General features: G+C 38.1%; 1 protein-coding gene and 1 long non-coding RNA gene across 2 annotated transcripts; both read left to right on the top strand.

Moving 5' to 3' along the window:
- Nucleotides 1-13,845: 13,845 nt before the first annotated feature.
- LOC128579498 (uncharacterized) lies at nt 13,846-18,292 on the top strand. Its single transcript, XR_008378171.1, has 3 exons — nt 13,846-13,901; nt 16,702-16,777; nt 18,255-18,292. It is a non-coding gene; the product is annotated as an uncharacterized LOC128579498 (long non-coding RNA).
- A 2,652-nt stretch (nt 18,293-20,944) lies between these two features.
- Nucleotides 20,945-48,595, top strand: LOC128579497 (protein 4.1-like). The gene is made up of 6 exons (XM_053581563.1): nt 20,945-21,011; nt 25,868-26,005; nt 26,551-26,648; nt 31,188-31,348; nt 37,371-37,517; nt 48,544-48,595. The coding sequence occupies exons 1-6, from the start codon at nt 20,982-20,984 to the stop codon at nt 48,573-48,575; spliced, it is 606 nt and encodes a 201-aa protein (XP_053437538.1). The 5' UTR covers nt 20,945-20,981; the 3' UTR covers nt 48,576-48,595.
- Nucleotides 48,596-72,089: the final 23,494 nt, after the last annotated feature.

The raw sequence follows: 72,089 nt of genomic DNA, 5'->3' as shown, positions 1-72,089 counted from the left end.
GTCTGGAGTGACCATCTCTGAGGTGCCCTGCCCCGTCTACTTGGGCCTCATGTCTAAATGCCAAAAGACACCCACCATAAATGCCCATATGACCACCTCACATCGTAATCTTCATTGTGTTTCACATATAATACATATTTTCAGAAATACTTCTGTGGGACTACAGGTGTGTGCCATCACACCTAGTTCTATGTTTGTAGCACTTTTGAAGACACTCGGGGCATTACTCCTTGGCCAGGATGCTAGGACTTTTACGACTAGTTAGAGAAAAAACAAAAAAAATATGATCTGCTATCTCTGCCAGGCTCTGCCTATTCTCTATGGCAGTTGTTCCCACACTTTGAAAGTCCCTTTGCCTGTGTAGAGGTACCCAACAGTCATTTTCAGATTTAATTTAAATTTTGTTTCCATGAGTTGTGATAAAATCAAGATCAAATCAATCATTAGATATGTTTTTTCTCCTCTAGAATTTCTTCATTTGGTTTGGATTAGGGTCCATAGACATTTGTCTTATCATCATGTACACAAATAAAAGAGTAAGCGAAATGGACAGGATGGAGGTTTTACAAGTGTGATTATAGTTTGAGTACCTTTCTCAGAAAATTAACTTTTGCATTGAAACAGTGATAGCAAAAATGGTGTGACTGGAACACAAAATGAGATATCTTTGCTCTAGATTTAATGTTATTGCTATTAGGCACACTACATTTAAAATCTGTTGCCATAACTGCTAGCATTGTGGTATATTTTGGTTTTAATGTGTGAATTTGCAATAAAATTGGACTTCAATACTTTGGTGATAACATTTTCCTATTACCACATGTAGAAGGAAGAAAACTAAGTACACATAAAAGTAAGTATTCTATACAAAACTGGACTTTGGGGGTTAGTTGTCATTTATAACTTGTTGAAACCAATGAACAGTAATGCCTATGATCTTGGTCACTTTAAGGTGTAACTGTCCTGATTTAGAATTCTATTGTGATGCTGGTTTGGGTTCTGTGACTCAGACAGAATTCTGAGAGTCAGACTACCAGTCTTCATTTTCCCCTATACTTTTGAACCTTCCTCTTGTGTGATTTCTCCCTGTTATCTCTCTGCTATTCCCCTTCTCACCCTTTCTTATTCCACTCCTTGCCAAAACTATAATTGAGAGAGTTTATAAAGTACCATTTTATGATTTTGTTTCATCTACAGCATAAGCTGTAATGATGATCACGGAAGTAGGCTGTGCCTCTCCGGAAAAGACTGAGATAAAAGCAGAGGCCTCTGCTAAGGGCAGGAAGAAGACCCAGATGATGAAGTGTACTGTGGTCCTCTTAACTGGTTTCAAATACCTCTGTGAGGTAGAGGTGAGACAGAGCTGAGTGGAGAGCTGTAGTGATGTGTGGTCATGGCATGGCACAGTGAATGTGTTTCACCAGGTTTCTGTAATCTACTTTTCATACATTTGTATTAAAAGATTAGAAAAAAGTCATTTCCGTTACAAAAAAATTTACCTGTCCCTTAAAACAAGCAGGGTCAATGTCCTCCAGTCCTGTGTACTCGGTGTTTGTTCTGAATGGTAATGAAATTTTCTGATTATTACCTCTGGCTGTAAGATGTTTCTCCTGAGGAGACCTTATGGTAGTAGGTTGGTATTTCTGAATAATGAAGTGTAACTCCAAATGTTTTACCTTGAGATAGATAATAGCTAAAATCTAGCTTATTTATGTAGTTTCATTTAATGAGAAAACACCCATGATTTACAAAGGATAATTCCTTTGACAGAAGCCTGACAAAAACCAATGACAGAAGCCAGTGTCATTTTTGAAACCTTCAGTACCTTATCATTTTATGTCAATCAGAAGAATTCACTGATTTTTACAACTAATTACTTAATTCACATGACATATACTAATAGCTAATGTTTACAGAAGAACTGTTTGAAATGCTTTGATTATGTCACTTAATATATATGAGACTCTGTGTAAGGTGGGCATTATTAGTATTGCCAGTGTTACCGTGAGGAATAGGGGGTAGAGTTATGAAACAACGTGGCCCATGTTTCACAGCTAGTTTGTTGTTGAATCAATATTGTAGCCATGGTAATTTGATTCTAGAGCTCATGGACCTGACCACAGAATGATACTGTTTCTTCTGCCCCACATGGGACTGATCTTGCTGGTTAAAATGTGCTCCAGTTGTTCTTCTGTTAACATTTTTCCGAACTTCCGACATTCTTGTTAAAAATAGAAGTTATACTTTAACAATGATGAAAGAGTTCAGCTTGGTAATAACATCTTAAGTGTATCAAGTAGAACAGTAGTTTATTATGTATTCAGATGATTTATGGTTCTTGTGCTCACCTTGATATTTCAGTTGTGTTTAAAGAGAGGGAGAAGCGAAAGGGGATTGAAAATCTATGTCTTAATTCTTGTTGCCATAACAAAATGCCTTAGCCTGGGTCATTCATAAACACCAGGAATTAATTGCTTTCAGTTCTGGAGATTGGAAAGTCCAAGACTAAGGTGCCAGGAAATTTGGTATTTGATGAGGAGCTGCTTCCAAGATGGCTGCTGCTTCTTGCATTTTCACCAAGTTCTAGGAGCAAGTGCTGTGTCTTCCCTTTATGGAAGGGACAAGGCTGCTCCTATACAGTGAAAAGAATAGAAAAGAATGATTTTCTGAACTTGGGTCAAGGGACCCCATGTCCCTTGTTTTTCCTACCTACCGTAAAAGTGAGGGAATCTAGATTTTTGAGCATTTAACTTGATCCTAAGTGACCTTGAATCATTGATTCAATCTCTCTGGGCCTATTTCTTTATCTATAGATTAAAGGACTATTTAGATGATCCAAAATGCCTATTAATTTATAAATTTCTTTTGAACAGTGAACCACAGGAGTGACCATTGTCCTTTATTTTTTAAATCTAGTTTTGTTCTATCTTTTCTTAAAAGTCATGAATTATTTAAAAAACTATAAAAACACAGAAACAGTAGAAGGGACAATTGGTATCCACCATAAACATTTAATCAACCATTACTACCTTCTTGTGTGTTTTCGATCTTTAACCAAATAAAACATTAGGGACATTGCTTCATCTCATTGTCATCTTTTCCTTCTTGCTTTGTATATCATTTTATGACATGTAAATCTTAATTTGTTTTAAAAGCTGTGGAGTATTCCTTTATATGACTGAACCGTTGATTCCCCTTCTTTATGTACAATAATGGCCCTTCAGTGAACATTGTAGGATGAGTTTCCTCATCTACTGTGCAAGAGTTTCTTTAGGGTAGACAGACAGTGGTGAAATTATTGATGAAGTTTCACTTCACTTTTCACAGATACTGCCAAAGTGAATGTGCCAATAACTTACATTGTAACCAGCAGTCATTTAAGTTTGATTTTACCACATTATCATTAACATATCTTATTATCAAACTGATTACTTTTGATCAATCATATGCATGGGAAATCACATTAGTATTTTAATTTGTCTTTACTTGATCACTGCCAACTTTCACTAGGTTATGCTGCAGTAGCAACCAGCGTTATCTAGGGAATTGCTATTAAGGATTTCTAAATGGGGCACACAATGTGGTACTGAGTGTTCATGTTTTCTGATTAAAATGTTGTATATCACGAAAATTACAAAAATGTCAGTTACATGCTAACTGATCTAGTTGGCCACTGTTATAACTTAAAAACTGACTTTTCACACACACACACACACAAAAAAATTAACTATTTATATGGTGCTGTGGTTATTTCTTATTCTCAAAGATAATGGGCGAGTATGATGTAGTGAGACAGATTCTACCAGCCACTCGGTTTTGCTACTTTTTGGTGAAACCTGAATCAGTTCATTAGTAGGAATAATAAAGCATTTTGTAGATGTTCTAAATCACAGATAAAGGATGAAGAGTGGATTAGCTCTTCATATAATCATCATTAGTAGCACATTCCCTACTAATTAACATTGTTTATGTTTGCTTTAAAATAACTAAAAGAACGTAAAAGCAAATGTCAGAAACAGTTTGCTGTTAATATCTACATATTTTGTAAAAAGGTGTACTTTGTTCTGTTAAAACCTTTGTTGACTTTTCTACTGTGAATCTTTCCTTGATTTAATAAAAGTGTTAGTTTTGGAAGTAGAAAAAAATAAAGAAAATTTTGTCTACAAATGTGGTAAAAAGTGAAACATCAAACTGAAATGTTGGTGGAATACATGATGTTAGGATATATTGAATAATGGGGCTGATTGATTTTCCTGGGGACTATCCAGTCATATGTCATGAGCCACCTGAAGGAATAGAGGGAAGCAATCTCAACAGATTTTGTACCATTTTTAACATTAATAAAGGAACTGCTCGCATAGTGCCTTTTTAGTCCTTTTTGTTATGGGGACTAGTATCAATAAAGCAGAGGGCATTTTATTATGATTTCACTTTAGATTTTCTGCTTTTTTATGAGTGGGAGGTATAAGGGCTAAAGTGAAAAGCATTATGAATCATTTTCATATTGTCATAAAATTGGGAAATAAATGTTAGATTACTTTACATTGTATCATAGATCTGCCATTATGTTCTGTAGTTACACTACTCATGAAATCTTTAGTGCTTCAAAAGTAAAAAATGCTGCTTTTTTCTTCAGAAAAATTCAGTGGGACAAGCATTATTGGACAACGTATGTGAACATCTGGATGTGCTAGAAAGGGACTATTTTGGGCTCATGTTTTACGAAAATATTGAGGAGAAGGTAAGTGACTTTGACTCTATCTTTACTTTTAAGAACTTTTTTTTATTTTTTTTTATTCTTGGGGATTCATTGAGGGTACAATAAGCCAGTTACACAGTTTTTATCAGTATAAAATTTATCTTTAAAATAACTTATGTGTTATCAAGACTTCACCTTAGAAATCTGGTAAATATTGAAAAACTATCTTGTGTAGAGAAAATGATCTATACGTGGGAGTTTTTTTGTATGTGTGTGTTTTACACTTGTAAGCAGACAGAATGTAATTGTCATCGATTGAAAATTGGTGTTCTGACATAAAAACAACACAGAGTTTTAAAAATGGCATTAAACGTTTGGTTTTCAATGTCTCAGTCTGCCTTTTTGTTGCTAAGGATGGATAAATCAGCTCACACTGTGTAGTTACCTGCATGGTGGGTATTAAGGGTGCCTGACACATGGGATGGAGACAAAGTGGAGGGATTCTATGTGAGGATACCCAAGGCTCATGGTGAGAGTAAAAGGGATTACTGTTTGAGACCTAACACTCAAATCACAGAAAGAAGAATAGAAGGGTGAGTACAGAACCCTGAGTGTGCATTTTATTTGCCTACATGACATCATTGTTTGTATTTCCATGTCCCACTAATAAAATACAGGTTAGGAAGGATGGCATTATGGAACAGGACATTTTCTGAACTTGCTTACTTTTCTAATCTTGATGTTTAGTTTGTGTTAATTTCATGTTTAGACTAGAGGCAATTAAATTGCCTGCCGGCCTGCTGAAGAGTGTGTGAGTACCCTTACTAGGTCTGTGTGTACAACGCTCTTCTCAGAAGTAACAACATATATGACTAAACTGGACATTTTTGAGGCTATAAATTATAAGCTTATCTTAATAGTGTTTCCAAGCATGTGCTTCTTTGTTGGCCTTCAAAGGCATAAAAGAGAATGTGGTGAGAATGGTTGTTGTTATCTACATTTTTGAACTTACCAGTTAGTAGTTTCCTATGAGCATTTAATCTTTGCAAAATAGGGACAAAATTCAGTATGTTGTCGAATGTATAGACTGATGTGTTCTGTTAGTATAAATAGACTATGCTATATTAAGAAATCCAGAATTTCTGGAACACTAGTTTTGCATGAGTGATATTTACATAATGAGATTTATTATATTTTATTTTGATAACTCCTAATATATGTGTCTAATTTATATTCTACTCCTAATCTCAGCCTACTGTAGAGGGGATCTGGTAATTTTTCTGCCTGTGGTCTACAAATGTAGTACAAATGTTATGTGTGTCTTAGTCTTTCCTGGTATGACTCTGTGAACTCTTTGAGGATACAAACTTTGCTTTATTTATTTTTGTTGCCTCACCATATCTAGACATTAACTAATGCTTGTTACCTATAAACCATCTCAGACCCTGTCCGTTGTCATCACAAGAAAATAAGAGGTATCAAGGAAGATGTGGAGAAATTTAAACCCTTGTGCGCTGTGTGCGGGAACGTAAAATGGTACAGCTGTTAATAGAAAACAGTATGGACATATCATAAAAATGAAAAGTAGAGGTATCATATGGCACAGCAATCCCACTTCTGGGTATAGAACAAAAATAGCTGAAAGTGAGACCTTGAAGAGGTATTTGGACACTCATGATTATTGTAGCGTTATTCATAATAGCTGAGAGGTGGACGTAGCTACATGTCCATTAATGGATAAAAAAAGTGTGGTAAATACGTATAAGGGAATGTTATTCAGTCTTAAAAAAGGAAATTTTGTCATATGTTATAGCATGAATAAATGTAGAAAATGTTAAGTGACATAAACACTGTATGATTCTACTAGATGAGGCATCAGAAGAATCAAACTCATGGAAACAGAGAATAGAATTGTGGTTGCCTAGGGCCCTGAGAAAGGAAAACGGGGAATTGTTCAAGTGGTTTCAGTTTTGCAAAATGAAAAAGTTTTAGAGATCTGTTGTACAATAATGAGAATATAGTTAACATAACTGTGCCTTAACAATGTTTAAAATGGAAGGTTTTATACTATGTGGTTTTTTACACAATAAAAAAAAAAAACCCTATGGGCAAAATGGCAAAGGATCCAATAGAGAACCATGAACACAAAGACCCTGGTCTCCTAGATGTCTCTGCTTATATTTTAGTTGAGGAGACAGAGGAACGAACTAATTACCCAGTTACTACATTTTAATTCCTGCTCTACAGGAAAAATTATGGACACTAAACAGAAATACTGTTCTGGTTTTTTTTTTTTTTAAACAGTGTCCCATTTTGTCACCCTCGGCAGAGTGCCCAGCTGACAACAACCTCAAACTCTCAGGCTTAGGCAATTTTCTTGCCTCTGCCTCCCAAGTAGCTGGGACTACAGGTCCCTGCCACAATGCCTGGCTATTTTTTTGTTGTTGCAGTTGTCATTGTTTATCTGGCCTGGGCTCGTTTGAACTCACCCACCGGTCTTGGTGTTTGTGGCCTGCGCTATAACCACCATGTTATGGGTGCCGGGGTGCCCATAGGAAGACCGTTCTTAAGAGGGAATGTTGTTTGAGCAGAGACCTATGGTGTGAGTGGACCTTGGCTGGGTAACAGAACATAGGAAGTACAGACATGGGACCCTGAGTTTAGGGCAGCTATCTGCTTGAAAATTCTAAAGAAGCCTGTAGGGTAGGGCTGGGCATTAGCAGGGGTCAGATCATGTTGGGGTATCTAGGCTATTCACTGAGACTTGGGTAATTTCTTTTATCCTACCAAATGGTAAGTCATTGATAGGATGAAGCAAGTATGTGAGATGAGCACTTTTGCCTTTCAAGAGGTCACTTTGCAGCTGGGCCTTGTGGCAGATCCCTGTAGTTTTAGACACTTGGGAGGCTGAGGCAGGAGGTTAACTTGAACCTAGAAGTGTGAGGTTGCTGTGAGATGGTTAATAACACAGTACTCTAGCCTGGGGCAACAGAGTGAGACACTGTGTCTAAATAAATAAATAAATAAATAAATAAATAAATAAATAAATAAAACACATGTGCTAACATTAAGAATGGGATGAAAGGGGACTTGAATAAGGGTGATTACTGAAAGCACAAACATGGCTTTAAGGTTGTGGCAATGGAAATAGAAAAGTGAATAGGAGAGTCTTTGCAAGGAGACAGAATCAATCTAATGATTGACCGGTATGAGCAAAGGATGGCAGATACCAAGAATAAGTAAGGCCTGGGTTTTGGGAAGTTGGAGGAGTTTATTTAGGAGAAGGAAGACTTGATGGGCCGTGGAAGGGGATAGAATGAATATAGTTTCCAACAGTTTGAACTTTGGCTCAGATAACCTCTGGAAAGAATAAGTAAACAAATGAATTTTATTTTGGATGTGTCTTAAAAGGTAGCATCTAGCATGAAAAATGCTCCATCTGTAATCCATCTCAAATGTACCTAGTGCATGAGATGCTTTTTTTTCTGGATGAAAATACTGTACTTGTTGGGTTGAGGCTTATTACCAGGCATAATTATTTAGAATTTATTTTTTTTAAGAATCAGATGTGGCATTTACCATAAAGACATTAGTACTAGAATAGAAATGCCTGTTACCAGCTGATCATTCTGGGATTGGCTCTGTGTGGGTGGCACAGTTCTCAACACCGTATACATGTTGTCTCAGGGAGTTTTCAGAAGAGGCTTCCAAGGTAATGATTATCAGCCACAATGTGAAAATGTGCGGCATAGAGAAGTTAAATATTTAACCCAAGGTGCCTAGGGCAAAAAAATGTTATAGATAAGTTTGAAACTCATGCAAAACTAGGTACAAAAAAGTAGATTTTAGGCAAAATGCAAAATTGTGAACTTCCTGTTGATTAAGAATAGGCACACTGTTTCGTAGCTATCACAACTGGGAATATAGGAGTGTACCATCTTTTCTCGGAGGAATTTTCCATGTCATCAAATTCTGAAAGTGCTCTTGCAAGTCTTTCTGTATAGGGTGTTGAAGGACGGTGCTAGCAGAGTTTCTATTATGAGTTTGACTGTTGATCACTCCATTATGACATTAATACATGTGTGACTTGAGCTAACTTACAGATGGTGATAGTGAGCCGGTCTGTGCCAGTGCTATTCAAAAGGGACTTCCTTTTTCATATCAGAATCACGGGAGAGACAGAATTAGGAATTAGTTAATTAGGAATCTTATTTATCTCTCATCCTACCTCCATTCTTCCTAAATACGCTCCAAATACACTAATACATATGAATGATTATATTTACTGGGCATGCCATTATTGTCCCCTTCCCAGTTAAAAAAAATACTAGCTCATTGTTTAATTTGCATAATTTGTGTAATTTATTGAAAGATGTTATAGCAGGAGATGTTATAGGAGTGGAGATTTATTGAAAGATGTTATAAGATGTTACCAGGTGGACTATGAGATGTCATATTGCTCAGGTCTGTTGGAACAGAAAATGGATTAACCATTTGGTGAGGCTAAAATTATCAAGTGTATAACCTCCTTATAATCTAACTCTATTCATTATCAGAGCCTAATATACTCTGTCCTAAATACCTGCCTGACATTTATTAGGGACTAGAGAGGAGACACTTTTTGAAGTTTTACTGCCCGGTACGAATATTTTGTGTTACATAAAGGCAGATCTATCAATTTTGGGAATGAGATGAACATTTTAGTGTTGACATAGCTACTGAAAATTAGGGGCAATATTCTGGATGTGAGCAGGGAAGGGACATTCTGCACAAGAGAAGCAGCGGCTCCAGCATGGAAGGCCCTGATACACATGAGGCATTTTAAGCTGTCTATTGGGGATGGCGGAGGTGGCAGTTCCATCATCTCCACATAGAAAAGACCCAGGAGGCACAAGCATATGGGAGAGAGGAGCTGGGGACCAGTTTTAAAGCCGTGTTTTCTCAGCAAGTGCTGTGTTTTCTCAGCAAGTGCTCTCTTTCAGCTGGAATCCCAGGTTGGTTTGGGGGCTCTGTGGGGAGTGCTGATGGAGATGCTGGGAAAGCAGCTGGAAAGATAGGCAGAGATCATTTTTGGAATATATTGTATCTCATGTTAAGGAATCCAGATTTTAAGAAGAAAGATTTTTGGTCAGATTTACATTTCAGAAAGAACTTGTTCCTGGAGTTGAAAGCAATTATACAGGGAGCTGAGACCAGAGACAGGGAGGTTGTGACCATCTAGCCCAGAGCTGATGAATACCAGGGAGGTGGTATTAGGGGTGAAGAGGAAGACACAGAGACACTGTGTGGAGAATGTGCCTGGCAGGCTGTATGACCCATCACCTCTGAGGTGTGATGTTGAGTATGGAAGGTAAGTTCAAACGTCAAAGTTGGGCACTCGGGAGTTTGTGGAGACTTTACATAGGTCTTTGGAGGAAAAGTAGCAGTTTGGGTAGAGTTAATCACTGGAGAGTAAATTTAATTGTCATTTTGCCGAATTGGACGTGTTTGTAGGTTGTTGGCTAGATAATGCTTGGGGATCAAGTAGTAGGTGAAGCCATAGAAAATTAATGGTGTAGAATTTCAGCACATGTGTGAACTATTATTTTAAGAGCCTGGCCATGAAAAGAACAGAAGGGAAGGCGACATTAGAGGATGTACCCCAGTACTTCCAATAGATGTTTTCATTTTGGTGGGAATTTGGAATACCTGCCCTGTCCACTAGCTGTTGGTGCAACTGGACAGCAAATGAATAACATCTACTCAGTCCATTTGTGTTGAAGTGAGGGACCTGGGGAGGCCAACACCAGCCAGCTCTCCGGGGGGAGAGACAAAGGTGCACCCCCTCTCTATGTCCCTCACAGGCTTTTATTGAAGTCTCAGGCATGAGAAAATAGAGCACAGAGCAAAGCTTAGACAGAGGGTAAGGGTGAAAACACAAGGCATTTATCTTTAACTGCATGATGTAACTTTTAGCACATTTTGTTTCCTGCACTTCTGTCTTGCCTTTTTCTTATCACTGGTAAATATGACTTAGGGCTGAAACACTAGTTTGGTCTAGTGAGTATCCTTTTTAGTATGCAGGGCCAGCAGTGATGCTTGGGTTTCCCCCTGATCACTCTGTCGTAGTGCCTTCCACTTTTATCTCCATTTCCCACCCCCTGTTTTGCTTTTTAGAGCACATTGAAGTTTCTTACAGGGAAATATAAGAGGAGGATTTTAATCATGTTGTTTTAAAAATAACCCAAGTTAGTATAACATGTGACCCCATCTGTCTGTTCATGTCAGAAAGTTCTTGGGACATGGATTAGTTTCTGTTTCTAGAGTATTGTTTGTAAGGTGTATCCACAAGGAGCCACAGGGGGCTGTTGACCACTTGAAATATGGCTGGCATGACTGGTGAGTGGTGGCTATCATACTGGACAATGCAGAGAGTTGACTAACGGTTGGGGGGGTTGGAGGATTTGCTTTATTGTAAATAGCTTTGGCCTTCCTGTGAGAAAGCCCAAGAAACATAGATGGCTGATCACAGAGGAGAGTGATGATGAGAAAATGTTCTAAATTCATGAAAATGATTAGCCTCGAGTGAAGAGAGTGACCTCATCCAGAGTCTGCAAGAAACAAGATAAGAGGTGATGTAGTGGTTAAAAAATTTGAGTTGTACAAAGTGCAGTATAAAATCTCTATGAAACAGGGGGCAACACCATCTGTTTACGAGTGAGTAGGGTTGCAGTGGGACCAGGAGAGACAGCCACCCAAGAGCTAGCACAGGGGTTGCTATTGACTGAAATTGGAGATCATAAAATTGTGATGACAATAGAATATATTCGTGCGTTTTTCTCTAACAGCCTTCATCAAACTGGGTATATTAGTGGAGAAATGGAGTATTGGATAGGTTCTCTCTTGGCTGTTTTTATGGTAGTTAACAGTTAGAGGAAAAAGCAATGAGAAAATTGGAGATGTTGATGAGATGTAATCAAGATGATTAGTCAGAGGGTCTTAGGAAGGAAAGTAATTGAATCTGAAATAGCAGATTGGCTTCGAAAAAATATCTTAGGGAAGGAGTAGAATTGCAAAGATGTTGAAGATTAGGCACAGTGGTAATAAAGTGTGTAGAAAACTTAGATGAGAGGAAATGACTGTTTCTGAGAAGTGTGATGACATGACCTGGCCTGTGGCCATGAAGGCTATGGCTGAAGTCAAGGAGAGGTTAAGGTCATTAAGTCAGATGATATTAACATAAGGACAAATTTGGGTGGGGTTTACCATAGCATTCTTGGTCAAAAATATGCTAATGCTAAATAATAATTTATAATTCCTAATACATCATAGTAACTCTTAGAAAAATGTCAGATGAAAATACACAAACATTAGGCACACACTTTGTGTCTAGGCTTTAACTGAAAACTTCTGGGGAATAAAAAGTGAAATGTCCTTTCTGAGAAAAGCAGGTTTCAGGAAATCATTGTTCAAATATATTTGGAAGTGAATTAAATTATTCACATATAATCTAATTTGATTTTTTAACTTTTGTTCCATAAAATTTTAAAAAGGTCTTCCTGTTTGTTGTGGACAAAATGTAATCCTAAAGTAACCTAGGCAAAGAATGTTTTTTCTTCCTGGATAGATTTGTATAACATTCTGTTTTATTTCCCACAGAGATGTATTACTATTCTACTAGCTTGATTTAATCAGAGTTACTTTGTTTCAAACCCTTGCAGTTTCGACAATAGTGATTGAGCTTGGATTTCCCATCCTCCAAGACTGTGAGAAAATAAATTTCTGTCATCTAAGTCAAAAAAAAAAAAAATAGGACGCAGGGATAGGTATAGGGATCACTGCCCTGGAAATTTGAAATGGACAAGAGAGATTAGGTTTGATACTGAAGACAATACGGTAGGGTGGGGATTTGTAGTTGTGAATCAGTGTGGGGGGCAGCTGGGTCTTGCTGTTCATTTTTAGAGCTGCTTATTATTATTGGGAGCAGTATTTGGATGGGGAGCAGTATGTGAAAACAGTGCCCTGCTAGGGCTTTCTGTAGGGAGCTGACTTGACAACTCAGTGTAGGCTGATAAAGCCAGTAAGACTTTAAAACTGTCTGTGTACATTTTGCTTTGGGAAAAAGCAATCATTTCTATGTAAAAAGAAATTTTGGGCTCTCCTACTCAAAAGGTAGTCCCAGGAGCAGCAGTGTTAGCACAATGTAAAAACTTGTTAGATAAACTCCAGGCTGCATTTTTTACTAGATGTTCAGGTGATTCATTCATATGCACTTGAAAGTTAGGGAAATATTGATGAAGGGGATAAAATAGGTATGAAAGAGTTTGAAATGTTACAAAAGTCAAGAGAGTTATGGGGTCCTAATAAGTCCATGTGGTTTGTGTTCCCACAAGTGTTCAAATACACAGGTTATGAAGGAGGTAGGTTGTATAGTTTTGTTTGTAAGTTGAATCTGTATGTAAGATAGAACAGATACATTTACCCATTACCTGTGATAGCCTCCATTTCTAAGTATGAGTTGTAGGTTAGTGAGATGTTTGTAACTTCGGGGCCTACTGTAATAGCCTCCATTCATAAGTGCAAGCTTTATGCAAATCAGATATCTGTAATTAGGGGACTGCCCGGATTCATAGTGACTTAGGCATGAGTTTGACCAATCCCACTCTCTGTGGACATTTTAACCATATATTCTGAGGTTCTTTCTAACACTGCTCGTATCCTATGAGTAGACATATGCTATTAGGATACATTGTCTAGCGCTCTTTTCCCAGATTTTTCTGTCATGAGAGGATCAAGCCTCATTTGGAACACTTTTTCTCTGAGAACCTGTATTAAAATGTTGTAGGGAAATGTCAGAAGACTTGGTTAACCAAGACTGTTGCATCCTCAGATTGGAAGTGTAGTTCCATTTCAGATCCAAGAGAATGAGGCCGTAAGAGTCACCTTAGAAGCATTTAGTGTTTAATTAAAGCACACACAGAAACTCAACACACGTAAACACATGCACTGAAAACCAAGTCACTACTTAGTCTAGTGAAATGCTAACAGAGAAAAGCTGCTTGGAATAGGACTTTATGAAATTGTGCTTACACTTTAACAAGTCGGTGAATCGTAAATGGTTCTATTTGTGACTCTGGAGTTTTTCTTCTGGGTTCATTAAACTTTTCTCTCCTCCTGCAGATCTGGCTTGATCCCACAAAAAAGATAAAAACACAAATGCGAAGTGAGTATTTAAATCATATTTTGAGGTTGTTAAGTTAATCATTACATCTATTCATCCCTTTATTATCTGTAACATTTATAGGAATATAAGCTGGGATAATAATATACTGCTAGACTAATCAGTTCTGTTTTGCATGTAATACCATCTTAGGAGTTAATAATGCTAATGATATTTTTGTAGAATTGTGACTATTTTGAACTTGGCTTAGGGTCTTCTATTTTTTAGAAAGTTCTAGACTCACATTCCTAAATGTTCCCTCACAGTGTCTGACTTTGTTTTTCTGGGAAAGAATGAGAAGATGGTCTTCTCATGCAAGAAGACATGCGATCATGTGATGATTTTTGTAGATTTGCTGCTTAGTAGACATATACCATGGGCGTGGCTTTGATTTGGAAGTGTCTAATTAGTTTAGTCAGCATATCTGTGGATCCAGAGTAGTAAAGGTACACTGGTTGCAGATGTTCTGGAAGAGTGAGGACTCGAGCATCTTTCCAGGGCTCTGATACCTTCACTGTCTTTACTTCTCCTTGTTTCCACAACCAAGGGCCACTGTTTTTACTCTTTGAATCTGGGTTTATAGTTAGGCCTGCTTACCCCTTTCTTCCCATGTACACATAGAATCTCCGTGTGCCTTCAAATGTCCACTCTCACCAGATGAGTTCTCTAAGCCTCATCTCTGACAAGATTTCATTGTAGCTTTCAATCAAAATATAATTAGCAAAGGTAAACGTTAATTTTTGAGTTATTTGTGACAAATATCAACCTCATTGTTCTTGTTGAAAATTTGTCTTTAAAACCTTTATTTTCTCAAAGTTACCTTAAAAGACTTCATCTGTTGAATGCTTGCATATGATTAATATATAAACTGTTTATAGCTAGAAGGTCTGTTGCTATATAGCCGGGTAAAAATGATGATGTGGCAATATAAAAAGAAATGAAAATTTAACTTGAAAATGATTAGGAGTAGTTTTTGAGTGTTGTCAACACAAAAACATATCTGAGGTATAACAACTATGTTAATTTGCTTGAGTTAGCCATCTCAGAATGTATTCATACTTTACAACATAGTATTATGAACCAGAAATATATACAATTTGTATTTGTCACTTTAGAAAAAGACTAGTGTTATGGATACATTTCATTACCTTTTAGAAAACATAGCCATTCTATTAGAAATTTATTCTTGTAGTCATAGCCAGGCACTCAAGTGCTGTGTTAATACCTAGAAAAAAATCAACAATTAACCATTATGAAACGATAATCCTGTGATGATATTGCTTTACTCTGGCGTGACAGTCACCTCCAAAACGTATGTTTTCATACACAGTGCTTGGATGCTTGATGCTGTCACCGAAGTGCTGCAAGGCAAGAAACATAATATTTAACAATACTTAGAAAAATCCTGTATCCCAGTATCCTATTTTTATATGAGTAAAGTAAACGTGAAATCTGGCATAGGATTAATATTATTAGTAGAACAGTGACGTAGTGCCCCAAATACAGCAAAAGTGCATTTATGTCCACAGTAGCCAGTCAATAACTATTTGTGGACTATTGAGTTAGAGGAAAGGGAGTGTGCTGGCGGGGAGAAAAAGATAAAATGACACATTGAAGAAGAAGATGGGACTAAAGAAACTTCAAGTCAAGAAATTAGAGATCTTGCAAGATCTTTTAAGGTGTATATGCACAGCCTTGTTTTTATTTAAAAATCCTGTGAACTTGGAGCAGAACTCTAAATTCAGTCTAATGGAGTGATTTGAATCCCCTTAGAAAAGTAATACCTGCCCCTTTCCCTATAGTTTTATTATTTTGAGCATTCAAAATGAGACACATCACAACATTAAGGTTTAATGCATAAATGGTAAGATTTATTTTTAAGAAGTCATTTATGATATGAATGATTATCCTTTAGATCACAACACAGAAAACTTGATTTTATTTGAGGGTACTTATGCTTCTTGTATAAAGCCTGGGGAACAATTTTGTTGTCTTTAAGTATTGTGAAGTTTTACCAAACCTTCCCTTTTCTGGTATCCCTTTCACACTTTATTCAAATACTGCATCCTACTAGTAATGCAATGAGTAGTATTACTCCCTTCCACCAACAAAGTAGAAATCTTGAAATGCTTTTTTTTTTAATTTTTATTTTTTAAGAAAATGGCAGAGAATATTTGGCAACTGAAAAGCCTGTGATTAAAAGAAATCGTATCTCTAAGCTAGTACTTGGAGGTCATATTAAAATGTTTGCATAATGGATCACCACGTAAACATTTATGAAAGTAGAAATAAATGTTTCTAAGGAAGTGAACCTATTCATGTTAATGATGGGTTATTTGTGTAATTGATTTCTAATTTATTTTTTATTTTCTTTTAGTTTGGTAAATTGTGTTAATTTTTAAAATAATAAAATAAAATTCTGCACACGGATCTGCAGTGAGATTGATCTGTACCATTTAAACATTGACCTTAAAGTTTTATCAAAAATGTCCTTCTGAGTGGTACCTGTGCCTCAGTGGGCAGGGCACCGGCCCCATATACAGAGGGTGGTGTGTTCAAACCCAGCCCCGGCCAAACTGCAACAGAAAAATTTCCGGGCATTGTGGTTGGTGCCTGTATTCCCAGTTACTTGGGAGGCTGAGGGAAAAGAATCGCGTAAGCCCAAGAGTTAGAGGTTGCTGTGAGCCGTGTGATGTCATGACACTCTACTGAGGGCAATAAAGTGAATCTCTGTCTCTAGAAAAAAAAAAAAAAAAGTCATTCTATTGATTGTTTAAATAATCATGATATTTAATTATTGCAGATCGCTCCTGGCTTTTTACATTTAATGTAAAATTTTATCCATCTTGTGCTTCTCAGATGACTGAGAGTATTTCCAGGTACTTTATATTTGCATTTGAAAATTAATCTTTCCGTATAGCATTTATTTATTCCTGGGAGAATAGTAGTAATTTCAGGGTTGAAACCTAACAGTTTTTTATTAAGGTAAGTTTTAAAAGTTTCCTTAGAATCAAGTAATCCCAATTAGTTTGAAATGTTGTCAATTTCAAAATAAGTTTACTCACTTTAGCTTTTTGATTTCCATTTGAGAAATGGAAACATAAAAAAATGATATAATGAAGCAACTTTGTTTTCTTTGTGGTCTTTTAAAAAGTCACTGATGTTTAATCTTTGAAACTTTAATACTGGTGATTTTTACTTTAGAGATAGTGTATCTGTGCACTAGTCTCATGTAACAAACGCAATATAAAGATAGAAAACTGAAACTATTTTTAAAAGGCATTTAAACTGGTAATTTTTTTGTCCCCTCATCTCACCCAAACCACCAAACTATGTAGGCTTTCCCTTGTAGAGTCAGTAGCTCTTTCAATTCCATCTCCTCTGAGATTGTGTGGGCCATTAAAACACACTCCACTTCAATTGCAAAAATAAAGGACTCAGTTTATTAAGAAGAGAATATTTACTGTTTCTGAGAATTTGAATGGTAACTTTTGGTGTAAATGCAGGGGCTATGGAGAGACAGTCTTGTAGCCTTAAGGGATAAACTCCTTCCTATAATGTTAAGGAAAGGAGGCAAGAAACTTGTTAAAGTTCTTTTAGGAAAAAGAGAAAGTAACATGAACGAAGTAGAGATGATAAAGAAGGGTAACCTTAGGTTCTTCTAGCCAATGATTAAGACTCTCATTATTTTTAAAATTTCATTAATCTTCAGAACTTTAGAGTGGCATTCTAATTTTTGTTAACATTTTAAATCCAAGAAGACAGTTGATGTGATTGGCATTTTTACTTTATTCTAACAGTAATCATCGACTATGACCAGAACAGCAGTTAAGAATTTCCATTCTAGGCTCCGCGCCTGTAGTACAGTGGTTAGTTACAGTGCCGGCCATGTACACCCAGTGTGCCAGGATTGAACCCACCCCAGGAAACCTAAACAATAACAACTGCAACAACAGAAAAAGGCCAGGAATTGTGGCGAGTGCCTGTAATCCCAGCTACTTGTGAGGCTGAGGCAAGAGAATCACTTACGCCCAAGAGCTGTGAGCTGTGAGCTATGATGTCACGGCACTCTACCAATGGCAACACAGGGTGGACTTTTATCAAAAGAAAAAAAAACAAATAAATAATATTACCATTCTATTCATTAGCCTTTGAAACTAGTTTCTGTAAATAAACCAAAGTTTAGAAGCCCAAGGAGTGAGAGGAGGCTTCTTCATAGAGAATACCCTTTTTTCTATGGATATGAAGGGGGTCTGTGTTGTATATTTCTTTCCAAAGGGACATCAGCATTGAAGGAATAGAAGTGCTGCAGTCTTAACTAATTATTCTCCCCTTTTTTCCCTCTGCTCCTCACAGATACCTCCTATGCCTCCAGATCCGGGCAGACATTGTTTCTGGGTGCCTGCCCTGCCTGCCTGTGACTCGTGCCCTCCTGGAATCGTACACCATCCAAGCGGAACGTGGAAACTATGTGGATGATGAGGTCCTCAACAAAATCAAGCCACATACTGATTATTATTTTGGGTCCACTGACACCAAGAAGATGGAGGACTTGGTGTTGAATTTCTACGAAGCACATATGTATGTTGTCATGCTTCCTGGAGGGAGACTGGTCATGGTAGATTTAAATAGTGTCTCTTGTAACACTTTGTAGACATTTGAGCACATTTTGGGGGATTATCCAGTTTTCTTTTTGGATAACCTAGCTCTGATCAAGCCAACCTGCACCCCCTGCAATCTCCTGTCATTGGTTGGGTGACTGTAATATGAGGCCCTATGCTCATGTTCAAATGCTTCATTTACTGGATGAAAGCACCTTTCCCTAGGACACCTCCTCTTCCTTTAACCTATACACACTGGAAACAAGCATATACACATACATGTTTGGCATTTCTATTTCTTCTGCCTTTTAATGGTTTTTAGTATTGTGGTAAAAAGCCAGGGAGATAACAAAGCATTGAGATTTGTAAATAAAGAAGAAAGGACAAGGTATTGAGATTTGAATTAGAAGTGTAGGTGGTGATAGATGCAGGAAAATAGCAACAGAAATGTGGAGGTGGGGCTGGGTGTGGCGGCTTACACTGTAATCCCAGCACACTGGGAGGCCAATGGAAGGACTGTTTGAGCTGAGGCATTCCAAACCAGCCTAAGCAAGAGCAAGACACTGTCTCTACTAGAAACAGAAAAACTATCCATACTCATGACTCACACTGTAGTTCCATGTACTTAGAATACTGAGGCAGGAGGTTCACTTAGCCCAGGATTTGTAGGTTGCAATGTGCTGTGATAACACCATGGCAACCTAGCTAGGGCAATAGAGTGAGACTCCGTCTCAATAAAAAAAAAAAAAATCTGAAGGAACCTACCAATAAGCAGATAGTTACTTTATGCACATAAGATGACCCCTTTGGCTTAGCTAAAGATTACTAAAATTACATTAGTAATTCAATACCATACACTTTGGGAATGTTTCTATCTGTGTGAAAAGAGAATGGGTTTTTACACAAGTTTTTAAAAGCCTAGCTACACAATTATAATTTTTTCTGTTATTTAAAATTGTAGATTTATAGGACAGCGCCTCAGGCTCAAAGGAGTAGGGTGCTGGCCCCATAAGCCAAGAGCGATGGGTTCAAGCCCAGCCCCAGCCAAAAACTGCAATAAAAAAAAAGAGAAAGAAAGAAAGAAAATTGTAGATTTATAAAATACTTTGTAAACGTTCTGCAAGAAACTTTCACATATTAGGAAACAGGCAGAAAGAAAGAAAGAAAGAAAGAAAGAGAGAGAGAGAGAGAGAGAGAGAGAGAGAGAGAGAGAGAGAAAGAAAGAAAGAAAGAAAGAAAGAAAGAAAGAAAGAAAGAAAGAAAGAAAGAAAGAAAGAAAAAAGAAAGAAAGAAAGAAAGAAAGAAAGAAAGGAAAGGAAGGAAAGGAAGGAAAGAAAGAAAGAAAGAAAAGAAAAGAAAGAAAAGAAAGAAAGAAAGAAAGAGAAATAGAGAGAGAGAAAGAGAAAGAAAGAAAGAAAATGTAGTTTTATCAAATACTTTGTAAATGTTCTGAAGAAACTTTCACATATTAGAAAACAGGCCACATTTTTTGACTTTTCTTTAAAAAATAAATACAACATTTCACTCTGAAAATGTTACTGTGGTTTAAGTTGCGATCAACAGGCCATTATTGTGTAGTTCTCATATGAATTATCAGGTACTGAAATGCCTTGGGGAATATAAGATTAATGGGACATGGACTTCTTCTGTAGGAGCTTAAAATTTGTTGAGTTAGGATTAAGAATAGAAATATTTGTAGTGTGGACAAAGTGTGATTATCTATCATAAGTAAAAAATTAAATGCAAGTAATTTCAGTGTTCATTATGGTCAATCCTAGCAACATAAAAGTAGGGAGTAAGAATTTCTCTATATTATAGAAATGAAGTCACTTAAAAAAATTCTCTGTTAACTTATACCCATTAATTCTGTGGCTTTCTTCACCAGTAGAAATAATAAAAATCAACTCTCTTAACATACAAATCATAAGGGTGGAGTTATGTGACTCATTGCTATTAGCACGTTAAGATGAGAGGATCTTTTTATTTACTTTTTTTTTTTCAGAGATAGTGTCTTACTCTGTCACCTTTGGTAGAGTGCCATGGTGTCACAGCTCACAGCAACCTAAAGCTTTAGGGCTTAGGCTATTCTCTTGCCTCAGCCTCCCGAGTAGCAGGGACTACAGGCACCCACCAAAATGTCTATTTTTTGTTGCAGTTTGGCCGGGGCCGGGTTCAAACCCACCACCCTCAGTATATGGGTACAGCGCCCTACTCACTAAGCCACAGGTGCTGCCCTAGATGCGATGATCTTAAGAGAAAAACTCTAGAGTTGAGAGTTGAGTCTGTTTTCCCATTTTCTGGTCTTCTGCCAACTTTCTTGGGTTACATCCTCTACTCCAAACTATCTAATCTTGGCTCTGTTTTAAACACTTCTTTTTTGCATGTATTCAAAGCAACCGTAATACTGTTTCTTTTTATTCTCAGTAGCATAGCTTCAGCAGAAGCTGATTATCAGTTCATAGAGCACGCCAGGGGACTGCCCATGTACGGGGTTCATCTGCATGAGGCCAAGGTACTGTCATTGTCATGGAAAGTAACTTCACTCCAGTGTGTGCACTGAAGTTTTCCCAGGGCTCTAGCTTTAGAATGGCCTAGTTTCATAAAAAAGAAGAGAGAGAGAAAGGAAGGAAGGGAGGAAGGGAGGGAAGGAGGGAGAGAGGGAGGCGAAGGAAGGGGGAGGGAGGGAGGAAAGAAGGAAATAACAAAAGGATGGCCTAGTTCACTATTGGAAAGAGACTGTTGGCCTTCTCTTGAGGATTTCTAATATTTCTTCGCTTAATCATGGGGTTTTGGTAGTGGGAGGAATCATTTATTCTCCCCCTACTTCTTCTTTTCAGTAGTCTTTTTAATGAATACCTTTTCATGGGTAGTTATTCTAAGCACAACTTGTCAGCATTTTTTACCTCTTATCCTGGTTTATACTGAGTCCCAGCTTCTGCTAGAACTGCTGTGTCTGCCCCCGCTCCCTCTTCCACATTTGTATTAGGAGAGGGAGCAGATCTTAGTAAACCTAACAGGGCTGAGGTGGCACAGTTCTGACTGCTTCCAAAAGCTTCTGGGCTGTGAAGGAGCCCTAGCCTTGGGCTCGTTCCTATAGGTCTGTTTTGGATTTTGTGAAAGATCAAGTACACTGGCCCAGGCTCACATGATGAAGGAACCTCAGTCTCATGTGAGAGGTAGTAAGATCAGGGAATCAAAAATAATGGTGGAGCACTGGTCATAATCTTGAAGATATGATTTTGAATGCCATACTCCTGAAAAATAAAATCCTAAAGATCAAATTTCTGAAAAAATAATTACAAAACTTGAAAACATATTTATTTGTATATTTAAAAGGAGTTTGAATTGAGAAACATGAAAACATGACAGAATACTTCATAGGCCATTTCATACAATAAAGTAGGCAATAATATACCGATTTTTGTGAGCATAGATACACAGATATTCTAGTGATAGTCACTTTGATATAATAAGAGTTATGAACAGGTGAACCCTATTCATCAAGAAATGAAAATGAAATCTGTAAATGCATACTATGGTTATTACTAGTGACAAATGTCACCTATTTCATGATTCTAGCTTAGGTAATTACATAGTGGGGAGAGTCAAGGAAGAGAATGGGAGCCCAGGTGAAAGATGGATTTGGTTTTGAGAAACGTGTCCACAGTCAGTGGAATGTACTGAGGGAGCCCACAGTTGTGAGCTTTGAAAGGACTCTGTCAAAACCTACGTGCAATTTAGCAGCCCAGGTTGCATGATTTAGGAAATCTCTAGGATAGCTTCCACTGAAACATAGATTTCCTTTCTATGACTCATGGGTCCCAAAAGACCTCCCAAGCACATTTCTCCTTCTCTAAACCCTACTACGCTTGCCACATGCAAATCTTGCATCTCATGATCATTGAGAAGCCAGTTCTTAGATTACAATGTCACAAAGCGTCAAGATTTTGTTTTTAAATGTGATATCTTAGAAAGAAAGCTAAAAAGTTATAGGCCCTGTTATAATATCAGTGTTTGCTTTATAGTTAAGAGCAGAAGACTAAAAAACTCAAAGTAATCACCATTGTGTTTATTAGCTATTTGATTTGTTAGATAATATTTGATGAGTAAGATGTTTGTGGCTTATTGAACAGACTCTCTATAACAATTGAAAAGAAGTTTTTATGTACTTTATAGTTTTGTTCCTTTTTCTATTTGATCCTTTTTATTGTCTTGAATTCAGATTTATTTATTTATTGCTGTTAAAGGAGTTCTCTCTCTTTTTTTTTTTTTAATCTGCCCTTCTCAGCCAGGGCAATTTGTACAGTATATTTTTTTCCTCTTAACAATTGTTTTATTAAATCATAACAGTGTACATTAATACATTTTGGGATACAATGTGCTAATTTTGTATACAATTTGGAATGCTTACATCAAGCATATGTGAGGTTAACATAGCCTTCACGTCACTTACTTATTGTGTTAAGACATTTTTACTCTACTTTTAATAGATTTGACATGTACCCTTGTAACATGCACCATAGATGAGGTCCCAGTGATTACCCTCCCTCCACTAGCCTCACTGTTCCCCACTCCCCTTCTTCATCCTGGGCTATAGTTGTGTTTTATCTTTTGTGTGAAAGTGTGGGTAGTTATATATTGGCTTTGGCTTTGTAATAGTACTGAGTACATTGGATACTTTTTCTTTCTAGCAAAGTATTTCAAGAATGGAAGAAAAAATATCCAATGTTAGAGGAGTTCTTACTGGTGCATTCATGTTAGGATAATTAGAAGGGTCTGGAATAAAAGGACTCTTGACACAGGTGCAAGCAAACCACAAAGCAGCACAAACCACCGTCTGTGGTCCCCCGGGCTGTGTCAGCATCCCTTTTGACCTCCCCAGGTCTGAAGGTGGCAGAGCAGACTGCATACCTGAACCCAGAAGGCAGATGTGTGGAGATGGTTGTCTTAAGAGGAGCCAGTGTCAGAGGAACACAGGCAGCGAGATGCCACCATGCAGGGAGGGAATCTGAGTGTAAAATACTCCGACCTCCCCTCCGTTCTTCTCCATGATCTCTTGTGAGAAATTTCCAAACCCATTTGGCAGCCAGCCATCAAGGGACCCGCTGTTATCCACATGGGGCAGCGTCCTGAGGTGGTGAGCAAGGCAGAGCAGGTGTTTCTTTTTAGACTTTCCTTTTCTGCCTTTGCTGCCTGGTGGCAGAACTCACATGTGAGGGGTTAAGACATGCTTTTCCCCTTTTACTCCCTGGCACTTATTTTGAATTTCTATTCACACAAATGTTGATAATCCTAAAAACCATGCTGTAGAGCAATACCAAAATCAACGAATGTACTTGAATCTGCATTGCCCTTATTTTTAAGTCAGATAAAATGGCTTTCTTGTCCTGTCCAAAGATTCCTTTGGACTGGAGATGTCTTGTGCAGTGTTTCCACTTGGGTTGCTTCCTCTCTTGTGGTGAGAACATGACACCGTGAGCAATCTTCCACCTTGCTCCCTGTGGACGTGGGCAGAGATATTTTTGGCAAAGTTACTTGGGCACATGCACCTGATTCACTCCACCTTTTTATTCTATACCTAGAGAGAGTTGTGGCTGCAAGGACAGGGCAAGTAAAGGAATAGACTAGATTTTTAAAAACATGCTTGGGTTGATCTAATATAGTTTTGTTTGTATGAATTATTCAAGTATCTTAGCAGAGAAAGCAATTGGCATTAACTTCCTCGACCTGTGCTTGTATTTTCTAGACATGTAAATTCTATTGAATTTTTCTTAGTAAAGGTAGTCAAGATATTATGCTTTATGAAGTGACATGTAGACTGAAGATGGTGTTTGTTTCAGCATGTTTTTCTGACAGCTTGTTTCCTATTATTGACTTTTAAGAATGTGGATACTTTTAGATAGTATTCTTTAATTTTATATTAATTTTTTTAGTTTGGGAATATTAAATGGGTAGATATGATATTTCTTTTTTCAGTTTGGGAATAGTATAGAGGTAGACATGATTTACCCCTAATATGGTTTTGATCACTTCAGTCAAAGTTAAAAGTGTTCTGCACCCCAAAAAGGGGCATTATACCAGTTAAATGTGAATTCACCTAACCCATCTTCCCACCTCCTACCTACTGGGTTTCTATTGAGTTTTACTTCCAGATGTGCACCTAAGATTGGAATTTTATATGTCATGGATGAGATCCAGTTCTCCCCCAAAGACCATGGGGATTACTTTACAGATTGTACATCTTAGACCCTTAGCACTACTTGAAATGTGAGGAGGCAATTAGTCACTTTGGCTGTCCATTGATTTAGTTTTCTAAAAGCCCTTCAGGCTCTTAGTTATTCTCAATTATCATCTATTTTAAATGAAAGCTCTGGGGGAAAGAAGACTATGAAGAGCTTCATTAATAGTCTTTTAATGTATGCCAGTCAAAGGAATGCTTGTTGAGAAGTGAATGTCAGCACTCTGACTTATTGAAAAAGTTCTTGAAAGACTTCAGAGATTTCAGTGCAATTTTCTGTGGTGGATTTGTGCTTTGTGAACTACTGACATCATTTCAACAGCTTTATCTGAATTAAATAAAATTCACATAATTTATTTATCTGAATAAATAAATACTTCAGGGTGATTTATCTGAATTAAATTGGCCTCAAATAAGATGGTTGAGTGCATCTTAGGGTGGACCACAGATCATTTCTAAGGGCTTGAATAGCCTTCAGGAAAGCGTATTTTATTTTCTTTACCTTCAGGATAGTTGATACAGTTGTTTCCTTTCTTCCTTGTTATTGTTCAGAGCTGGAAAACATATGTCTTATGGCTTTTGAAGAATATTGTGTCCTAGGGCCAGGCGTGGTGTCTCATGCCTCTAACCTTAGCACTCTGGGAGGCTGAGGTGGGTGGATTGCCTGAGCTCATGGGTTCAAGGCCAGCCAGAGAAAGAGTAAGACCCTGTCTCTAAAAATGGCCAGGTCTCCTGCCGGACGCCTGTAGTCCCAGCTACTTTGAAGCTGAGGCAAGATCATTGCTTGAGCCAAAGAGTTTGAGTTTGCTATAAACTATGACACCAGGGGACTCTACTGAGTGTGACAAAGGGGGACTCTGTCTCAAAACAAAAAATGAACAAACAGAAAGAATATTGACCTTTCCTATATTCATGTTGCAATAACTGTTTGGCAAATCAAATCTGAGTCCTTAAGATAAATAGATTTCAGTTGTGACTATGTGTTACAGTTTCTATTAATTTGTGTACTATTACTATAATTTAAATACAAAAGCATTAAGTTGCCATTCTTTCTTTGAGAGAGCTCTTTAGCCTCTTGATTATATAACTTTGACAGCTCTAATTATGGTTAATTCGGTTATTCTTTGCAGAACATCAAGCTGGGTGTGTTTGGCAATGGCGTGTTCATCTATAAGGAAGAGCTGACCTTCTGTCGCTTTGACTGGGGTAACATCGCAAAGGTCTCCTGTAAGGGCAGTGAGTTTTTACTCAGACTGAGGCTCAAAGAGGTAAGCAATCGTTCATCACCGTTGGCATATCTAATCGCTTGTGTCAGTTTGCTGCTTTACAGCCTTGAGCTAAATAAATTCTTTCCCACTAAAATTTTAAGAAAATGAACTATTTTCTATTCCATTATGAAAAAGTCAGTCTTTTTGACGATCAGCCTGCGTATACATATTTTTGCTACTAAAAACACACACACACAGACATGCAAAGAAAAAGTCATAAATTCTTAGCTCACAGTAGGAAGGAACAATAGGTTTTTGTTGTTAAATTAATTCAGTGGTGGTGATGAATAGGAATGCAATAAAAGGAGTTTAGTGGACCCTGAAGTTGGTCGGTTGGTTGATGTTGAATAACTTCTACTTGATTTTCATAGAAAATGGTGTATCAATCTATGAAAAGTCCTTTTTGTATGAGTACATTTGATATACAATATTTACCTTTTTTAAGAAGAAAGACTTTTTATAGAGCCATCTAAATCCATGTTTCTCAGTAGCTTCTTATTGCCTTTTAAGGGAATATGCTGATAGATTTTGTGTATTTATTCCAGAAGAACAAAATTGATGGCACCATTACATTTCAAATGCCAAGTCCCCAGGCAGCCAAAAGGTTCTGGAAGGAGTGTGTGGAGCAACATACCTTTTTCAGGTAATTTTAGAAATGTAGTGTGGTATTGTCCTTGGTAGCCTCTACTGATTTAGAGACAGTAACATGGATAGTATATTAGGTTCATCCACCCTGGTGTTATTGATTTCTCTCTTCTACTCTGTGCCTTATCTCCTTTGTCTGCAGTCCCTTCCATGTCCATTTTTAGGCCTAAAGCCCTGTCTTATACTCACCCATTCAGACCTGAGTCACTCTGCAGCTGTCCAGAAGTCCACTTCCTGACTCAAACCACTTTCCTCCCACCACTACCACACTGCCCTGCACCTTCTACCTTTTTTCTCTCTACTGTCACTCATCTTAGCTTCCGTTTAGATGATCTTGTCAGCTCCTTCTTGGCTTAACTTCTTTCCAAAACCAGCCTGAGGCCTGTCATCTGGCCTCCTGGCTATATCGTCAGAACTGTCCTTACTTTCTCATGCCCAGACATGTCTTCACATTGACCTTCCTAGTCTTTTGGTCCTGGATGAGTCTTTGTGCTGACTGTACCCCTTCTGTACCTGTGCTACCAGTTCCACCTTAAGCAGCACAGTGATGGCAACACAGGCAAAGTATTCTTTGTAACAGAACCTAACACAATTCTGAGGATTAGTGCTATTCCAGATAAGTAATTCACAGCATAAGCCAGATCCTCAGTGGAACTGGACAATCAAGCAGTCTTTTTACTTCCTTTGCCATTCCAGATGTCCACAGTCAGCTTGAGTTCCTGGTCCCCCCTGCCTCTCTCCTCTGATGCCGTCCATCGTGTGGGTCACTGATGGTAGGCGTGTGGGTCGTGACTGTTCTTAATGTCGTGCACCTTCTCTTTCTCCCCTTTTGTCCTGACCTGAGCATCATTCCTCCTCTCCAACTAGCTTTCATTATTTTCCTCATCTCCTGTCACAAAGAGGAGATAGCTATTTCTATGCCTTGGTCCCTCATTTCGTGTCTCATAAAGAATCCTGCTTTATACAATAAAATTTTTACGCTCCATTGCATGCTTTTGGCTTCCTTGCCCAATAAAAATATTCATGTCTTGATTTTTTAGAAACAAATTCCTTTGACTGAGTATCCATCTTTAGCTTATGTCCTATCTCCTTTCGTACTTCTGTTCAAGGACATCTGTTTACATGTAGTTTGCTTATCCTTCTTTTATCCATTTCTGCGGTTTTCTATCACTGCACTCTACACAGCTTTGTGTCTAAACCATTCGTCTTTAAGGTCTTTGCTCTGGGCTTTGGGGCTAATGCTTTTCTACCACACACTAGCTGTGTGACTGTGGTAAGTGGCTCAGCTTCTCTGAGCTCCAATTTCATCATCCATCTTTGGTGATAACCATAATATCTTCCTGATAAGATTGTTCTGAAAATCAAATGAGGATAAAACACACAAAGCAGAATTATTTTTAGTGGTTCATAGAGATTATCTTCATTATAATTGTCACCATTATTCTTAGTTTGATAACATAACACAGTTTGTTAGTTTGAAAGTGAGTTATCAGCTGGCACAAATTACTCCTTTGTAAAATTAAAATAACCCATATTTTGGAGACTACTCATCCATATTTCTTTTGAAGGAGAAATGTAACTCATAACAAATAGTTGAATCCATCTGACTCAGTTACACTGATCTGATAATTCTTTCACGAGTTGATAATTTCTCCTGGTAACTATGACCAATTTCTGCTCAATTCCAGAGTAGCCTGTTTGCTATAAAGGTAGTAAATGACATTTATGGCACAAATGTAAGACAGATGACAGCAGCTTTTGCTGTGCAATAATGGTAATAGTAGCAATAATTCTTTTAGAAAGGATTGACATATGCTAACATACATTGAGCATTGCTTGTTGTGAGACACAGAATTGATTGGTTTCTATTACAATGATTCATTTATTTGTCAGCCCAGGCAAGGCAGCTGGTGCTTATAGGCAGGTGCCTGCAGAAGAACACAGCAGCCAGGCACTGAGCAGAGACGGAGGCCCAGCCCTGTGACTCTGAAGCCCACACTTTCCACCACTGTGTTGTCCTCTTCTTACATTGTTCTAGCAAGATTTTCTGAGATATGTTAGCATTATTCTCCTTCATTATTTTTGCTAATGTACCATGGACTCCAGTGTAAACGTAAACCAATTTGATCTTGCAAACCGTTCAGATAATGGTTAACAACAGCCCTTTTAACATTTCAAACTTTGTATAGCATTGTATTACGTAACAAAGCTGTGTAAAACAGTATAGATAACAAAGAAAATGCAAATGTATTTTGTCTACAGAGCTCTTTGAATCAGATCAGTGGTTTTTGTTTTGTTTTAGATAAAAGGGCAAAATGATTTTTTTTCCAGAAAATTATAGAGGCTTGCAGATTGAAGTCATTAACTAAACAAATCTTTCTGTTGATAGTAGTGGAATGAAAATATAATAAAGCTGCTTCTTGTGATTGGGTATGTAATGGAATTGTAAGGGCTGTACAAGGATTGTTTTAAGGTTTATATCAAACCTTTCCATATGGAGAGAATGAGGAACAGAAGAGCTATGAAACATACCCTAAGATAGTAAATAGTGGATGCAGAATTCCAACCCAGGTAGTGTGGCTCCAAGTGTTTGTAAACATATCCAGGATGTTATACTGCTAAGTTGTATTAACAGCAGATAGGATCCTCTTTGTATTTTTCTTAATGCCTAAATTGTTCTTATTGTCATTTGAACTAGAGATTAACACGACAGTCTTGTAGCTTAACATTAAACTATCTCTTAAACTTGGCATTGTAGGGCCAGAGTAATCCCATGTGTGTTTGTGTCACTGGTGGCTTCATGGAGAGCTCTGTGGAAATACTTGTATTAGTTAAATGTATGATTAACTTTAGTAAGTAAGTGGATTTTTATTTAAATTGAAACCGAGTCTCTTTATGTTGCCCTCGGTGGAGTGCCGTGGCGTCACAGCTCATAGCAACCTCAAACTCCTGGGCTTAGGTGATTTTCTTGCCTCATCTTCCCATGTATCTGGGACTACAGGTGCCTTCACAATGCCTGGCTATTTTTTTGTTGCAGTTGTCATTGTTGTTTAGCTGACCCCAGGCTGGGTTCGAACCTACCAACCTCAGCGCAGGTGGCCATCACCATAACCACTGTGCTAAGGGAGCTGAGTCAGATAAGTGGATTTTTAAGTATTCTTCTATACTCCATAAAAATCATTAATGATATTTGATTTATAATGGCAAGATTTAAAAAATTCAAATGGTCATGTACTTCTTATGTATGAATTCCTTTTTGATGCATCATTGATATACACATCTTGCTCAAGGCCTTTAAACTTTTTATAAAGGTTAGTCCTTTTTAGTTATTTTTATAATCCCAAAGTGAAATGATAGATGTCTTTAGTGATTTTGATGTTACAAAGGGAGTCTTGTAACAAGTCTACATTTCTGTAGTTCCAGCATTCTCATGGGAGACTTTTCAACGCACGATTTGAAGCACTGGCCATTGGCAAACTTCACTTCTCTGTAGCATCACCTGTGTTTCCTTTGAAAAGCAGGAAACACCTCTACTACTCTCCATGAATAGATACAAGCCAGGAAAGCCAGAGTGTATGGGTTCTTCTATTATCAATTACTTCTCATATGCTGTTTGTCCAGGTGAATAGAGTTGATGGAGGATCCCTTCTTGTATTTATGACATTTAGACTCACCTGGAATTCCATAGCTTTCATTGCAGAAGATTTCTAAAATATCCTACTGAAGATCTAGGAATACTTGAAATGGTAAAGAGCTCTTTAAGCAATCATTGTCTTTGGGCAAACAATAGGAAAATTTTGAAAGAGCTCTCCATATTCTTGTGTTACCAACTGAAGTCTTATTTAATGAATTGTACAAGAGTTCTGAGACTGTCTTCGTTTAGTAAGCTCTTGATCAGATAATGAAAACAAAATAATGTCCATTCTATTCCAAAAAGATTGTCTTATTTACTAAACATAAGCTTTTACAAAAGTCTGGATATATTTGGCCTCAAGAAAATTTGAATTTTATTGTGAACCCAGGGTTTAAAAAGTAGAATTGTGCTAACAAGACAGGATCTTGCATCCTCCAGTTGCATCAGTTGCTTCTCTGCAGAGCAACTGTGTGTTGTGTTCTTGAAGAATCAGTGGATGGAGCCAATTCCCAAGTTAGGTGTTTTTTCCCAGAAGAAATAGACTTAAGTATTAAGAAACACTAATTGTAATGGACTGCTACTTAGCATGTACAGCTGGCAGGAAGAATTCAAGTGGGTATCTATGGAAATGATTTAATCTAATACAAATAAATAACCTTTGATAAATAGTGACAACCTCTGCTCCTTTGCTTAGGTTGAGAAAGACATCTCATTTGTGTATCCACGAATGTAAATTTACTCACATTATTCCTGTCATAAAACTGTCTGTTTAGGAGGATTTGTTCTTTTCTCATGAGAAAGCTTAGGTAGCATTGTTTTTGAGATATTATCTAATTAAACTATGTAGTTTTAATGTTTCTTTAAGCCCTCACATCTAACTTAGATCCATTCTTTCCCGTATAGACTGGAGCAGGCACCTAAAGCAAGATTTCTCGCCTGGTACAAATTTCAGTACAGTGGCCGGACCCTGGCACAGGTCTGCCAGGCAAACGCCTTCATCTGCAGGGAAACACCAAAGGTTAAGCGTACTCCTCCCATGTACATCTATGCGCCTTTCATTGAAGGTAAATACATTTATGATACTTTTGGATTTCACTTACCTTTCTTGAAACTACTGAGGTTAGAATATATTGATCTAGTTAACAGTGTCACCAGAAACACTATAAAGGGATAGCTATTCCTTTCCTTGAGTAAAGAAAATGCTCATTACACATATTCACAAGGAAATAGCGTACTCCTCCCATGTACATCTATGCGCCTTTCATTGAAGGTAAATACATTTATGATACTTTTGGATTTCACTTACCTTTCTTGAAACTACTGAGGTTAGAATATATTGATCTAGTTAACAGTGTCACCAGAAACACTATAAAGGGATAGCTATTCCTTTCCTTGAGTAAAGAAAATGCTCATTACACATATTCACAAGGAAATAATTTTGTAGTGCTTTAGAAATGTCACTCTAAAGATACATTCTCTTAGTTCAGATTGAACATCCCAAATCTGAAATCCAAAGTGCTCCAAGGTCTGAAACATTTTGAATGCCAACAGGTGTTCAAAAGAAATGGTCACTGGAGAATTTTGGATTTCAGGTGTTTGAATTTGGGATGCTCTGCCAGTAAGTGTACATCATGCAGGTTTTCCAAATCTGAGAAAATCCAAAATCTGAAACATTCCTGGACCCACACTTTTGGAGAAGGGATACTCAACTTTGTTCTTAGTGAACAAAAATATTTCTTAAGAGTTCTTGCTTATGAGTTGTTAGACTTGATTATGGTGTGGTTTATTTGGTTCAATTTCTAGAACTTGGATTTAATGATAAATGAACTTGAATTAATAAATGAAATCCTAAGGGTTTTTAGCATATGCACCTTACTTCAAATGAACATAAAACATTTCTACCATTATCACATTTTTGAGTTAAAAAAATTCCTACTGAAGCTTATAAGACTTCCCATAATATGAAATGTTCATTGTTTCAAGAGAATAATTTAAATACAGCATTTTTACAAAAAGAAAGGAAATCAATTTATTTGTTCTTCAACCCAAGGGGAGATATGTTTAAATGTGAATTTTTTTCTATTGCAATTATAATCAGCTACATATTTGTAGTTTTATATGAGTTACACACGGAAATAAACCGATGTTACTTCATATGTGCATCTCATTACCTGGTCTGCTTTGGGGTTAATATGTTTTCTATAAAAGAGTTAAAAGTAGATTTAAATTAGAATGCCTTATGAAGGACTTAATTTTTATTTCTATGTAAGAGAAAGTGATTAGTATGGACAATATTCTACCTGAAGAAATAGTTTTCCTACATTTTTCATTGATTATTCCCATTTATATATGTATTCTCATATGTACACATAATTTTGAAACATATATGTATATATGCACAGATATGTAATATCAATTTTGAAATTTTATTTTAATACTGTTCATTAGCAGAAATCTTTTTGATTATTTCTTGATATATTTTAGAATAAGTAACAACTTATATTTTAAATAATTAGGTAATATAAACAAGATACTGCTAAGAGAGAAGACAGCTCTCTCATCAGTGCAGTGTTGGCATCCATTGGTCTTGATCTAATTCCTAGAAAACACCTTGATGCAGATCGACACATAGAGACAGATCTATCCTAGAATTTGTTTCTGGGCATTTTTGTATATAGTAATTAAATCTTGATTCTGGTGAAGCTCCCATGAGGTATCATGAGGCCACATAAAACTATACAAGGCCAGGTGCAGTGGCTCACACCTATAATCCTAGCACTCTGGTAGGCTGAGGTGGGTGGATTGGTTGAGCTTGAAGTTCAAGAATAGGCTGAGCAAGAAGAAGACATCATTGCCACTAAAAATGGAAAAACCTAGCCAGGCATGGTGGCACATGCCTATAGTCCCAGTTACTTGGGAGGCTGAAGCAGAACGATGGTTTGAGTCCCAGAGTTTGAGGTTGCTGTGAGCTATGATGCCACAGCACTCTACTCAGGGAGACAGAGTGAGACTCTGTCTCCAAAGAACAAAAAGGAAAAAACATAACTATATAAGAGAACCATGAACCATGCTTCAAACAGATGTCCATACTTGCAAATAGTAAGAACTGAAATTCAGTGAATTATACTGCCCCAACTAACAGGCACAACGTAAAGGTAATGGCACTCCTTTCGGGTGTAGAACACAACTACAACAGGGACCTTACCTAACTAATGTAAACACTATAACCTAATCATTTATACTATAGTATTAATCTGAAAAAAAAAAAAGAAAAAGAAAGTGAATTATGAATGTACTACATATGTCAGAATATCTTTTACCTCATTACTTACTCTGAGCCCTTTTTAAGGAAATAAAAGTGCCATTCAATGTAAGTATTTTACAAGCCTTACCCCTTGCCACAGAGAATTTATGCAAGTGCTGAATCAATGAAGTCACTGTTGTTTAATGCCCCATGAGAAATTATAGCTCTTTCTGGAACTCTGTTTTCAGCAGTTATTTGAAACTCTGAGGCTCTGTAACTCCTATGTGGTGAATTTTAGTGTTTAGGAGAACAATAACCCAATGGATTTTTTTCTCTTTGTATAAACCATGCTCAGGGAAACCCACCATGTCGTATGGGCAGTTAGCAAAGAGGGTGACAGAAAGTCACAATAATTTTTGTAAGGAAAAGCAATGTACAACATAGTAATCCCTTATATTTCCAGTTGTGCTTGGGACACTGTAATTTTTCTGATGAGCAAGTCATCAAAAGCATTATTGTTACTGTAAAAAATAGGAAGTCAAATTCAGTTGCCCTCTCCCATACGTTTGGCTCGGCGCCTGTAGCACAGTGGTTATGGCGTCAGCCACAGACGCCAGGGCTGGTGGATTCGAGCCCAGCCCTGGCCAGCTAAACAATGATATCTGCAGCAAAAAAATACCTGGCATTGTGGCGGTTGCCTATAGTCCCAGCTACTTGGGAGGCTGAGGCAAGAGAATGGTTTAAGTCTAAGACTTTAGGGCTTTAAGGTTATTATTAGCTGTGGTGCCGCAGCACTCTGCCCAGGGCGTCATAGTGAGAATCTGTCTCCAAAAAAAAAAGGAAGGCTTTGATGCCAACACACGACCAAACAATCAGTGAATTCTTGGTTTAGGGCTGTGTTCTTTTTTTTACCCCATGAAATCTAGGCAGTAGCCTGGAACTGAGCATTATTTTCTTCACTAGAATAATTTAAGTATATAAATAATCCTCTGACTGAAGTTTGGCAAGGTAAAATAAATCCTCTAGTAATTACATAGAAAGTAAAAATAAATGTACTATCTAAAGAACAAATATCAAAATAAAAATCAATGTAGATCAGCAATTTAAAATGGCAAATCCTCCAGGATTAGAAAATTGAACTAAAAAGAAGGCAAGTCATCCATTTAAGAGAACAAATCACCAAGCTGCATGGTGACCGCTGGGGAGTGCGAGGGAAATAATTTACTGAAAGTAGAAAGTATGAGCAGGGGCGCTACTTAGACTGGATCACAGAGGAAGGGAGGCCTACTGAGGACGAAGCAAGTCAGCTGAGACTTGAAGTGTGAGAAGGAGGCAGCCAGTGGAACGGCCGGAGTTTCTAAAGCATTGTAGGAAGCAGAGGTGGCAGGACTAAGGGAGTAAGTGAGGGAGAGCTGAGTGCTTAAAGGATGCAGAGTCAGCATTTTGTCAGCTTTTAATTTGACATTCCTACAAATTTTAATATGTTACATTTGCACCTGTATTAGGTCTTTTTTATTATTTCAGAATATTACAGGGGTACACATGTTTTAGTTACATAATTTTCTTTTATACATTTTAAGTCAAAGTTGTAAGTGTGCCCTTCACCCAGAATGTGTGCATTAGACCAGTTCAGTTGAATTTACTCAATGTCTTTTTCCCCTCCCTCCTACCTGATTTCTATTTAGTTCCAGATGTGCACATAACTATCGATCTACTAGTTGCAATTTAGTGTGAAGTATATGTGCTGTTTTTCCCAATCTTGTGATATACCACGTGGAATGGCCTCCAGTTCTACCCAGTTGTTAAAAAACATAGATCATCACCATTTTTTTAATGAATGATCACTACTCTATAGTATACATATATCATATTTTATTTATCCACTGATAAATTGATAGGCACTTGGGTTGTTTTGACATCTTTCCAGTTGTGAACTGTGGTGGTATAAACATTCAGGTTGCAAGTGTCCTTTTGAAGAACTTGCAGCCTAATCTGGCTGTTAGTGCTTGTTTATGGGCATGTCTCTGAGACTGCATAGATTGGATCCTGACAATGTGTGGGAGAAAGGGGCTGGTGTTGAATTGTCTTGGGTTGCTCTTGGCAGTGACATGTGTGAGAAGGGCAGGAACAGAGTCTGTTTGCAGGAGTACAAATAGATGCCCACCCTGGGCAGAAGGTCCATGTTCTGGAGTCAAGCAAATCACCTAGAAGCCTGTGGATTTCACAGTCTGGGCTGGAGAAATCTGTGTGCGTGGAAAGAAACAGAACAAAACCTGAAGAATTGAAGAGTTCTGAGAAGGACAAAGGCCCAAGTTAGGTAGAGAAGCAATATGGCACCTGCCATCCCCTTTTGAGTCTCTGGGGGCAGAAAATGCTCTCTGTGGGTTGGGAGGCCCATGACCTGTCCACAAGCAGTTCCCAGCTCACTGGTGGCAGCAGCCTGTGTGCTCATGTGGGGAGAAAGTCTCTCCAGCAGGTACAGAGCCCATCAACTGCCAGAGGTGTGGGGGAAAGAGAAGAAATTGCTCTCTCTACCCTTCTCACTGTACACTAGGATGTCTTCCTCCTTTGTGTTCTACTCTGAAACTTTGTCATGGAATCATCTATAGGTTCTGATGCTTTTCTATAGAAATTATACCCAATCTGTGATTGATTCTTTCTTTTTCATCTAAAATACTTTCTCAGATGATCCAGCATTAGTGTATCTGGTCAGCCATCTTGTCTCTCTCTTTATGGCGGTGGTTCTCAACCTTCCTAAAGGCCACGTTGTTACAAATTGAACAAAGGGGTCGTGAAACAAACGTTGAGAACCGCTGCGTATGGCATATTTTTTCATTATCCAAGATTCCTTAGTGTTTGTAATAGGTACTTTGAAATCATAACCATAAGCTAAGGAGTTAATCATGGCCGTACACATAATTTCCAAAGGAAAATTATTAAAATATTATTAAAGTTAAAAAGAAAACCTCTGAAAATTTGTTAAGGGATGGTGAGTTCTTGAAAGGTGAAGTGGAACTAGAAAAGGGAAGAATGGTTCACATTCAGAAATGTATCCAAGCACCCTGTTGGGTATAATGGTAATGAGGGATGAAGAAGAGGCCTAGAAAATGTCCAGGTCCCTGGCCTAAGAAAATACTTCAGTGGAAAGATGAGAGTAGCTTCCCTATGGTTTCATCGAGTAGGAGAGATGAAGAGAGACCACACGAGTGTCAGGGATGTTGGGCGGGGGAGGTGGCTATATATTAGATTTACTGTCCATTGTATGAGGCATGGAAGAGAGAGATTTAAAAAAAGAAAACTGTTAAAGATGAACATAGTTAAATTCCTCAAATTCACCTTGGTTTTCTTATCTTTTGAATGGTGTTCACATTAAAAATGGCCTTATGGAGTAATTTTTAATATTTATTGAAGGGAATCATTTTAATAATTATATTACTACTTGTTGCACTAGATAGATTCAGAAGTATATCCAGGCAAGATCAAAGGAACTCCAAAGAATTGTACTCTACAATTGTAATTCTGAAGTTTTGCCCAGATTGTGGTATTTCAGCTGATATTACAGACCCTCCCACTGTCCAGCTCCATGATCAGGGTATATCGTTTAAAAATCTGTGATTCGAGACCCTTATGTAGTTCAATGGGTTACAATGCAGAGTACTTTCAGACTTTGGTAAAAATTTAAAACTTAAAATTCTTTTATATAGTCTCATTTTGAAAGAACTCAGTATTTCCATTCCTGTTAATTGTTTACATGCTGTCTGTTGATCTGTTTAATGGGGATTTCCAAAAAATGTTAACATTTATATATTCTAAAGTAATTGAAAATTACCCTTCCTTACTAGATGAAATCGGTCCTTTGGGCAAGTGCTATGAAGGACGTTCCTGGAGAGATAACATCAAATGGCCCTGGCATCGTAGTCATTGCCATCGTATGACACAGGGCCGGCAGAAAGACACCAAGAGGACTAAAGTCCTGCACTTTTTGAAAGGTACAGAACTTTAGTACCATATGTGGTTTTAAATGTTTGCCTAGACTCAAGGTTATCTGTGGCATTTTCTGTTTCAGAAATCAAATATTCAAAATTAGCCATGTATTTTCTCTAACTGATAAAATTTTCCCACTTTCAAATATGTGTAGGCTCTTGCTGGCTTTCACTGTGGTCTCTAACCTTTTTAGCAAGATATTCTCATGCAAATTGTATTAATGGAAGTAAGTAATTTACTGGACTTTTCAACTGTCTTCATAATCATCTGGCAAGATTCCTAAATTATGAAAGCTAAAATGATTCAAAATGTAGATTTGGTTTGTTACAAGTACATTTAAAGTGGACCCTATGACTTGGTGATTTGAATTATGTTGACTTCAATTTTCAACAAGAACAAAGATGTTCTTTATGAAAAATTTTAAACTATAACTGATCAAGTCATCCTTAAGGAAATGTAACTGTTTTGTGAAGAGTGAGTAGAAGAAGGTGTGTTGCCATTGGCTTTATTTTGTGCATACACCATAGTGAATGGACAAGTAACCTATAAAGTGTTTTTCAACTACCACTAAAATCACTGGAATATTGATTTGAAGAGTCTTGTATTTCTTCAGATCTCTTTCCCGTGTCTGCACAAAGTAACTTTTATTTTTAAACATAATATGGGAAGTCAGCATACTCACAAAAAAAAAAAAAATGAAATCAGCCTGTGCATTTATAATGTTTTCTAAAACTAACTTTGAAAATTTTAAAGACATGCAACATGAATTTATAGTGAACCTGCCAGATAAAGTAGCTGCCAGTGCCTGAGGAATCTTATACCAGTAGCCCCTAGTATGCAGCATGGAGGAGGTCTCAAGTACCATGTGGACCTTGGCTCATGCCACAAGTACAAGTGCTTCATATAGCCTGAGACATTAAATTGTTTGCATTTCATTGTAAAAGAATTTTTGACTATCATCTTGAAATATTATTTGTTTAAACATTAGATTTGAAACAATAGAAATTCTGTCCAATAAGGTGGTATCCTTCAACTTCTGAGACACTGTCAGAAACATGTTTTTGTAATCATTCCAACAAGGCACCCAGTAGAGTAACTCCTTACATCTGAGACAGAAGAGCACAGCGTATCATGAAGTATCTTTTCACTTTGCCTACTTAATTTAAAAAACCTCCACCTTGTATTAGGTCATCTACTCCCTTCATATGAGAATTGAGTACATTGGATTCTTGCTTCCCCATTCTTGTGAGGCTTTACTAAGAAGAATGTGTTCCAACTCAATCCAGGTTAATACAAAAGATTAATATAATAATTAATTAATACAAAAGAATACTATGGCTGCATAATATTCCATGGTATACATATACCACAGCTTCTTAATCCATTCCTGTGTTGTTGGGCATTTAGGTTGTTTGCATATGTTGGTGATTATAAATTGAGCTTCAGTGAACAGTCTAGTGCAAATGTCTTTATGATAAAACGATTTTTTTCTTCTGGGTACATGCCTAATAATGGGATTGCAGGATCAACTGGGAGGTCTAGTTTGAGTTCTTTGAGGATTCTCCATACTATTTTCCACAAAGGTTTTATCAGTTTGCAGTCACAACAGCAGTGTAAAGTGTTTCCTTCTCTCAACATCCACACCGGCATCTGCAGCTTTGAGACTTTGTGATGTGGGCCCTTCTCACTGGGGTTAGGTGATGTCTCAGGGTGGTTTTGATTCATATTTCTCTGATGATCAGGCATGATGAACATTTTTTTTCAAACGTTAGGCATTTGTCATCAGCATAGAAGGTTCTGTTCATATCTCTTGCCCAGTGGTAGATGGGATTGTTTATTTTGTGTTGATTAATATGAGTTCTCTGTAGATTCTAGTTATCAACCCTTTGATAAATACGTTACAAATACCTTTTCCTGTTCTGAAAGTTGTCTTTTTGTTTTGTTGTTGCAATGATGGCTGACGTCTTTGTCCGAAAAATCATTCCCCAGTCCAACATCGTCAAGAGTTTTCCCCACAGTTCCTTCCAAGATTTTTATCATTTTGTGTCTTATATTTAAGTCTCTTTTCCATCTTGCATCAATTTTTGTAAGTAGTGAAAGTTGTGCATTGAGTTTCAGTCTTTTACATATGTTTATCCAGTTGTGCCAGTACCAATTGTGTAAAGAAAGTTATTAAAGATCAAGATCTATTTCTTTCAATTTTTGTATATTGCTGCATTCCTACAATAACTCTAAAGAGAGTTTAATTTTAGCTTTCCTTACAAATTTATGACTCATAAAAAAATGAAATGTTTATCTGATAAAAGCATATTCAAAGAACTAAAGTAACAGTCAGAGAATATTTTCCTCCACATTGTTCTCCCTGTAGGTTTTCAGGTCCTGGTAATATCAGGGGTTTATTTTCTATGACATCATCTAGGCTGGGGAAATGGAAACTGTGTTCAACAAATGCTGCACATTCACTAAGCAGAGAAGCACAGACACCTCCTTTCAAAGAACAGGAAGAGGCAGGAGGACTGAAGGTCTCATGTAACTGCCAAATCCAATTTGATCAGTAGTTTTATCCATTTCCCCTCAGCATCCACCACTTTCCTTTGTATAATTGCTAACCTGTAAAAAGTGTTTGTGTTTTATTCATTGATTTTTTTCCTTGCTTACAATCAAGCAAATGCACGTAGGGGAATGTAAAAGTGTCTCTCAAGAAGTCTCTTAATTCTCTTTTTGCTTCTTTCCTAAGTGTATGGCCTCATATATGCAACCTCTATAACCAACCTCTGATTTTCATACAGAAAGCTTTGGTATTTGGTGAAGCATGAGTTGATCAACCAATGATACCCTTGGTGTTCATAACAGTGACCATTTCATATGGTACTTGGACTCTTAAGTTTTGTCCCAAAGTGCATTTATCAGCCTCCAGCAGTAGTTTGGCAGGGGCTACATGTGTTCTTAGGTATGGAGGCCATCTCTTCGGGCCCTTGGCAAGTTGCTTAGAGAGATAAGCAACTGGTCTTGCCAAGGATAATACATTTGGGTTGAGCACTTCCTCAGCTGTTCTATTTCTCTCTAATATGCATAGTTCAAAAGGGCTTGGCCAGGTCAGGGATGCCTGACACCAGGGCTGTTCATAGTTTTTCCTTTAGCAGCTTAAAGGCTTTTGGTTGGCTGATTTTTATTCAATTGACCCTTTCTCTCCTCCCTTACTAATTTCATATAATGGTTGGCCATTTTATATGTTTCATTTAGTCTTTCACAGAAATTCTCAGGGCTTTCATCTGGCTTCTGCCTGACCTCAGCCACCTTGGATATGTTTGCAGCTGTCTGGCTTTGTTATACTGACAAGGCAATAGTCAAGGTTGCGTTCAGTATAAGAGAACGAAACCATTTAGCAGTTAACTATAAATATCGGCAAGTTCTGGATTTCAAGGCTAAGATTCACCTGGAAATTCACAGTGAGAACATTAGTATTCTTATCTACAGACTTAGCACAGTTTTTAAGATAATACCTAGGTTTAAGAGTTCCTATGGAACTGATCCAAAGTTCTGGACAATTCAAGTGAATATTCTTGCACATCAGTTGAATATTGGGCCTTTTATGAGGCCATGTTACATTCACATAATTTACTGGGAAATTCTCATTCAAGTTCCAGTTTTTTTTTTTCTCAAGGTATCTATATAGGCAAAACAGATAATATTTAATAATACACAATTATTTTCAGTGTGGCCAAAAGGTGACCTTTGTTGACACTTAAGTCTTCAGAGTAAATATAATTACTATATATAGCTTGTTATTCTTTGGCCCATCTCTTAGTCCCAGTTGAACAGATCAGTTTAGTAAAACAGCTATGTCTCATTTTATGAGCTGGCATTGCAGACAAGGCTGGAATCTAATACAGGTGGGCTACAGTTTCTTTTTTTTTCTTTGAACTACTTTTCTCTTTCTAATTTCTCACCTTACTAAAAACAAATGATAGCAGAACTAATTCAATTGCCAAAAAAAGCTGTACTTTCAGTATACTGGGTGTGATCATTTGCATAAAGTGCATCAAAATAATTGTTAGTTACCTAGGCCTTTCTTCCCTTTAAAATTGCCTTTGCTGAAACTTTTTATTCGGAATCTCAGGTTAGACTTGAAAGCCTTCCATGAGCCCGGATTTCATATCTGTAATTAGATACCTACATGCATTGCATTAATTCTTTATCTTTTGAGATCCCCAAGCAAATTTTGGTTCCCAGACCTGTCAAAAAGTGACATTCTTTATTTAATACAAACCAGGAAATGTTATTGATGGGTATCTGTCCTGTTTTTTCAATGAACTTATTTTTTATTGGCCTTATAAAGTCAACTTTAATTCCTTAAGGCTGTCTGGACACCTCTGAAAATGCTATTCCAGTCAAAGCCTTGGTAAAATACCAGTGTTTTTATTTTTTTTATTTTTTTTTATTTGATAATTTCATTTATTGTTTCTAAATTTTTTTTTCCTCTTTTTTTTTTTTATTGTTGGGGATTCATTGAGGGTACAATAAGCCAGTTACACTGATTGCAATTGTTAGGTAAAGTCCCTCTCGCAATCTTGTCTTGCGCCCATAAAGTGTGACACACACTAAGGCTCCACCTCCCCTACCTCTATCCCTCTTTCTGCTTCCCCCCCATAACCTTAATTGCCATTAATTGTCCTCATATCAAGATTGAGTACATAGGATTCATGCTTCTCCATTCTTGTGATGCTTTACTAAGAATAATATCTTCCACTTCCATCCAGGTTAATACGAAGGATGTAAAGTCTCCTTTTTTTTTTAATGGCTGAATAGTATTCCATGGTATACATATACCACAGCTTGTTAATCCATTCCTGGGTTGGTGGGCATTTAGGCTGTTTCCACATTTTGGCGATTGTAAATTGAGCTGCAATAAACAGTCTAGTACAAGTGTCCTTATGATAAAAGGATTTTTTTCCTTCTGGGTAGATGCCCAGTAATGGGATTGCAGGATCGAATGGGAGGTCTAGGTTGAGTGCTTTGAGGTTTCTCCATACTTCCTTCCAGAAAGGTTGTACTAGTTTGCAGTCCCACCAGCAGTGTAAAAGTGTTATAGAACCAAATATATTCTTATTGAACTTATGCAAATAATTGTATTGTCAGAAATTAGGAATACTTACAGATGGCTTTCAAATTCAAGAGAAATCAAGGAGAGAGGAAAAATAAATGTTTCACATTCTGCCTATAAGTATATACATTCCTGAAGCTCAAAAGACAGAAAATGGTTTTCTTGACTTCTGGAAAACAGAACACAGAAAGAATCAGCAATGTTTAAGACAAAAAAACATAACAAACCAGCTGAGTTCCATGTAACTGATTTTTGTTCCATTTGAAGTTAGGTTAAGAACACTTACAGACAGGTTAGTTTTCTAATTAAAGTCTTAGAAGTTTGCCTTTAGCCCAATGCTATTTAATTATCAAAGACACCAAAAATTTGAATTGGAGAGAACTCCTCAGTCTTTTTTAATAATTTCTCTTGAAGGATAAACTTTAAACTCAGTCAGTTACAAAACATAATTTCTGTGATGTATTAAAATTATTAATGTTAATATTTATTAAGACAGACTAATTTTTTTCATATATTGGAGTATACATATAAATGTAATCTATATAAAATTATTTCATATTTGACAATATTTTCTATACATTTTTGGTATATTGAGCAAGTTTAATATGTCTTTCTCAGATTTTCAATGGTCTTGATATTTCAAAAAGAACAAATTTAGACTTTTTATTTTGGAAGGTTTGTCAAATATTACAGGCTGAAAACATTTCTTTAACAAGATGACAAGTCAAAAGATTTTAAAGGCAGTACTGGATAGTCATCTGGATTATATGTAAATTCTTTCAATAATAATTTTATGAACTTTATTCAATCCAACACAGACAATTGAAAACATTCTAAATGTTCTAGATTGTCCTGCCTATTACTTTCTTAAATAATCAATCTGTTTCAGGAGAAAATTTACCACATAAGATCCTTTTCTTACACAATGCGATTTTCCTTTCTGCCTATTTGTTTTTTACTCTCAAAAAAACTACTTATTAGAAAACAAGATCACAGTTTACTATGAAGTTAATTATTGACTTGGCGAAACTAATAATTAGAAGATTTAGAAGGCAAGAATCTTATTCTTTGACAAAGACTCAGTTTCCCAATAATTTAAATAATCAAATTATTACGTTTTACAAAAGAGAGACATTTTGTGGAATATAATATTGATACAGGATTTTTCCACTCAGGCTAGACAGGGATGCCCCATTTTTTAGGCTCAGATGAGCTCAGAAATCACATTCCAATTTCTAGGCACAAACAGGTTGCACCCTGCAGACTACACCCTCTGAACTAAGGAAATACAGGATTAAAGCAGCCTGAAAAAACAGTAAAATCCTAATCCCCTCCCTATGACAAAAACCTAATAACCTTGCCCCAGTGAAGGGACTGCATTCATTCATTTATTAAAACACTCAATCAGTTTTAAAGGCTTCTTCCCATCTAACAAGCCTGGTCAAAATTTCTCTTAGTGTCAATAGTAATCCTAGAAAAAGGACCCATTCAGGAGACCTCTGACTCTTCCCTATAACCAGAAACTCTGGCATTTTTCACTCTGTCTGCCTGCACCTCCGTCCAACAAAATCACAATTTATCATTCATCTGTGTCCCGTAGGCTCAACTCTTAGACCATGACACTAAGTATTCACTTAAGAAAGAAACTCCAGCAACAATACCATAAGTATTCTTTCTGATGTCTTTTCATTGTTCCCTTAAGTCAAACATGGCCACATACTAAAGATGGCCATCAAGGACAGGATCTGCATCCAAAACAGAAAGCTGAAAACCTGGAACATCCAGTTTCTTTCAGAATAGCCAGTGCGAAAAATTGGAGCAGGGAAGAAAGGACCCATATGGGCCAGTCTGTGCCCTGCAGTTGCTGGCCTAAGTAGGGGAATGAGCTCACCCAATTCAGAGATTTAAAATCAAGAACACAAGCTCATGGTCAAATCCAGCAAACTTAGAAATATTATACAGGTAGCAGTTCTATAAACTTTGAACATTGTAACTTTAGTAACAGGTTTAAAACAAATTCTATGTTAAATAATGCCACAATCACCTGAACTTCAGGGCATGTAAGTTATTCTTGTTTAAAGTTCCCAGTCTTCCCGGAGACATGTTGCAGTAGTCTCTCCACAAGCCCTTTTCCAAAATCTTTCAGCACAGTTCTTAACAGAGCAGCCTTTTCCCACATGTTTCTCATCCCTTTCCCTCAGAAAAACTGCAAACACTTTATATACAGGGATACAGACAGCAGCCAGCACACAGTTATTTTCCCTATGAAAAGGGGAAGGGGGCATGAACTCCTCATGCCTATTATTACCCATCTCAGTTAGATTCCAAGCATTCACATGCACACAATTCCAACACATTTCTTAACCTTGGTACCCTCAATTTCTTACACAAACTGTCACTTAGCCATAGAAGGTAAACCAACACTCTCCTAGGATTCGTGAGGGGAAATGGGGAAATCTACAGGTGGTGTCCAGTCTCAGTCCCACCACACACACACACACTCTCCTACACCTCTCACCAGTCCTGCCAGCAATCTTAACATCCAGGGGTTGATCAGACACCTAATTCCATTAAAATATTGGGGACCCTGGATCGATTCTACCTTGTCTTAGACATTTCCCAGTGCAGATGCCAGTTTCCTCCAGCCAGTTGGTACCTACCAGGTGCATCTGAGCCTATTCTCTCCTTGAGTGGTCTCGCTTTGTTGTACCCACTGCACATACATAAAGCCAGGGAAGGGGATTATGGACTAAAATCAATTACTGATCTATGTAGGGGAACTGGTCCAGATGACCTGGCTTCCCAGTGACCACTTGATGGACCACAGTCATGAGAGTTGGGTCAATTGAGCCAGTAGAAGGCCACCCTACATTAAATCTGGGCCATTGAACTTCACAGAGGACTCAGAGATGGTTCTTAGAATAGTGGACTCCATAATCATCGTAGAAGCCAGCAGTGAGTTCTTTATCATGCACTGGGGGGGTGTCAGGGGTTCACTTTATTGAGTTCCCACAATTGTGAACACAATCAAAAAGAATGGAAATCAGAACAGACATTAAGAATAGTCAGCACACTGATGACAATAATGACAAACAAACTCATGAACAAAGAACAAATCAAATGTGCCTCTGAGGCTGAGGCTCCCCACTGGCATCCTGCTGTTTTCAGGAACCTGGGACAGGTCTATCCAGCATGAGCCAACTCTCAGGAGCTCCTATCTTTCCCTCATGGGTCTCTCCCAGGCAGCATTCAGGAGTCCCTGTGCCTCCTTCTTGGGTGCCTGTCATTCTTCCTGTGCACTAACATGGCTCCCTGGGGCACTTAGCAACATCCCGATGGCATTGGAGTCTCTGCGACTATTCGGTGGCCTGTTCTTGGTGATGTAAGGTTACTTCCTGAACACAAATAAACTACACTTAGAATAAGAACACTTACCTCTTGAGAGAGAGTTTCAGACCCTGGATTTTGGTGGAATCCATCTGAGTTTCTTCAGAGCCCTCAAGAGGATTTCAGGAAATTACAGGGCCTGAAATATCTAGGGATGTGCCTCACCTTAATTTCTTTCTTCTCCAGGGGGCATCACACAGATTCGGATACTCCAGCTAGCGAGATCTCACTGGGGCCTCCAAATGCTGTACCTAATGCAAGTGGAATTGTAGAGAAAAAGCCAACACACTGTTTCAATTGAGTATTAGCTCCTTTATCAGCTGGACGACCAAGAAAGGTTCACATCTGAAATTCCTCTGCACCTGCATGACAAAAGAAGAGAGTTTTTATACCTTTCTTTCAGTTGGGGTGGGGAAGAAAAGCAAGCCTTTGCCAGGTTAGATTTACAGGGTTGGGTGTTGGTTAGTTACCAGGGGAACTGAGGATAGGAATGCCCTTTTACAAGGATCTGCTGTAACTTTGGAATAATCCCCTGTCTCAGCAGGATATGTTTATTTAGTAGCCCATTTCTGCAAGCCTATGTGCTCATGGGGGTGCTGAAGAGGATGGGGAAGAGAATGCAAATCAGGGTCTGTTTGACTTTTCATTCCCTACTTTCTCCCTCCACCTTAACCGCTTCCTCATGGGGCAGGGATGGGTCTGCCCAATCTGACTATGAGTCCCCAAAGTCCACATTCTCTTCCCCATGGTCTCCCAGTGGCAGTATCATAGATCCCATCACTCCTGTACACATAAATACATCCATCCTTCCCAAAGGTTATAAACTGGAGATACTCACACATTTAATTTTACTTTTCTGTCACCAAAACTATTAAAGAAAAAAAAAGTAATGAATGGCCAAAGTTAACTTAAACAAAAAAAAAAAAAAATCACTTAACAAAATGGATTTCCATTTTCTCCTGAGAAATGAAAAGGTCTGGAAAGAACTTTCTGGAACCAGCCACCTCAGTGCCAGGTCCTAGTGATAAGTGCTGCCTGGCATCCAAGTGGCATCTCTGCTGGGCTTCAGCAGCCAGGCATCTGTGGTGTTAAGTGTTTCCAATCTCTGCTTTGTAGCACCCTTGTCTAAATACCAATGTCAGGAGGACTGATTCCTGTTTTGTGTGCTTTTTCTCTCAGCAGAGGAGTTGCCTGCCCGTACGCACCCAGTTAAATAAACTAGTGGGTGATCTCTACTGGTTCAATCATTTCCTGTTTTGCATTGGGTCACTTAAAATGAACACATCAGGGCGGCACCTGTGGCTCAGCGGGTAGGGCGCCGGTCCCATATGCCGGAGGTGGCGGGTTCGAACCCAGCCCCGGCCAAATTAAAAAAAAAAAAAAAAAAATGAACACATCAACCCTTAATTGTAGTTTCTTTCATCATACAATTTTGAAATGGGAGGGGAGCCAATATTGTAACTTGGCTTTTGCCAAGGTTGTGCTGTGCACTGCCTCCTCCAAAATGACATGTGAGGTAGGAGCAGACCTATGAAACCACCAACACAAAATGCTTTAGGTACATAAATATCCTTCCACTGAAAGCTGATACCCAAGGTTATTTGCAGATAATTTACTACCTGTGAACATCTTTCATGAAAACATTAATGTATTTCTTGGAGCCCATATGGGTTGTACTCATCTCACTAAAAACAGTATCACAACAGCAGTCACATTTATAAACATTCAGGGCCATTGTATTGTTTTAACATCAGTCTAGAATGTGTGAGAGGGAATGGCACATCTCTCCTTTCATAAAGAAATGAGACACTTTGGTCCATACCCGCAGTCTATATACATACAGATGGGCATATTGGATACATTTAAAATAGCTACTCTTTATCATGCCCAATTCTACAAATCAGTACTGTGAACAACAGACAATTACAAAATAAAATGGGATGATGGGGAAGCATAAACTTTTCAATGTGCAGTCGTCATGGAGCACTACAAATGTTAAATTTTGGGATAAATGGCCCAGATGCTAAGTCTGTCTTTTTTGACATGTGCATTTGGGGTGGGGGACAGTAGAGGTGACCACCTAATACAGGCTGCTAAACTCTGCCTGTCCAGCCAGTCAGCCATCTGGATTAGTTTGCTCTTCTAAGATACCGGGGATTTTGTTCAGGAGGCATCTAGTCTACATAAATTGATCTCCTCTACCTGCCCCCTAAACTCCTCTGCAAACATGTTCTTCTACCTTTTGTAACTCAGACTGTTAGAAGCAGTCTCACTGACCCCCACCCCCAGGTCATAAAACTCCTAGTAGCCAGCCAGTATATTCAGTCAAGGTATGGAAATCCTTTAAAATGATTTACTAAAATGAAAAGGAAAGAAGATCCAACATTACCAAAAGGGGGAAAAATCATTCATGGGTGGGAGATTATTTTTAATCAGATACTATTTGTTTGTTTTAAGAATGGGATGAGAGATTGTGTGTCATTCAGCCCTCACACCACCCTAAATGTAAGTCCCATTATTATGATCCTCCCCTTTTTCAGGTGCAAAAACTGAGGAGGAAAGACATGAGTAATGTGCCCAGGTGAAGCAGGACCTGGGGCAGCTGTTGTTTGAAAACAGGCATTGTGGCTCCAGATGCCACCTCTCTGAACTACCAAAGAAGCCCATGATCCCGCTTTACAGGTGAAACCTAAAGGCCGAGATTTAGCTCCAAGGGATCAAACAGAAAAATGTACATGATCATTAATAAACAACCAAAAGACAATTTACTTTGCAAATTCAAATATTTCTTTTCTAAATCTCAAAATAGACACAACACTAAGCACAGAGAGAGATTAGACATGAAAGAGATATAAATGAGCCTCCATTACCAACTTCATTGTGAGGGTTGATCATCTGGGACCATCTGTTGATCATCTGGGACAGGCCCTCTGCTTTGCAGGGAGAATCTTTTCTCCCCAAATGTAGTTCTCTAGCACACTAGTCCAGTCTTTCTGCTATTTGTTTCCACCCACTGAATATGTAGCAAACATTCTACACCCAGTTTGTGGTTGGTAAATAAATCCCTGTAGTTGGATTTGTGAAGAGGTCTCAAGGATGTCCATTATGGTTTTATAAATTGTAACTTGTTTTCCAGACTTCCTTAACCTGAAGTCAATTAAGACACTGTTTACACACACAGTTTGGCTAAAATTGGGGATGGGGAGATGTTTCAGGAAGGAAAGAGGGAGCCTCATTTGCTTTCAAACAACCAGTAGTTTATTTTATTTTTTAAATACATGCGAAACAAAAAGCCACACTGAAATTTTCACTTTCTAAATCTAGAAATAAAACCCAATTCTGTTCCTTGAAGCCCTGAATAAAAAAGCATGTCAGCCTTTCTTTTTTGTTTTCTATTTCTTTTTCCTTTCACCATCACTATTAGCACCCGGCTGTCTCACTTGCTAAGAGCTTTTGCACACACTCTTCTGCATGATGCACAGGGATGCAGCCTCAGGAAGTCTGATCCTGGTCACTGATGGTCACTCCAAGCACACAAGTGGATCCATGTACCTGACCAAGTCCCATGCTGTCCTTCTTTTATTTCCTATCAGACAGCCATATTGTTGCAGCATTCACCACAACCATTCAGAAATTTACCCAAATGGTTAAACTCTATAAACTCCTCCCCCTCACCCCATCAAAGAAGTTTAGAAAACTGGAATGGGTAAAGGGAAATGAGCATCCCTCCAAAAAAACAAAAAAAAAAAAAAAGGCTTTTTTGGCTGGGTAAGGTCTATCATATCTCCTCTCTCTGCAAACACAGACAAGTTTTCAGCCTACTATGCGTCATTTATAAACATCTCTAAACAACAGGTTAATGTCATGTCCAGCATTACCTCGAATCCCCAAATTACTTCAAACAGATTCAAATGATTGAACTGGCTAGGCTGCCACCATTGTGGATTCCCAGGAGCAAGGAGAGCACCTGGATCTCAGCTTGGGAGACAGCTCCAGTTCCAGCACTTAACAGCTGCATGATCTTGAGCAAGCTCCTAATTGCCAAGACTTCAGTTTTCTCATCTGTCAAAGGTACAAATGCTTGCATATTTCTCAGAAACAGAGGCCAGGTCCAACAGACCAACACCGTTATCTGTGGCTATGGCCATGATATTGGCTGCTAATTCAGCATTCAAGGACAAACACCTCCTCATGGTGGATGAGGACGGCAAAACACATTTGCCTCCCTGTCCTGTACATGGCAAAAGGCTCCTGGCATAGCGAGAGCTGAAATTCATCAAAGTGTGGATTTTACTGGCTTCTCATAACCTTTATGTGGGAATGTGGCAATGTGTAATTTATTTCACTTAAATTTTCTTACACCTACTCTTTTGCAAGGCAGGAATATGTGTCAGATTTTTCAAAAATGGGACAAAATAAATAATGAAAAGAAGTTGCAGGGTCTGATCATTGCATTAGCAGCCCAGTGTTTGCATGGCCTGGGTGGAAGCCTATCTTTGGAATACTCAGCTCTGTGGAGTCCTCCTTTCCCACAGAATCACAGACTCTCAATTTCCTGGCTGAAGGGCCTATTTTTCTGCTTTAAGTGAAATCTCTCAATTCTCAAAAGTCAGTGGGAAGGACTGACTTGCCCTCCTGAGATGGGAAGGATCAGATAGACTACTCCAAATAAGTTTCAGTAATCAAAAGACATGATGTAATGTAATTAGTATTTTACAAATAAGGGAGAAAAGGTGGAACTAAAAGCCACCTGTCTCTGCAACTCTCAGTACATCTTATAATCACTCGATACATACTCCTAAACTGGGGAAACACACCTTTGCCTCCAGTCCTCAGTTCATGGTGGGATCATGGGCAACCCCAAAACTTGGGAGTGTTCTAAAAGTTCCAATTATTATTTGATCCCCTGACTGCCCAGGTTAGGAGTAGGTGAGACCCATGGCTTGGGGATTTGAAGATGTGGCTTTTCTGCATTGGGTGGTCCTCAGGCTTCTTCCTCCTGGTTTTCTCAGCAGGCCAAAAAAGGCCACACAGGCTCCTTTCTCTTACCTCCACTCTACTTTTCTGGGACTGCCCTGCCATTTTCCCTTTTCTTTTAATGGTCAATTATGAACAAATCACTTATAGAAGACACAGTGGAGTGACCCCATCTTCAGGAAAGCCTCCTCTAGGACACAGTTAATAACTCTCAGAGTCCATATTGGCTAGGCTGACACTACTGTGGATTCCCAGGGGGCTACTCTTTCTCACACAGTGGAAATGCCATCAGGGAAGGGGGGGTACCCAGCGACTATAGGATGGAAAGGGACCTTGAAGACTTAGCCACTTCACTCCTGAGTAATTAGGAGCCATCAAATGAGAAAAGTTTGCAGGAGTCTCCAGCTTCCAAAACCAGACAACAGGCTGGCTTTTCGGAATCCTAATGATGACAATAGGAGATGGAAGCTCAAGAAAACCATTTAACACCACCAGCATCTATCAGGCAGAGTCCTGCCATAAAACCTGCAAGGAAGAGGCCTTCAGATCTATGGAATAGAATAGAGAATCTAGAGAGGAACCCAGCCACATACAGCCATATGATCTTGATAAGCCTAACAAAAGGACCCACTAGGAAAAATAATTCTTGTTTAACCAATGATGCTGGGAGAACTTGTCAGCCACATGTGAAAGACTGAAACTGGACCAGCACCTCTCACACCTGAAAAAGATTGATTCTCACTGGATAAATGATTTAATTTAAGACATGAAACAATAGAAATTCTAGAATAGAGTTTGAGGAAAAGACACTTCAAGGTATTGGCCTTGGGAAAAACTATATGAGGAATATACCCATGGCAAATCTAGCAACACTACAAATAAATAAATGGGATTTGATCACGCTAAAATTTTCTGTGTAGCTAAGGGTACCACAAACATAGAAAACAGATAGCCTTAGGAATGGAAGGAAATTTCTCCTGTGATGAATCTGACAAAATCCTGATAACTAGAATTTACAGAGAAATCAAATTAAACACCACAAAAAAGAGCAAACAACCCCACTTTATGTGGTCAAGAGACTTGAACAGAAACTTCTCTAAAGAAGACAGATGAATAGCCAACAAACACATGAAGAAATGCTCATCGTCTTTAATCATAAGAGAAATGCAAATCAAAACCACTCAGGTGAGATATTACCTAACTCCAGTAAAATTAGCCTGCATCACAAACTGTCAAAACTTCAGATGCTGGTGTGGATGTGGAGAAAAGGAAACACTTTTGCAGTGTTTGTGGGTTTGCAAACTGATATAAACTCTATGGAGGTTCACATTGATCTCACAATCCCCTTATTAGGCATCTACGAAATCATTTTACCACAAAGACATTTTCACCAGAGTGTTTACTGAAACTCAATTCATAATTGCCAAGTCATGGAAGCAAATCACACACTCATCAACCCATGAACAGATTAACAAATTGTGGTACATGCATACCATGGAATACTATTCAGCCATAAAAAGATAGAGACTTAACATCTTTTATGTTTACCTGGATGGAGATACATTCTTCTTAGTAAAGTATCTCAAAAAAATAAGTCCTATGTACTCAATACCAATATGAAACCAATATATAAACAATTACATCCTTATATAAATGACAAAAGAAAAATATAGTCTAGAAAGGGGGAGAGGTGAGGAAGGAAATGGGAGGGGGATGTGGGAAGGGCAGTTGATGGGAAGAGAGAAGGTATTCGGTGGATCCAACCTAAGTGCACAATGATAGAGTGTTTAGCAAGCCCCATTGGTGAGGGGTTCCTCTACATATTGAACTTTACTTTGGAAGTGAGAAAAAAATAACCTAAAAATTTGTGCCCTCATATTAATTTGAAATAAAAAATTTATTAAAAGAAAGAAAAGAATAGCGGGCTAGAGACACCAAAGAGGGACTCTTTGCACTTTATGCTAACAGCTGTTAGGCTGTGCTTTCTGCTGGGGACACCTGCATCTCCACAGCTCACATGCTCCCTCCAGGATGTCCCCTCTGAGTCCTCAGCACATCCGGCTCCACATCCCTTGCTGGCTCCACCCCAAGCTCAGTGCTGCCTCTTGGCTGCTTGTTACTCAAGCTTCTCAGCACCTGGCTGAAACCTAGCACACAGATCTGCCTAAAACTTGGTGAATCAGGACCTTTCTGGGTTCCTTTTCTTCAGAAAAACCAAGTAATGACCCTCCTGGGCACTCATTTCATTAAAGTAGATATTGCCTGTCCATAAAGGATACAGGCCTATTTGTCCCAGATCTACTAAGGTTGCCTTTCAGTTTGCACAGCTGGGATGGGGTGGAGAGCCCCCCACCCAGCAGGCTAGGGATCTGTAAGGATTGTACAAAGACATTTGTCAAATGGGCCTATTGAGGGACAGCTGAGTCTACAGATGGGTCTACGCCTTCTCCCCTCCTGTTCCTGGCATAACATAGCAGAGCCAGGATGGTCACCCGAGCCTCCAGACCTGCGAGTGTTTCCCTTACTCCACCTGACAGCATCCACCCCAGCCTTGTCCCATGTTCCCTGGCTTTCCCTGCCTCCCCTTAGTCTGAGTCTTTCCCAGTGGGTGAAGAAAGACCAGATGTTCAGGTGGCAGGAAGCCCACCCAGCTGAGCATATAGCATGTAACTCCGATTCCTGACCTGGTCTGGGTGGAACTGGGCACCCAGAGCCAGGCCCTTTTTGTCACAAGGCCAGCAGCTCTGGCTGACCATGGCTCATCAGCCAAACAGCTTGAGGGCCCAAAGCCTTTTGAAATTTCCCAAGAAGCCAGAAACATATTTTTATGTGAAATCCCTGGAGTTCTAAACATCAACCAGCAATTCCAGGCTTTCAGAGGCTCTGGGTGAGTCAAGCCAATCAAGTCTGCAGATTGTTAGCAGTGGACATACACCTGCCCTTGGCTTTCCTGCTGAGATTACCTTCTACAGCCACTTCACAAGCCTGGGCCTACCGGCACCCCCTTGGCAAGGGCTCAGCCTCCCCCATTCAGGGCGGGACTGTTTTTGCAGGAGCAACACTCATTCTGGGCACAAACACCTGGGGCCTCCAGCCCAAGGCTTTCCTGGTCTCCCTCCCTAGTTCCCCTGGTCCCTGAGCAGCCAATAAACACACTTCTGCCTGCTCTCTTTCTCTTCATCACCCTGGGCCTCACTCAGTAATCTAGCTGTGGCTGTGAAATCATTCTCTGTTCAGAGATATTTATGGAGCAGTGGTTAAGGAGAAGAGCTATTGATAACGCACCCCGTGGATGTATTTATTTTCAAAAATAAAAATTAAGGCCAATGAATGAATAAAGAAAGTCCTGAGCTTTTACTGAATGGCCATCTTGCAGTGGGATTTGAGGCCTGGGCAGTCACTCCACCCTTTCTTCTGTATGGAAGAATAAATCATGTGTTCTTCCACCGGCTCTATGCTTAAGAAGGTACAGCCACCCTACAACTATATCCTGGGACTCGTTAAATATTTGGCATGCATTTCTCTTTATTTTTGAATAAATATTTAACTGACAGATGGCCAGAGAACAAAAATCAGAAGTAAACCCCAAAGCAGTAAGGGTCTAAGGGTTTGAAGTAGCCCAGGGGGCTAACAAGGAGCTCTGAGGAATCCTGGAAGTTTCAGTAGTGGATGATGGCCCAGTCCTCTTGTCCCCTTTAGAGATTTTGCTGCTGAGAGGTCCAGTAGCAGAAGGTCCTGGGTGTGTGCCCTTTACCCTGCATTTCCCCAGTGCCTGGGAATAAATAAGAACCATCCAATAGGAGAGACAAAATGCAGGTCCCCAGGCCCTCAGCATTTGGACTTCAGGATGTGTGGTAGCCTTCAAGGGGTGGTTCTCAGCATACATCTGATTTCTCTTGAGGCTCCCCGTCTGGACCCAGGGTCCTGATTCACCAAGCTTTAGGCAGAGCTGTGTGCCAAGAACCTGCCAGGTGCTGAAAAGCTTGAGTAACAAGCAGCCAAGAGGCAGCACTGAGCTCGGGGTGGAGCCAGCAAGGGAGGTGGAGCCAGATGTCCTGAGGACTCAGAGGGGACTTCCTGGAAGGAGCATGTGAGCTGTGGTGTTGCGGGTGTCCCCAGCAGAAAGCACAGCCTAACAGCTGTTCGCATAGAGTGCAAAGAGTCCCTCTTTGGTGTCTCTAGCCCGCTATGCTTTTCTTTCTTTCTTTTTTTTTTTTTTTAATAAAATTTGGCTATGTGAAATCAGCTTGACCAAGCTGACCTATAAGTTTGGGATATTACATTTTCTTTATTCTCACATAAACTCTCTTAAAAATCATATTATCAGTGCCAAAGGTCAGTTATTTTCACATCAATTCTGAAATCCTCACCAGTGAGTAGGGAAGTGAAGACATTGGCCTGTCAAGTGTCTATCCATCCCTGTGGGAAGGCCAAGCCCACATCAGAAGCTTTGATCTCTAAATAGACTCAGTCTCTCTAAGAGGCCCAAACCAGGGGAGCAGGGAAACTATGCAATTTGGAAACGTTAGAAAGAAGTATCCAAGCTAAAGGAAGTTAGGAGTATGGGATACGGCACACTGCGTGGAACTGGGTTTTTTAATAAGATTTCTTGAAAACATATGAGCACTGATTTGGATAACCAAATAACACTCTCTCAAGGGCTATCTGTGTAAGGAATCAAATTTTGGATGCCAAGCAAAGTATAAACCTGTCACAATAAAAATCTACATCAGAAGATCTCATCATCAGTTTTTATGCTCGCTTGCCATTAAAATGACTTAAATATAAAAGCTGTATTTTTGACCAGCAAACCGTGTCTGCAGTCTCGATATATACTGTGTAATGTTGTGAGACAAACAGCTCTAACTCTGACAAAGCAACCGCACTGTGTCCTCTCAATTCAGCTCAGATTTCCTGAAGGGCAGTGCAGTGATTCTCAGAGTAAATCAATAAAATTCCACAGCATTTTAGGGCCTATTCTCGAGAAAGAAATTAAGCCTGCTGTGTAAATTCAGACCCTTTTCCAGTAAAGTTTCTAAAATGAAATAATCAAATCAGGATGTCTTGAGTACCAAGAAGAGAGCTACTACTATTTCACGCTTCCAGTTTTGCAAAACAGTTTTTGGCCAGGGTCAGGTTTGAACCCACCACCTCCAGTATATGGGGCCGGCACCCTACTCCTTTGAGCCACAGGTGCTGCCCCCAAATAGTATTCTTTATCACTTGGTAATCGTAGAGAAGAGGATTATATATACCTAGTCCTACACACACAATATCCTGAAGAAACAAAGTAAGAAATATTCTTTAGGGGTGGCTTACAAATGGAATAAACTTCAAAATGAGATTGCAAACAGATGTACAGTAATTTTGCAATTTTCAAATCTAATACAAAAGAAAAAATGCCAAACCACTGAAACATACACACAAAAGAAAACATAAGGAAATCATGCCAGTTTTAAAATATTGTTTATATTTTTATCTTTTCATTACTAGTTTTTGAAACAAGTATCCCCCTGCCACTACTGTAGTAGCACATACGTTTATTAAAAAGAGCACATTCATTGAATTCCTAATGCATTCCATGTTAAACATGAGGAGAAGAGATTTTTCCAGAAGGTAAGAGAAAGTACATCTCTATTCTAGATTTTGATAGGCCAAATAATATGTCCTTTAAATTAGATGATCTAAAGTCCTAAAAGCATTCCTACTTTTCTTGAATTCTAGGTATTATTTTTTGGAAGAATATTTCTAAAAGATATGACTCTAAAGTCAGAAGACTTGGTCTTACATCTGGCCATATCCGTTATTTCTTTCATGCATTTTAGGAAGTCATTTCAGAATTACCACATTTTTCTCTGCTGCAGTAAGGGTTACCACATTCTCCCCTATCAGGCATGCTATCATTATAAAATACTACAATGATAATTAACCTTGAATTGTTTTAGTGATATACCAGAATTTTTCTACTGTTGAGAATGAATACTGCCCCAACCCAAGATCAAAGCTCCTTCTCTGGTTCTTTGTACTTTGCATGTTCACCTTCCCCTGAACATTGAAAGCAGTGCTTTTCAACCTTTTTAAGTCACAGTACACTTAAATCTATAGCTAAACTCATATAGCACACTTAAATTGTGTTGAAAAAATAAAAAGATTAAAAAAAAAATAATACACTGTGGTTTGAACTTCTATTGAAAATAATTTAAAGATTATTAAAAATTTTCACAACGCACCTAAGATCCTCCTCGACCACGGTGCCCACCAGTTGAAAATCAATGCTCTGAAGACCTCAACATGTTCTGGGTTTGGGACAGATAACCCCAAGTAAATCTTGCTTGTTTAAATTGGGAAGTTAGTTTCCTACTTTTTCTGACCCCATACTTGTGAAAACCTAAGCAATCTCGAGTTTTCCGAAACCACATTAAGTAATACTGTATGAGTTTTCAAAATCTACCTTTGTCTATATTTGGCTACCTTTAATTTGTTGGGTTTTTTTGTTTGTTTGTTTGTTGTTTTTGGAGACAGAGTCTCACTTCATTACCCTGGGTAGAGTGCTGTGGCATCACAGCTCACAGAAACCTCTAACTCTTGGGCTTAGGTGATTCTCCTGCCTCAGCCTCCCGAGTAGCGGGTACTACGACACCCGCCACAATGCCCAGCTATTTTTTGTTGCAATTGTCACTGCTGTTTTAGCTGGCTGGAGCTGGGTTGGAACCCACCACCCTCGGTATATGGGGCCAGCACTCTACCCACTGAACCACAGGTGCTGCCCACTACCCTTAATTTGGAGATATAATAATTATTTTCTTTTCCCCTAGTTAGTTACCTACATTTGCATATAACCAGAACAAATGACATTAGGGCATATGCATATTTCCACTGTGACAGGGGCACCCAAAACTACAGCCAGGCCCTAGGAGGTTCAGATATTCTAGTCATTTGAGGCTCTCAGAATTAGAAAATGAAGCAATGATAGACAGAATGCATAAAACTTGGGCACATTTTAGAAGTATACACTTGAAAAATTATGTTTTTAGCACACAGGGAAACAAGAGGAAATTTTGAAGTATCTTCTTTATTTTCTGTTCTGTGCATATCTTTATTAACCTCTTTTTAATAGTTCCAGAGCATTGTGCTTTTATCCTCTGTGCTGTGGTGGGAGGAGCAGAAGATCCCCAGCTGCTCCTGAGTCTTTGGCTGCAGACACTGAGAGAAAAGGGGCAATGTGAACATGTGATCTGTCTGAGCTGAGCTGACTGCATGGGCATCACTTATTTCCTTGTTTGCACATTTCATAATTAATTTATGCAGTTATTTGATATCCTTAAGAAAACTGTTGATCTTGAATTTCATTCAAGTTAAAAGGAATGGAATTAAAACATCAATAAAGAAGTGTGTTTGCTTCTGAGGTAAACAAACTTTTTCTTGAAAGGGAGAGATAGTAAATATTTTAGCCTTCACAGACCATATAATATTTCTGGTAACTACCCAATTTTGCTTTAGTAGCATGAAAATAGCTATAAATGTGTAAAAGAATGGTTGAGACTGTGTTTCAATATAACTTTTATTTATGGAAATTTGAATTTCCTGTAATTTTCACAAATCACAAAATATTTTTCTTTTGATTTTTATCAATCATTTAAAAATGTAAAATCATTCTTAATTCAGGGGCATATAAATCAGAAAGTGGGTCAGATTCAGCCTTCTGATGGTAGTTTGCCCAGCCTTTTTTAGTCTAGTTAATCTAGTTTAACTTAAAGTTGCAAAAAAGGTGACCAAGATTCACCTATGTTCCCAAATGAAAAACTACATAAAAGACATCTGCTTTAGATTTATTCAAATTTTTTTCTTAAAAACATTAAATACACTTAGTCTATTAATGCAAATTTCTCTGAATTTTTATTATCAATTACTTTGAAAAACTTCCAATGTGCTAATTTCAATTGTGAAAGCCATCGAGGAAACCTCTATTTGGACTCCATATCGAGGTTAATAAAATTTCTGTTATCTGAGACCATATTTTAGGTTAAATGTATGTAACAAAAACTTCTAAAGCAGTGGTTCTCAACCTTCCTAATGCTGCAACCCTTTAATACAGTTCCTGTGGGTCGCGACCCACAGGTTGGGAACAACTGTTCTAAAGCTTTCTGTTTCTGTTAAACTAGTAGATACCCATAATTTGATGAACGCTGGAATGAGGCATTGGAGGAAAAGTAGAAGGAACAGAATTGTCTTCTTCACTGTATTATTTTGCTGAAAGACTCAGAAGTGTGTATGTTGATTATTCTCCCCCTAACCTGAATAACTTTGCCATTTAACATTTCAAATAATTTGATTATCATTGGAAATAATGCTGACTCCTTATCCCACTGATCAGCTTCACTTTTATTGCTGCCATTGTTTTCAATATTCTTTTAAAACTCATCTGAATGTCCCACAAGACAATTTCATTTTTCTCTCAGAGTTAAGTTTGTTTAGGGACATTGGGCTAACAGGCACCGTGGCTCACACCTCTAATCCTAGTACTCTGGCAGTCCGAGGTGGGTAGATTGCTTGAGCTCAGGAGTCAAGACCATCCTAAGCAAGAGCAAGACCCTGTCTCTACTAAAAATAGAAAAACTGACTGGGCATTGTGGTGAGTGGCTGTAGATCCTCCCAAATACTCAGGAAGATACTTAAGCCCAAGAGTTTGAGGTTGCTGTGAGCTATGATGCCACGGCAGTCTACCCAGGCTAACAGAGTGAAACTCCGTCTCAAAAAAATAAAAATAAAAAAATAAAGTCACTGGGGCAACTTTAATCAGATATAGTTCATGAGGCCTCCTCAAAAATTGTGGCTGAGAGTCCATTTATTACAGTAACTATTTGTGGTTCCTCAATCCTACCACTAAAAAAGAACTCACAGTTTACAGTGACAATATTACTGCAAAAATGAGTAAGTCCCTAGTCAACTGTAAAACATACACACAATAGCAGCAGCAGTGACAAAAACATTAGTCCACTTGGCTCCTCAGAGCTCACAACTACAGCATTGATATGGAAGCTGTGTGTATAGGATACACCACACCAGCCATATGTTGACTAAGGCTAAAACCAGCTCTCTGGGGAGAAAAGTCCTCATTTGCTGATTTCCACAGTGTGGATACTTACAGCATGGCCCATTTGTGACCACCAGTGTGACATCTCTGAAAGTGGAATGGGGAGACTTCCTCTCCATTGGCTCTTTTCAACTGAGATGAGCTGGCTTGTGCACCTCGCTGCCCGATAGTAAGAAACTACAGTAATTTTCTCCTGATATCTAAAAGGGAAACTGAAAATCAAACCTCCTTCCTATATTTATTTTTGCAATATTATACATTTCTATAATAAATAAAATCCTCTTAATGACTAGAAGGCTGCAAAATATTGGGTTATTTTATTTTTGCTGGTTTTATATTTTGAAATTTCAGAATATTTTTGTACAAATGTTTTGGTTACATGAGTTGCCTTTGCACAATTTGAGTCAAAGTTGTAAGTGTGCCCATCACCCAGAGAGTATGTATTGTGTCCGTGAGATGTAAATTCATTGTTCCCCCCGGCCCTTGCCACCTGCTTGCTTTCCATTGCATTTTACTAGCAAATGTGCACATGGGTGTTGCCTGATTAGTTCCAGTTAAATAGTGAGTGCATGTGGGTTTCCTTTTTCCATTCTTATGAAACTTCACTTAGAAGAATGGCCACATCTTCAGGATAACTTACAAATGAAGGTATTGACACTAATAAAATTTAGAATTGTTACTTGTAATGAAGGGAACACCTAGCAGAGAAATTATCATTTATAAATGTCAGCAAAAGCTACATTTAAGACAGAAACTTTTATTAGGATTTTTTTAAAAAATCAAATCAGGGCAATTAAGACATAATATTAAGAAATGCATTTGTTTTGTGTGTGCCTTTTAAATTCTTTTTATTTTTCCAATGTTATCTTTTACAGCAAACCATGGCTCTTATTAATGCAAATGAAATTGATTGCAATGATTCACGTAGTGTAAAGTTGGCAAGAACACCATGCTATGCTACTAGCACTGATTTGTAACATGAGTGGTAGATGTTCGTGGCAAAAAAAGAAGGAATAATCTGTGGCTTACTTGTAGAACTGGGTCCCTAAAGCTTATCTGATGCAGTGAACAAGACTTTCTCTTACAGGCTAGCTATTGTTTATCTTGCCTTCACTAGTTAGAGCAAGAAGCTTTACTCGTTTCACATTCAAATGAGAGTAACAGCATGACATTTTACCTAACCTAGACAAAATGAGATAAAAATGTAAATTTAGGTGTATACTCCAAGATTAAAATTGCTAATGCTAGGATAAGTAATACCTGTAACACTTAGTAGCTCAACTCATCCAACCTGAGTTATTCGCATCTCTCCGTATCTGGTTCTACAAAGCTGTAGAAGACATCAGTTCAGCTGGTTTGTTTAATGATAGATTTGCAAGAGACATGAATACAACCTTCTCTAATGAAGACAGACGAATGGCTAACGAACATGAATGCTCATCATCCCTAATTATTACAGAAATGCAAATCAAAACCACTTTGAGATACCATCTAACCCCAGTGAGAATGGCCCACATCACAAAGTCTCAAAACTGCAGATGGCTGGCGCAGATGTAGAGAGAAAGGAACACTCTTACACTGCTGGTGGGACTGCAAAGTAGTACAACCTTTTTGGAAGGAAGTATGGAGAAACCTCAAAGAACTCAAACTAGACATCCCATTTGATCCTACAATCCCATCACTGGGCATCTACCCAGAAGAAAAAAAAAATCCTTTTACAATAAGGACACATATGCCAACTGTTTATAGCAGGTCAATTTATAATTACAGAGATGTGGAAACAGCCTAAATGCCCACCAACCCAGGAATGTATTAACAAGCTGTGGTATATGTACACCATGGAATACTATTCAGCCATTAAAAAAGATGGAGGCTTTACATCTTTTGTATTAAACTGGATGGAAGTTACACACATTATTCTTAGCAAAGCATCACAAGAATGGAGAAACAAGAATCCTATGTACTCAATTCTGATATGAGAATAATAAATGACTTAGCACAGGGTGGGGGTGGGGGATGGGGAGAGCAGAGAAAGGGAAGGAGGGAGGGGGTGGGGGTGGTACACCTTTTGGGGGTGGAACACTATTATGGGAGGGTCTTATCCGACACAGCAATCAATGTAACCTGGTTTTTACAACCCTCAGTGAATTTCCAACAATAAAAAAAAGATAGATTTGCAAAAACTAAAGAAGGCAGCAGCTTATGGAAATGTATACTTCAAAAGAAGATAACACATTTTAGGACCTTAATTTAATGTGATAGTTACTTAGGAAGTAGTAGGCACTCCATGATTGTAATACAGGATGTTAGCTGAGAAACGATCTCTACTAGGATTGTATAGAAAGAAAAATCAGTGAAAGTGAATCTAAAAGAAACTCTTTGTGAGGCAAAAAAGTAAAAAAATGATGAGAATTGAAAAAACACATAAAAAATAATGGGGTCAATAGAATAGAGAGTTTCAAGAAGAAAGCAGCTAAGCACAGAAGGGAAGATAGTTACTTCTGGATGAAAGAACATTGATTCTGACAAGAAGATGTTTTGGGATCCTGGAGAGTATCTTGGGTAAGAAATAAACTTGTAAGGAGGAGTTGATGGGATGTATTTAATAGGTTTGGGAATCAAGGCAGATTGTGATCACTAACTGACAGTCAAATTCAAAGAATAGGAAAAGGGAGTGAGGCAAGTGAGGGACAATGTATTAGAATGAAATAAGAATTGAGAGTCCAGTTGTCTAGCTGAGGTGGAAAGTGACTGGGTGGTAGAGGGACTGTGGCAGCCTTGCTAGGTAAGGAGGCTGCCTTGAGAGGGAGAGATGGCAGGGCTGTCTGGAGCTTGTGATAAAGCAAGTCAGTGTCCACAGGGCAAGTGGGATGGAGAGGATGAAGAAGGAAAAATAATGCCATACAACACATGCTAATAGGGCATATACGCCCTTTATCCCAGAGGTTTGGGAAAATCATACTAACAAATGTCAAATGAAGTCCTAAGGACTATGGAAGTAAATGCTTTCCCGGGGCATGAGGAACTCACCCAAGCAATGCCAAATCTTTGCTACACTAGAAATGCAAGTTTATTTCTAATTCTTCTAGGCATCCAAAAGACTCAAATTGAGAAGAGATACCTCGCTTCCCAGAGCCAGAGGGACTTTTATTCAAGAAGGTACAGGTGCCCGATAATAATGCGGTCCTATGTAGGCCAGACAGAAAAATTCCTCCAAAGATGACAATGCCCTAATCTCTAGAACCTGCGCATATGTTAACTTCTTTGGCAAAAGGAACCGTATACAAACGGTTTTTGGCTGGGTCGAATCTAATCTCATAATTCCTTAAACAAGCTGTGGTCAGAGAGCTGTGCGAGCAACAAGGCAGGAAGGATTCAAGTGGGTCTGGAAGGGCTCTGAAGCTGGGACAGCCTCGCACAGCTCTGCAACTGTAAGAACCCTAATTACGTTAACAGCCCCCAAACACATGGCCATAGATCCTTCCCTAAAGCCTGCACTACAGAATGCAGTCCTGCTGACCACTGACTTTAGCCCAGTGACACCTATGGCAGATTTTTTAATTCTTTCACTGCAAGATAATAAATGTGTTATTTTAAGCTCCTACTAAGTTTGTGATAATTTGTATGGCAGCAATAGAAAACACATACAATGTATGACCCAAAGTATCCGTGAGAGTATGTCTCTAATAAACATCAAAGAACAGGGGTCAATTTATATAAACTTACAAGGAGAACAAATGCCTTAAAGACCCTTTCTCCTACCCCAGGTGGTTGGAAAACATGCCAGCTACCAGTGACTCTTCCTCTCCTGTAAAGCTGAACCTCGAGGGATGAGTCATGCTTGGGCCTTAACTTGTACTTCTCCTCTCCCTTTTGGCAAGTCACCATTATATTCCCCTGGCTCCTCAAGGCTTCCGCTCAGGTTTCTGCATGGCAATGTGCTCTATGCTGGCCTCCAGAGGACTACACTAGGTAGGTAATAAAAATAATAATCACAAAATCTACAATCAGTGCTATAACAGAGGTCTGGATGAGACCCAAATGGCATCAAAGACAAAGCAACTAGCTCTCCTAAGGGATGGCAGAAAAAGGCAGTGGAGGCTCTTCCTGGGATCTGAAATAGCGAATATAAATTTGGAAATCACACACACTGGTGGGGCTGTTTGGGCAGAAGTAATGGCACAAGTGAAGGTGTGAAGAAGTGAATAGCAATAAGAGATGTGAGTAGCAGGAGACCAAAGATACTGTAAGATAAATAGTCAGGGTCCACATTATGCAAGACTTGCTATGACATAAAAAAATGTCTGGGATTTATAAATAACAGAAAAACTACTACAGAACTTTAAGCAGAAGAGAACAAAAGTGTATTTATGCTTCTGGGGCAGCAAGAAGGAGAAACAAAGGCAGGTTAAGTAGGAGGTAAATAAACAGGAGCCCACACAACAATACTTATGCAAAAATTAATTAGGGCCTAAGTAATAGACATGAAGCGACGATCTGAAAGGATTGAGTTACAGTATGCAAGATTTGATGATCTTTGGGGTGATGGATAGTTGAGCAAAAACTTAAGAATCATTAATCACATGGTCATCACCATAATTAATTTGTGTCACTGTATTAAGTACTTTCTTTGGACTGTATCACATGGCCTGCATAATAGTACTATGAGAAAGTTATGACTGTTGCCTCCATTTTATTGATGAAAAACGGAGACTTCAAAAGATAAAGTAACTTTCGTAAAGTCATGCTATTAATATAAGAGCTGAAATCTGAACCCTGACAACTGACCCACTTACTTCAAAATCTATGCTCTCAACCACTGTGCCGTGGCATTCCCCTGGCTTCTTCCATTCAGATTTCTGGCCTGGGTGACTGAGTCCATGAGTATCTTTAATTAGAAAATCAAAAAAGAGAGATTGATAACCATTGGTTAAAAATACATTCAATTTAGGACTTTGGGTTTAAGGTACTTGTGAGACATCTATGTGATGACCAAAGGGCTCATGGTTTTTTGGGTCTGATTTCTCAAGAGGCCCCAAAAGGAAATATCTGTTTTCTGATACTCATGATGGCTCAAAAATTAATTTAGCAGGTATACAGGAGACAAGGGCACAGGTTATACCTCATCATACTACAGATTAACTTCAGAGATTAAAAAATAAAAAAGGAAAATGCTTCCCCAAATTTCCAAGGTAGTACGACACCTCCACCTATGCAGTGGCTGTCAAGGACAGTGTATCTCCCAAGTCAGTCTGAAGCCCAGTCAGGGTCCTGGGCGCGCCTCTCTGGGACTCCCCATTTCCTTCCCAGCCACAGCTTACTCTGTTTTCTCACGTTTTCCTGACCAGTGCCTCTTGAACCACAAATGGGATACACTGCTGAGTATAAACCTGACAAGTGTCCAGCAATTAGAAAGCATGGCAAGTGTTACATGTGTAAAAATGTTAATTCAATACACTCTCTTATTCCTCATTTCTTATCTATCATTTTCTTTGTTTGCTTTGTCATGTCCTGGTTCTGAAAATGGTACTTAACACTTATTAGCCTGCAGGAAGGGAAATACCTTTGGAGACTCAATTTTCTCATCTATACACACAGCATACTGAGGTTTACCTAATTACTGTTGTGAATGTTTAAAGAAAGTGAGATATGTACAATGTATACAGGAAAATTTTAATAATGTTTTATTCCTCTAACTCCATGTATCTGATAAAGAAGTTACATATTAGAAGTGATGACATTCACACATATAAAGTAGTATATTTTCACAGGCCCAAACAAAAAAAATAAATTAATATGAAAATATATAAAAATAAATTTCAAAGAATATTTAAATATGTGTGAAAAATTCTTACTGTTTTAATTAAATGAAAAACACTTAACAGAAGTTAATATGAGTGAAGATAAACAATTTCTCTCTAGTATCAAGGTTCTTTGATAAACATAACCATTTTAATTATGTGGTTAAGTAGAACAGCAACTCGGGTCATTGTTACTTTTGGGTGACTCCTGTTTCCAGAAACATAATTGCTCTGACTTTGGCTGCAGATATGCATCCTGCTGTTTAGTGCCTTTTTCTGCATATCCATTCATCAAGTAGTTATTACTCACTGCAAGGTGTGAGGCAGTGTGCTAGAAGCAATTTTGTCTCTTCTGCATGATGGGCATTATTGTGACTTGAATAGGACAGAGCTGGAGGGTTTATTTAGGGACAGTATAATCAGATCTCATTTGAGCACGGGGTATGAAAAAGTCCTAGTCTTTCTACATTTGAGTATGGTGAATTTGAAAAGTGTCCCAAGGACCCCTTAGTGGTGGCCATTCATATCCCTTCCTGGTAAGTTTCATGATTTTTGCTAAGGAGGTTGGCAAATGGCCCTGGGCAGTGGCCAGGAGTAAATCATCTTTGTTGTTCAAGGTTTGTGGATGTCTCAGCTAGGAAACAATGGTTGGATATTTTAGAAGAAAAGATAAAGGCCATGCCAGGCATACAGGGCAGAGAAACATCCTGGGCCAAGGAGGAAAACACACATGGAAAGAAGAACATCTTAGGGCTGCACTTCAATACTCTAAATGTTGTTGAAAGCCTTTAACAGCACCCCAAATTCATGCAATCTTAAGTCAATAGCATAGTTTCTATTCCTCAAATTTTTTGTCTTCTGCTCATCAATATGGAAATCAGTATAATCAAACATGCTTGTATTTTCTGAGTACTTATCAGAAATATTAGCTTTATTAAATATGTAATAAATCTATTATATTAAAAATAGTACAATGTTTAAAAAGTAAAATTACAAGAACTTAAATCATTAAAATAAAATCCATCCTTATATATTCAGTGTATATGATTTAATTTTTCATTCTTCATCACTCTCAGAGTCTTAAAATGTACAAGTGTCTTCTATGGGTTCTTTTATCTTTTAAGGGGAATGTGTCATTCTCTCTGAAGACTTTAGTCTTTGGAATTAAGCAGACCTGAATGAACAGACCTTAAATCCTATAGCTTTGCCATTCTGTTTTCTTGGGTAAAGTACTAACCTCTCTGATGCTGCTTTTACCCATCATGCAGCTGGATCGTGCCTACTGCACCAGCAGTTTTCAACTCTGTCACATAACATGCCTGGAGTTCCGCTCACAATGCCCATTGGTTACCAGTGTTCCCCTTACTGATTCCACATGCGTTTCCATTTGGTATCATGATTTATTAGGTGTTTAATCTCAGATAAGCACCTTAAACTTTTTAAGTGTATAGATATTTGAGGTTAATTAAATGCAAGAATGGGCATGAAAGTACTTTAAAAACAATCAAACATTATTTAAATGCAAAGTATAGAAAACAGAACTAGAGTGACCTATTTTCTTAACTTAGGTCATCAAAAAATGCATCGCCATTACATAGTTTTTTGGTATCCCTCACAGAATAAAGTGAGGGATGCAAAAAAGAGAGACAAGGTCATGTGATAATACCACACAGCAATGAGGCTAAAGAAGGACAGTCATAGACAGTTAGTGTCCAGATAGTAAAACATTTGCCCTTATCTATTTCAGACTTCCTGCTGTTCACTTTCTACCAGCAACTATAACTTGTCCATTTGACCTGTGTTATACCTACAAGTTCTCCCACCTTCACTTTTTATAAAAACATTCCAGGCTCACTGATGCTTTTCTTAACTAAATTTTTTCTTACCTATTAGTCTCAATTGAGACTCAATACTTCCTTCAGATATTTAGGTACTAAACAAAAATACTTGCTTAGAAATTTTAATACTTTACTACCCTGTCAATTATAAATACATCAACTGGTTTTAGAGAGCCCCTAAGCTAACCATAAAAAATATGAAATTAAATGGAATTTAATTAACATGGATTATATGGACAGTTTTGTAAGATATATTGAATGAATCGTGGCTTATTTAAAATTTTAATTGCAGCTTTGTTCCTATCTTATTTTTAATATTTAATACTCTCAGTTACTTGAAGAGATTTAGTTTTCTTACTATTTATTAATAAATCAAATCAATTGGTATCAAAGGGACATTTTATCCTCCTACAGGGTTGTCAACCTACCACAGCTCTGATTATTCCAGAAGGGTGGGGAGGGGGAGTCTCTGTAGTTGACTGGCCATCAATTGCCACATTTTAGTATCTTTCATGTGGAAGAAGGAAAATCAATTAAAGGAGTAAAGGAAACCTCCTCACACTGAGGTAAACTAGATTTCTGTGGAAGTGACATGGGGGACCTGGATATTATGCTTATTTTCCTTTATACACAAAAATAATATAAATAACCTTTAAGTAATTCTGCAGCATGGGTGACAGATTTGGCTGAACTAGATGACAATCTCTGATCCTGTCTTATGACTGACTAAAAAATGACACTTGTTGTAAGGCTGCAGAGACAGGTTTTGGTAGCAGGGCAATCGTCTTTCATGGGACAGTGTCAACTAAACTCCACACAAATCATATCTGGCACCTCGACCTCACTGCTGCCATCATGTCGCCATACATGACAGAGGTCAGACAGTGTAGGCCACACAGGTGCTGCTGAATTCCAAGATTCTAACATAAAACTTAGTCAAAATAGAATAACTACATACCTGAGAAAGAAATAATAGTGATTAAAAGCTCCAGCTCTGGAATTAATGCTTTAAATTCAGATTCTCAGTCATTGGCTTAGGCAAGTTACTTTATCTTTCGAGAAGTTACATTTTCCTCATCTATAATATGAGGATAATAACAGTACGTACCTCATAGATTTTTGAATAGATTTTGAAGGGAGGCTGTTCATGTAAGGTTGTTCTTCCAATGCCTGGAATATAATAGATAATAATTATTGCTTTGTCAGTTTTTATTAGACAGTACTTTGAATTCCGAAAATAGTGATCATATGGACTCTATAAGTGAGTCTTTGTGAATAAGTGGCAGGTTTTATAACTGAACATTTAAATGACTGGTTTTTGTTTGTTTGTTTTCATATTATTTTTAATTGAAACATAATATTTCTATATATCTTTGAGGTTCAGTGTGAAATTTGAATACATTTATACATTGTGTAATGATCTAATCAGGATAAAGCATATCCATCACCTCAAGTATTTCTTTCTTTGTGGAGAGAACATCCACAAATCCTCTCTTCTGGCTATTTTGAAATATACCATACAGTATTATTATCTATCGCCACTTCACTGTGCACTTGAAGACCACAACTTATTCCTTCTTATTAACCATCCTCTGGCTACCCACTATGCTACTCTATGTTTTGAATACTAGCATTTTTAGATTTCACATATCGGTGAGACCATGTGGTATTCATCCTTCAGTTCTTGGCTCATTTCTCTTAACATATTGTCCCCTAGGCTCATCCATATTGTTGCAAATGACAGGATATATATATATATATATATATATATTTTTTTTTTTTTTTTTTTTTTTTTTGCAGTTTTTGGTCGGGGCTGGGTCTGAACCCGCCACCTCTGGCATATGGGCCAGCACCCTACCCCTTTGAGCCACAGGCGCCGCCCAGGATTTATATATTTTTTTATGGCAGAATAATGTTCCACTGTGTATGTCTACTGCACCTTAGGTATCTATCCATTGACGTACACCTCATTTGATTCTATACCTCGGCTATTGTATCGTATTGCAATAAATATGAGAGTGCAGATATCTATTTGTCTTTTGGTTGTAGGAAAGAACTGATTTTGAAGAGTTTTCATTATTTTCTGCTCTTTTCCAAACTCCATGCTGGTCTGAAAGTGCCGATGCAAAAATCTTCCCAGTTTTCATTCATAAAAAAATCTACACAGTGGGAGTGATAATGAGAATAATCATTGCATTAAACAGTCAATGCTCAGTATATAAATGTGATTCACTTTTGTTATAGTAGAGCCTTGGAAAATATGCAGCAGATTTTATTAGGTGATAATTTTAAGAAACATAAGTGAATTTTTGTGTGTGCCAATGTTTCCATCTTGATACAGACGGCTCTTGCTGGCAGAAGGTCAGGGCAGAGGGAAGCTGATAAATCCACCATCTTTTCACTGAGAATACAAGAGTAATACAGCATATTGATCTTAGAATTAATTTTGTCAGTGTTCTCTGTTAGTATCTGTTTTCTTTTGTTCATCTTCTTTAAGATTGCTAGACAAAGACGATAGTTAACTTCTTTTCTTCCTAAAAAATAGCTATTGAGTGGATTTCATCTCCCTATCTTGCCTTTCTTAATAATAAAATTAATGCTGCAAAAATAGATGGCAAATATCAATTTTCAACTGGCTAACATTTTTTTCAATATGTAATTTAAATAATTCCATGTTTTTCAAATATAGTACAAAAGTAGAAATTATGATTACACATTACAAAAAATATTGTGGAGAATTAATTGAAATGATCAAAGATTATGATAGAGTTTAGTTAATAATTTATAGTGGTAAAATTTTTCTTATAGAGTAAAAGTACATACATAGGTATGCAACTTAATTTAGATACCTATTATTTTCCTGGTACAAAAAACAATTAAGACAAGTGATATAAAAATACATGTAATATTTTAATCATTAAAATATCAAATATTTCAATGAATAAGAATATTCCTTAAATTAGGGTTCATTGTACTTAATGTATTCTATATTAAAATCATTCGAAATAAATAATTGCATAGAAATAGTGGAATTTTTATAACCTAAATCATGTTGAGATTGGATTTTTTGATTAATTAAAGATTAGCTAAAAATCTATTTTATCTCAATTTTTTATAATCTTTCGAGGAAATAATATTTGATTTTTCCATCTTAGTGAGCACAGAGTATCGAATACAGGCTACATTTTTTATGTTTATTTTTCTCCTTATTAGATGTCTTATATGCCTGAAGATTAACATTCTAAATTTCAGTTAGGATTATATCAGTACGATGCTATTTGGGACACTATAGCCTTGTGATACAACTTGAAGTAGATAATACGATGCCCCCAGATTTGTTCATTTTACTTAGGATCTCATTTGGCTATTTGAGCTCTTTTTTGATTCCATATAAAGTTTAGGATTTTTTTTTTCTAATTCCATGAAAAGGGGCATTGGTATTTTGATAGGTGGTATAAATTACTTTGTGCAGAATGATCATTTCAGCAATACTGATTATTCCAATCCTTGAGTATGAGATGTCCTCAACAATCTCGTTCATCAGTGTTTTGTAGTTCCTCTTCTTCTTTCTTTTTTTGAGACAGTCTCATTTTGTCACCCTGCGTAGAGTGCTTTGGCATCATAGCTCACAGAACCTCAAATTCTTGGGCTCAAGTGATCTTCTTGCTTCAGCCTCAAAGAATGCTGGGATTATAGGCACCCACCACAATGCCTGGCTATATTTTTTAGAGATGTGGTCTTGTATTTTTTAGAGATGTGGTCTTGCTCTGACTCAGGCTGGCCTGGAACTCGTGAGTTAAAGCAATCCACTACCTCGACCTCCCAGAGTGCTGGGATTACATGCACCTACCACAACATCCTGCTGTTTTATTAGAGATAGGGTCTTGCTCTGACTAAGGCTGGTCTGGAACTCCTGAGCTCAAGTAATCCACCATGCTTGGCCTTCCATAGTGCTGGGATGGTAGGTGTGAGCCACCGTGCCAGGCCTTATCGTTCTTGCAGGGATCTTTTGCTCCCTTGGTTAAGTGTATTCCTAAGTACTTACTTTTTTTGCAGCTATTATAAATGGCATCTAGTTCTTGATTTGATTGTCAGGTTGATGGCAATTAGTGTACAGAAATGCTACTGATGAGCTGTACCTTAATTTTGTGTTCTAAGACTTTGCTGAATTTATTTATTGATTCTAGGAGTCTATTAGAGGAGTGTTTAGGGTTTTGTACATTTAAAATCATATTATCTGTCTTGGCACCCAGTGAGTAGGGTGCCAGCCACATACACTGAGGCTGGCGGGTTCAAGCCAAGCCCAGGCCTACTAAACAACAACAACTCCAACCAAAAAATAGCCAGGTGTTGTGGCAGGCACCTGTAGTCCCAGC

This window comes from Nycticebus coucang, unplaced genomic scaffold (assembly GCF_027406575.1).
Source record: "Nycticebus coucang isolate mNycCou1 unplaced genomic scaffold, mNycCou1.pri scaffold_59, whole genome shotgun sequence".
Lineage (NCBI taxonomy): Eukaryota > Metazoa > Chordata > Mammalia > Primates > Lorisidae > Nycticebus > Nycticebus coucang.
Note: the sequence above shows the minus strand (reverse complement) of the source record. Positions and strands in the feature narration are given on the sequence as shown.

Excerpts from the sequence above, each read along its gene's own strand:
- LOC128579497 (XM_053581563.1), top strand. The coding sequence starts at position 20,982 with ATGTACGGGGTTCATCTGCATGAGGCCAAG. Across the intron at positions 21,012-25,867 it reads TTCATCTGCATGAGGCCAAG|AACATCAAGCTGGGTGTGTT; the intron begins GTACTGTCATTG and ends TATTCTTTGCAG. Across the intron at positions 26,006-26,550 it reads TCAGACTGAGGCTCAAAGAG|AAGAACAAAATTGATGGCAC; the intron begins GTAAGCAATCGT and ends TATTTATTCCAG.